The sequence below is a fragment of the Mixophyes fleayi genome, chromosome 2, assembly GCF_038048845.1.
Source record: "Mixophyes fleayi isolate aMixFle1 chromosome 2, aMixFle1.hap1, whole genome shotgun sequence".
Lineage (NCBI taxonomy): Eukaryota > Metazoa > Chordata > Amphibia > Anura > Limnodynastidae > Mixophyes > Mixophyes fleayi.
In genome coordinates, this window is record NC_134403.1 from 360,922,895 (window position 1) to 360,994,983 (window position 72,089).

Below are 72,089 nucleotides of genomic sequence, written 5' to 3' on the forward strand. Positions count from 1 at the left end.
AGTGTTCTGATATCGCTGACTCTCCACCTTTTAGAGACTATATTCCTTTATTCCCTCTCATACAATCCCCCATCTGGTGTATTAGAGTGCAGGTCCAAATACACCCTGTTGGTGGTGACGATCGCCACCGTTAGCCAGACGACTATGATTGGCTAATAAAATATTCACCTCTAAAATTACTAGGTGCGTTCTGCATTGATTGTGCATATAGTATAGGATTTTTAAGAATAATATTTTTTTGTACGCAGGACCGAATATTATATCTACTTTTCTTGGGCTTATTACCTGATCATCATCACCATTTATTTATATAGCGCCACTGATTCCGCAGCGCTGTACAGAGAACTCACTCACATCAGTCCCTGCCCTATTGGAGCTTACAGTCTAAATTCCCTAACACACACAGACAGAGAGAGACTAGTGTCAATTTTGATAGCAGCCAATTAAACTGCTAGTATGTTTTTGGAGTGTGGGAGGAAACCGGAGCACCCGGAGGAAACCCACACAAACACAGGGAGAACATACAAACTCCACACAGATAAGGCCATGGTCGGGAATTGAACTCAAGACCCCAACGCTGTGAGGCAGAAGTTCTAACCACTTAGTCACCTGATGATGTATGTAGGGTGTTTTTATGCCTGACCTAAGCCTGATTTACAGAGCTGGATGTATATTGAGATGCCTCCGACTCATATGGGCATAAAGAGGCATCTTTGCATCAAGTCCTGACATCATCTACATTTTATTAAAGGTAACCTAAGTTGCCTGCCAAAATTTCTGTGAATTATATTCCAAACGTGCTCTGGTATGTAGAGGCGTTGCCTGAAAGCCGCTGTTATCTAGCAGTGGTCAGAGTATGTTGTGCGATGACCGTAGAACATTTCTTGCTGTTCAAAGTACAGTTCAATCCTGAAGTAACCGCTTCGTACTCTAATAAAGACGCTGCCAACTGAGGTATGAAGGACAATGGAGCTTAATATATTCTTTAGTGTGAATTTGTAAGAACACCTGATCTACAACACAAATTCTATGGTGTGATAAGTACGTGTCAGCCAGTCCCACCATTTCCAAGAGTAATCAGGCTACCAGGCTGCCTTGTCTTATGCAATATATAGGTTTGTGCCCTATACACAGTGTACTTTACCTGCATGCAAATGAGTGATAACAAGGCCGACTGAATCATTAGGAGTGTTACCTGGGTTGTCAGCTCATAGATAAGAGGAACGTGAGTAATTCTGTATTCATAACACACAAGATGACGGCTAACAGACTATTTACTTTTTCAGTTTGTGTTCTACGGTACATGAATAAAATCTTTATCCAGAGAATTACATAAAACAAAAACACATTTCAGTCCAGGACAAAAGTAGGTGAGGTGAGGTGACTCACAGCTACACCTTCCTCCACTACGAGCAGAAATATGTCTCAAGCATAGGGTCAAATATATTTACATGTTTTGGTTTTGGTTTTTGGCAAAACTGCTCTCACATGTTTTGGTTTTGATTTTGGATCTCTATTTTATTTATTTATTTATTTTTTTAAATTGCTAAAAAAATGCTAAAATCACATAGTTCGGCTCCTTTTTATGTTCCTACATTATTAATAACCTCAACAACATTCATTTCCAATTATTTACAATCAATTTTTGTCAAGTGACAAGAACACTGCTACCCCTCCTGTTTCTGTATGAACAATGGCACTGAGCAATGTCACTGGAGACTGGAGAGTGACAAGAACACTGCTACCCCTCCTGTTTCTGTATGAACAATGGCACTAAATAATGTCACTGGAGACTGGAGAGTGACAAAAACACTGCTACCCCTCCTGTTTCTGTGTGAGCAATGGCACTGAGCAATGGCACTGGAGACTGGAGAGTGACAAGAACACTGCTACCCCTGTTTTTTGTGAGCAATAGCGCTGGATCTCCTGGGGAGAGAGGTACTTATGGAATCCAAAACCCGCAAGATCCGTAGACACAATGATCAGGCGCGGTCTGGCAGGTTTCAGCCCGGGGGGTGCACAGGCGGCCGCATCACATGACACGCGATGTGGCCGCGATGATGCGGCCGCCTGTGTGCTGACGCGGCCGCATTGCCTTACAAGTGATGCGGCCGCCGGTAATATTAAGCCACTATTGCATGGGGGGGGGCGGCCGTCCCGAGCAGCCCTTAAACAGAGCCCCCCTGCCCCCCGTTCCATCCCGCCCCTGACAATGATGACGTTTTGCCTCGATTCAGATCCGAGGAAGCGGGAAAGTACCGGGTATCCATCTGAGTATCGGTTCGGTACTCGGATCGGCTGTGTTGAGGTGGGGGGGGGGGGGTCAGTTTTCGGAAAACAGAGCCTGAGCATCTCTAACCAGAATTACAAATGGTCAACATAAGATTTGATAGAAAGGATCAGCAACATTTACAGGAAAAGAAGGGGACATTGGCTTGGGAAACTCAGTGATCATTTACTGTGGTTCTGAGGTCATCTGGATTTACATGATCAAATCTCTATCCAACACTGTACCAGGGAACATTTACCACCTATCTGCACATTCATTAAGGGACATCCCAAGTGCAGGCAGTCGGAATGTTCTCATAATCTACGAGGCACCAGTCTGAGATGGTTTGTGTCACCCAGACCTGTGCCAAAGTCCTGAGGTTCCCCAACTGAGGAATCACTTAAGCTAAGAAGGTGAGTCTTGGGGCAGTGTGTATAATTTAATAGTATTGAACTATCTCTGGAATTGTCACAATTGCAGGTTGTTGTTCATGAAGAGTGAAATAGAAAAATGTAGATGAACCAAACACAATTATGAGGCCCAAGGGCCGGCTATTGACCATCACCGACTGAACCATCCTTAGCCAATCAATCGCTACCAGCGCACGTCAAGTGCGATCTCATTTCACATGCGTTGCCACTGGTGTTTAATGCAAGCGGAGAGTCAAGCCGAACGGTGCAGGGTAGACAACCGGCAAGCATCATTAAACGTGGGTAACTAGCCTTCATTAATGATTTCTACATTTATTACAAGTCATACATGGTTTAAAAAAATGGTTCTTAGGTTTCATTTTTCCAGATTCCCACATATAACCAATAATCTGCTGCAAATATCACGCCAAGGTAACAAAATAAATAAATCGTTTTCACAAGTTGCTGCAAAATTTAAGTCAACAAATGATCCATAACAAAGGAAAATCTTTTTCACAAGTTGCTGCAAAATTCACAACAAGAAATGAACCATAGCTAAAGAAATATTTCTCGCAAATAACAGCTAAGTTTACAGTACGGTTAAATTAAATGAGTTGCTCATGTAACACGGCGTTTGTGCCTCAAGGCCTTTAAATATTTTCATCTGTTTGAACAGGACTTGGAGTGATTTGATGTTTACTGGAATAAACTACTTGAAGCTGGTAACACATGTGTAAGTCAATTTCACAAAGCACAACCCTGGGAAGGTGTAGTCAGCCTGAGCTCATGAAATGGATGCATTTTATTTGTGGTATCTGACTTTTCCATCACATGATTGCTGACACACCTTATATATAAAAGAAATACCTGGTGTAATACACAAAAAAGGCACAATCAAAATATAGTTTATGTGAAAATACTAATATACTAAATACTAATAGTAACATACAAAAGTATGTAAGTAAGTAAGTACTATATGGACAAAAGTATTTGGCCACACCTGTTAATTATTGAATTGAGTTGTTTCAATCAGACCCGTTGCCAGAGGTGTATAACATCAAGCACCTAGCCATGCAGTATCCATTTGCAAACATTTGTGATACAAAATGGGTCGTTCTGAAGAGCTCAGTGACTTCAGCGTGGTACTGTGATAGGATGACATCTTTGCAATAAGACAGTTCGAGAAATTTCATCCATGCTGGATATTCCACAGTCAACTGTAAGTGATTTTATTAGAAAGTGGAACAAGGGCAACTCAGCCACGAAGCAGAAGACCACATTAAATCACAGAGCGGGGTCAACGACTGCTAAGGCGCATGGTGCGTAAAAGTCACCAACTCTCTGCTGATTCCATAGATGAAGGGCTCCAAACTTCCACTGGCATTAATGTAAGCACAAAAACCGTGCGGCGGGAGCTTAATGAAATGGGTTTCATGGCTGAGCAGCTGCAAGCAAGCCTCATATCACCAAGACCAATGCCAAGCGTGAGAAAGAGTGGTGTAAAGCACACCGACACTGGACTGTGGAGCAGTGGAAACGTGTCTGTTTGGCAGTCAGGGGGGCGAGTCTGGGTTTGGCGGATGCTACGAGAACGTTACCTGTCTGACTGCATTATGCCAACTGTGAAGTTTAGTGGAGGAAGGATAATGGTATTGGGCTTTTAAAGGGTTTGGGCTAGGCCCCTTATCTCCAGTGAAAGGCAATCTTAATGCTACAGCATCCCAAGTCATTTTGGACAATGCTATGCTTCCAACTTTGTGGCAACAGTTTGGGTAAAGCCCATTTCTATTCCAACATGACTGTGCCCCAGTGCACAAAGCAAGGGCTACAAAGACATGGTTTGATGAGTTCGGTGTGGAAGAACTTGACTGACGTACACAGAGCCCTGACCTCAACCCCAACACCTTTGGGATGAACTGGAACGGAGATTAGGAGCCAGGTCTTCTCATCCAACATCAGTGCCTGACCTCATAAATGCTCTACAGAATGAATGGGCACAAATTCCCACAGAAACACTCCAACATCGTGTGGAAAGCCTTCCAAGAACAGTGGAAGCTGTTATCACTGCAAAAGAGGGACCAACTCCATATTAAAGTATATGTATTTGAATACAATGTCATTACAGTCCCTGTTGGTGTAATGGTCAAGCGTCCGAATGCTTTTGTCCATATAGTGTATCTTTTAATTTCTGTGGAGCTGGTTAAAGTTAGTAATAATTAAAGAACTTTACCTAAAATGATTTATACGCATTCAAATTTGACAGCCAATTAAGCTGATACCTAACTGACGACGGGATGTAGTCAAAATGGCGACAATGAACATATTGACATTCAAAATGTTGACACCATAATGTCGACAGTCAGAATGTCAACATGTTCATTATGTCGATAGGGTTAAAATGTTGATGATCACAAAGTTGACGCAATGCATTAAATTTAAAGTGGCAATGCCACCATCGCTGGCACTACCGGCTGCAACATACAGTACTCAAAAATAAATACAGAAATGAATGTCACAAAACACAAATGCTTAGCTGTAAAAGACAACCAATAGTAATCATCATCTGGGGGTAAAAGTATCAACCTCTGGTTTCTTCAACTCCCGTGATTCCGAACTCGCGGGAGTTGAAAAAACCGGAGGTTGATACATTTACCCCCTGATCGGGATCTATCAAATGTTAGTCAAGTTGGATGGCAAATGTGGTGGAACAATGGCTGTATATGACTGTGACTATGGATATCATCCAACTGCAGTAATGGTGTCCGTTGTGTGTACGTGTATGGTCAAGAGTGAGAGAGATGCGAGTGCTTTCTGGTCCAGCTAAGAGACCAGGGGGTAGATGTATCACGGTGCCACTTGAGCAATCACACCAGGTATAAAACATTGTGTGGGCTAGAAACCGGCATTGAGCATTGTACATAAAATATACAGTTTGATGTGCACTGTTGGAAAATCGCACATCAAACTGGATAGAGACTGTAAACTGCAGCTTAGTAAATCCATGTCTTTGTGATAAAGAATTCTGAAAACAGTATTTTAATGTTCGAAAGACAAGGGTGAAGGGAACCAATCGACTGTATCTTGCCTCTTCACCAATATTAGAACGGATCTGTATACCCCCCAAAAAAAAGAAAATTAAGAATTTGCTTGTTAAAAAATGCAATATTACCCTCTCAAAGAAGCTGGCAAACACTCATATCCTTGCCACAGTAAAATGCCTTATAACCGAATTTTGGAAGCGTCGAAAAACCCACCCCGCAATTCTTCCCTCATTTCCTATGTTTGGTTCATCACACAAATGGAGAAAATCCCCTACCGTCTCAAAGACAAGGACAACACCTTCAATCAGCTTTGGGCCCTTTGGTTATATTATCAAAGTGATCCTATTCCGCTATCTGCCCTACCTTAACTTACCCATCTCCCTCCTAGAACCTGTCCTGATACCCACCTACTCTTAATTCAAAAACTCAATTAAACAAGTGTCCTCCTTATCTCTTGTTTATTACTTCTAAAAATGTTTGAAGCTTATATAACCTTTTGGTCTCAAAAAGTATAAGACCTCTTTCCTCCATACTCCAAACCCTCCCCCTCAAGTCCTCTTTTTCTACCTATATTTAATCTAATTTATTTTATGAGTTGTATATATATTTGTTATTGGCATCAGTTTCACTGTATAGATATACAACTTATCTCTGTTTTTTGTTGTTGTTTTGTTATAAACCTTCGGATTCTGTACAACTGCAATTTTGTTTTCCTGTCTGTCACCGATGGTATCCATTTATTATTAAATGCAAAAAACTGGAACTGTGAAACTGATGTCTGTGTATCACATACGTTTACTTTTTCATGTGTATAAATAAACTGTTTGGAATTTTAATATGGTTTTTTTTTTCTTCGTTTTAACTTTTTAGGTTTAGATCATGATATTTAAAATAGTAAAATCACCATTTTCATATATCTATCTATCTATCTATCTATCTATCTATCTATCTATCTATCTATATCTATATTTATATATCTATATCTGTCTATCCATCCATCCATCCATCCATCCGATAGATATCCATAGATAGATAGATAGATAGATAGATAGATAGATAGATAGATAGATAGATATCCATATATAGATAGATAGATAGATAGATAGATAGATAGATAGATAGATAGATAGATAGATAGATATAGATAGATAGATAGATATCCATATATAGATAGATAGATAGATAGATAGATAGATAGATAGATAGATAGATATCCATATATAGACAGATAGATAGATATAGATAGAGAGATAGATAGATAGATATCCATAGATAGATAGATAGATAGATAGATAGATATCCATAGATAGATAGATAGACAGACAGATAGATAGATAGATAGATAGATAGATAGATAGATAGATAGATAGATGGATAGATATCCATATATAGATAGATAGATAGATAGATAGATAGATAGATAGATAGATATCCATAATATATATATAGATAGATAGATAGATAGATAGATAGATAGATAGATAGATAGATAGATAGATAGATAGATAGATAGATATCCATAATATATATATAGATAGATAGATAGATAGATAGATAGATAGATAGATAGATAGATAAATATATATATATGTACTATTAAATGTGGATGTTGTTAAATTTTAAATAATCAAAAGTTACTGTCAAAATATAAGACTACTAGGAACAATTACATGTTAGTTTGTGACCATTGATTGGTCTAATAATCTAAATCATAAACATGTACATAATATAAACATTACAAAATAGTAAAGAAACATGTTTGTGCAGGATTATAACATACAGAATAGATATATTTTTGACAAATAGCCAATTCTTCAGTGACGTTATGTCTTTGTGAGATTTAGTCAGGTACAAAAAACACAGTTTCCTGAAGTTGTGACTGTAACATCTCGAAGGTCCCTCTGACCCGATGATGATTCAAATGTACTTCTCCAATGTGAACAAGTCTTTTTTACACAATGGCCTGTGAAGATGATGGTGACTAAACAATATGCAATCTTCAGACTTTCCTAATCGGGTATAATAGAAGAACAGGAATTGAGTACGCTGAGAGGACGTACATTCATTATATAAGTACAGACGGCGGAACTACACGGAAAACAGTCATTAAAGGTGACAACGTGAGTAAAGATATTCTCACACTAATATTCTATGGTCCTAATTATTTCGGACAAAGACCCCGGCCCAATTTTCACTTTGTGCCCCCCAAGACGACTTTTTCCTGTACCGTCCCACATCCTCTAACCTCGCTAGAGCACCACAGTTCCAAACCTACGGCATCCCATCTGCATAACATAAAGAGGAATTAACTGGTCCCCTTATAGTTAATTGTTTATGAGCTATATATAGTAAAGTATTAATAGACAAAATTAAATGGCAAATAGAGCAGAATGACGTAACTGCATCTCTAAAAACAAAAACAGACATAGATCCTCTGCACTCTCCATGTACAGACTGGGGTGCAAGAGGGGGTTGCCCACATTGTATAGACAAAAACACAGGGATACTTTGCACTCTCCAAACACATGATTAATGCTGTACTAAATACTTTTCTATATTAAAACCAGGGAATGTTAGTTCCACATATTGCAATATGGGAAGACTTTGGCGTGAGTTGGTCAGCTTAAGATATATTGCAATATGTGGAACTAACTTTCCGTTTTTAATATAGAAATGTATTTAGTGCAGCATTAATTATGTGTTTGGAGAGTGCAGAGTATCCCTGTTTTTTTGTAACTGCAGCTCTGCTCGCCTAGGTCTGAGTCTATGCGGCCTGTGCACAATCCAGGGGATCTGATTCATTAAGGATCTTAACTTAAGAAACTTCTTATTTCAGTCTCCTGGACAAAACCATGTTACAATGCAAGGGGTGCAAATTAGTAGGGATGTGCACCGGCGACTTTTGAGGTCTCGTGTTTTGTGTTTTGGATCCGGATTTTCGTTATTTTTGAGGTTCGGATTTGTCTCGCAAAACACTTGACGAAAGGTCTCGGTTCGGATTTAAGGTATTGGATTCGGATTTTTTTTGAAAAAAACATAAAAAGTTTAAAAATCAAGTTTTTGGGCTTATTTTCACTCCTAGGCTATTATTAACCTCAATAGCATTCAATAACAAGCATTTCCACTAATTTACAGTGTATTCTGAACACCTCACAATATAGTTATTAGTCCAAAACGTTGCAAAAAGGTATCTTTCTGGACTGCGTAGAGGAGTGGGTCACCACAATATCTTAAAAACCCTGAACTTTTATGATTCGCACCAATAATTGTACCTGGACTGCGTAGAGGAGTGGGTCACCACAATATATTAAAAACCCTGAACTTTTATGAATCGCACCAATAAATGTACCTGGACTGCGTAGAGGAGTGGGTCACCACAATATATATAATAAGAAAACCATCAACTTGTTTGATTCGCACCAATAAATGTACCTGGACTGCGTAGAGGAGTGGGTCACCACAATATATTAAAAACCCTGAACTTTTATGAATCGCACCAATAAATGTACCTGGACTGCGTAGAGGAGTGGGTCACCACAATATATTAAAAACCCTGAACTTTTATGATTCGCACCAATAATTGTACCTGGACTGCGTAGAGGAGTGGGTCACCACAATATATTAAAAACCCTGAACTTTTATGAATCGCACCAATAAATGTACCTGGACTGCGTAGAGGAGTGGGTCACCACAATATATTAAAAACCCTGAACTTTTATGAATCGCACCAATAATTGTACCTGGACTGCGTAGAGGAGTGGGTCACCACAATTACTTAAAAACCCTGAACTTTTATGATTCGCACCAATAATTGTACCTGGACTGCGTAGAGGAGTGGGTCACCACAATATATTAAAAACCCTGAACTTTTATGAATCGCACCAATAAATGTACCTGGACTGCGTAGAGGAGTGGGTCACCACAATATATATAATAAGAAAACCATCAACTTGTTTGATTCGCACCAATAAATGTACCTGGACTGCGTAGAGGAGTGGGTCACCACAATATATTAAAAACCCTGAACTTTTATGAATCGCACCAATAAATGTACCTGGACTGCGTAGAGGAGTGGGTCACCACAATATATTAAAAACCCTGAACTTTTATGAATCGCACCAATAATTGTACCTGGACTGCGTAGAGGAGTGGGTCACCACAATATCTTAAAAACCCTGAACTTTTATGAATCGCACCAATAAATGTACCTGGACTGCGTAGAGGAGTGGGTCACCACAATATATATAATAAGAAAACCATCAACTTGTTTGATTCGCACCAATAAATGTACCTGGACTGCGTAGAGGAGTGGGTCACCACAATATATTAAAAACCCTGAACTTTTATGAATCGCACCAATAAATGTACCTGGACTGCGTAGAGGAGTGGGTCACCACAATATATTAAAAACCCTGAACTTTTATGATTCGCACCAATAATTGTACCTGGACTGCGTAGAGGAGTGGGTCACCACAATATATTAAAAACCCTGAACTTTTATGAATCGCACCAATAAATGTACCTGGACTGCGTAGAGGAGTGGGTCACCACAATATATTAAAAACCCTGAACTTTTATGAATCGCACCAATAATTGTACCTGGACTGCGTAGAGGAGTGGGTCACCACAATATCTTAAAAACCCTGAACTTTTATGAATCGCACCAATAAATGTACCTGGACTGCGTAGAGGAGTGGGTCACCACAATATATATAATAAGAAAACCATCAACTTGTTTGATTCGCACCAATAAATGTACCTGGACTGCGTAGAGGAGTGGGTCACCACAATATATTAAAAACCCTGAACTTTTATGAATCGCACCAATAAATGTACCTGGACTGCGTAGAGGAGTGGGTCACCACAATATATTAAAAACCCTGAACTTTTATGATTCGCACCAATAATTGTACCTGGACTGCGTAGAGGAGTGGGTCACCACAATATATTAAAAACCCTGAACTTTTATGAATCGCACCAATAAATGTACCTGGACTGCGTAGAGGAGTGGGCACTGGGCACCACAATAAAATATATAAAAAACCTTCAACAGGTCTGCATTACACTACACATACGGCTGCTCCTCCATCCTCTCCATCATATACATGTTGGAGTTTTAGCGTGTGACAACCTCTTGTTTTTGATAATGTCAGTGCATTTTGAATATTTTTCAATTTGCCCCACACCACTGAATGTACTTTATCTATGATACGCATCTATCTATCTTGACTGCGTAGTGTGGTGGCCCCGGTACACAATTTGGTACCGAGGCCACAATATAATTAAAAAACCCTCCACGTGTCAGAATTCCACCAAACAAGTATCTGGACTGCGTAGTGGGGTGGCCCCGGTACCCAACTTGATACCGGGGCCACAATAAAATAAATACACCCTCCACGTGTCAGAATTCCACCAAACAAGTATCTGGACTGCGTAGTGGGGTGGCCCCGGTACCCAACTTGATACCGGGGCCACAATACCTCCTCCAAACATGCTACAGACAATTCGTCATTGAGATCCCATTAAGTATGTTAAAGACAGACAGGGTCCAAGTGTTATTAGTTGACTTTGTAAAGAAAAAAACTGTCCCTGTTGCACATAGTCGTGCAATGAAGACTTACTTTTTCATTTAAAGGCACGATCTTTCAAGTGTAGTGTTTGTAAGTCTAAGTCATATTATACTTTTGGTAAAATTGGTTTTTTTTGTTCCTCTTTATGTTAATTAATTAGTAATAGAATTAAAGTAGGAAATAGAATTAAATAGAATTAAAGTAGGAAATAGAGTGGTATAGAGTTGTAGTGTGGTATAGATAGAGTGGTCCACACAATATAATAATAAAACCCTCAACTGGTCTGAATTCCACCAAACAAGTATCTTGACTGCGTAGTGTGGTGGCCCCGGTACAAAATTTGGTACCGAGGCCACAATATAATTAAAAAACCCTCCACGTGTCGGAATTCCACCAAACAAGTATCTGGACTGCATAGTGGGGTGGCCCCGGTACCCAATTTGATACCGGGGCCACAATACCTCCTCAAAACATGCTCCATACAATTCGTCATTGACAGACCCCAGACAGACAGGGTCGTAGTGTTATTGTTTGACTTTGTAAACCCAAAAAAATGTCCCTGTTGCACTTGCACATAGTCGTGCAATGAAGACTTACTTTTTCATTTAAAGGCACGATCTTTCAAGTGTAGTGTTTGTAAGTCTAAGTCATATTATACTTTTGGTAAAATTGGTTTTTTTTGTTCCTCTTTATGTTAATTAATTAGTAATAGAATTAAAGTAGGAAATAGAATTAAATAGAATTAAAGTAGGAAATAGAGTGGTATAGAGTTGTAGTGTGGTATAGATAGAGTGGTCCACACAATATAATAATAAAACCCTCAACTGGTCTGAATTCCACCAAACAAGTATCTTGACTGCGTAGTGTGGTGGCCCCGGTACACAATTTGGTACCGAGGCCACAATATAATTAAAAAACCCTCCACGTGTCGGAATTCCACCAAACAAGTATCTGGACTGCATAGTGGGGTGGCCCCGGTACCCAATTTGATACCGGGGCCACAATACCTCCTCAAAACATGCTCCAGACAATTCGTCATTGACAGACCCCAGACAGACAGGGTCGTAGTGTTATTGTTTGACTTTGTAAACCCAAAAAAATGTCCCTGTTGCACTTGCACATAGTCGTGCAATGAAGACTGACTTTTTCATTTAAAGGCACGATCTTTAAAGTGTCAGAAAGAGAGAGAAGACACAGGAGAGGAGAGTTGTAGCTGGGGACCTGGGGTGGAAGCTCCCAGGCTCCCCCAGCATTGCCTGGAAGTCTGAGCGTGGTGACTGAGCCAGGGCAAGGAATGTGTGCCCTGGATGAGGGGGAGAACTCCATGCCACTATAGTGAACCCAAGAGAGAGGGGGACACTGCACATGGAAGAGGCCCTGGAGTGAGGGCTGCTAAAGAGGCATGGTAGCTGTAGTGTCAGATCCTGAGGCTGAGAGTACACAGAGTGACGTGTCAGAGCACAGGAGACATTATCCCCGCAGAGGAGGGATGAGCTGCAGTTGAGAGGTCTGTTGTTGAAATAGGACATGCACACTTTAACAAACCAATCATTTCAGCGACAGGGCCTACCAAACAACTTTGACTGAAATGATTGGTTTGTTTGGGCCCCCACACCAAAAAAGCTATTCATCTCTCCCTGTACAGACTAAACAGGCTCTACTGAGGCAAGATGTCGTCCTCATCCTCAACCTCTGATTCCTCTCCCCCTACAGTGTGTACTTCCTCCTCATCACACATTATCAATTCGTCCCCGCTGGACTCCACAACCACAGGTCCCTCTGTAGTATCTGGAGGGCAGTGCTGTACTTCATTGAGGAATTGATTATTCATTTTTATAAACATCATTTTTTCAACGTTGTGAGGAAGCAACCTCCTTCGCCGCTCACTGACCAGGTTCCCCGCTGCACTAAAAACTCTTTCCGAGTACACACTGGAGGGGGGACAACTCAGGTAAAATAGAGCCAGTTTGTACAGGGGCTTCCAAACTGCCTTTTTTTCCTGCCAGTAACAATATGGACTGTCTGACATGTCTACTTGGATGGTGTCAGCAAAGTAATCATCCACAATTTTTTCTATTGTGACAGCATCCAATGCAGCGAGAGTAGACATGTCTGCAATGGTTGGCAGGTCCTTCAGTCCGGACCAGATGTTATCAGCATCCCCGCCAGTGCCTCTTTTGGGAAAACTGAGCTTTTTCCTCGCAGCCATAGATGTGGAAGAAAATGAGGGTGGAGCTGTTGGCATGTCACGGTCCTCTTCAGAGGACAATCTCCTGACCAGCAGGTCTTTGCACCGCTGTAGATTTGTGTCCGCCGGAAACAGAGACACAACATACGCTTTAAACCGAGGATCGAGCACGGTGGCCAGAATGTATTCCTCTGACTTTAAAAGAGTGACCACCCTCGGATCCTGGCAAAGCGTACGAAGGGCTACATCCACAAGAGCTACATGCTTGCTGTAATCGCAATGGCTTACCAGCTCCTCCCTCACTTTCTCCAGCTGCTTCTGCAACAGCCTGATCAGGGGAATGACCTGACTCAAGCTGGCAGTGTCGGAACTGACTTCTCGTGTGGCAAGTTTAAATGGCTGCAGAACCTTGCACAACACGGAAATCAGTCTCCACTGCGCTTGACTCAGGCGCATCCCCACTCCTTTGCCTATGTCGTAGGTGGCTGTGTAGGCCTGAATGGCCTTTTGCTGCTCCTCCATCCTCTGCAGCATATAGAGGGTGGAGTTCCAGCGCGTCACAACCTCTTGTTTGAGGTGATGGCAGGGCAGGTTCAAGCTTTTTTGATGTGCCTCTAGTCTGCGGTAGGCACTGGCTGAATGCCGAAAGTGTCCAGCAATTTTGCGCGCCACCGCAAGCATCTCCTGCACACCCCTGTCACTCTTCAGGTAATGCTGCACCACCAAATTAATGGTGTGGGCAAAACATGGGACGTGCTGGAAATTGCCCATATTTAATGCCCGCACAATGTTACTGGCATTGTCTGACACCACAAATCCCCATGAGAGTCTAAGTGGGGTAAGCCACTGGGAGATAATTTCCCTCATTTTCTCTAATATGTTGGCAGCGTTGTGCCTCTTATTAAAGCCTGTAATGCACAATGTTGCCTGCCTTTGCATGAGCAGCCATTTTGTAGATGCTGCTACTGATGCAGCTGTTGCTGTTGCTGCGGAAGGGGATGCATCTACCCAGTGGGCTGTCACAGTCATATAGTCCTTCGTTTGCCCAGAACCACTTGTCCACATGTCCGTGGTTAAGTGGACAGTGGGTACAACCGCATTTTTAAGAGCACTGAGGACACTTGATCGTACTTCTCTGTACATTTTTGGTATCGCCTGCCTAGTGAAGTGGAATCTCGAGGGGATTTGGTACCGGGGACACAATACCTCCATCAACCCTCTAAATCCCACTCCACTGATGGCGGACACCGGGCGCACGTCTAACACCAACATTGCAGTTACAGCCGCAGTTATACGCTTTGCAATAGGGTGACTACTATCGTATTTGGTGGTCATGGCAAACGACTGTTGGACGGTCAATTGTTTGGTGAAAGACTTAGCGGTCTTACGACTTCCCCTCTGGGAAGATGACCGACTAACAGCAGCAACAGCAGCAGTGGCAGTAGTAGGCGTACCGCTGCAGGATTCCTCGGATGAATCCCGTATTGAGGAGGACTCAGTCTGGCTGGTGACTTGGGCTGCAGGACTGAATCTGATGGAGATTGTGGAGGAAGTTGACGAGGAGGGTGTTGCTGGTGTGTATCCAACTGGACCACGGGATTTAGGTGTCCCTGTACCGATGAGGGTCCTAGCCCCAGTTCCTGAACTAACCACTGAACTATGAAGGTTATTCAGGTGACGTATAAGGGAGGATGTTCCTAGGTGGGCAAGATCCTTACCCCTGCTTATTTGAGCTTTACATAAGCTACATATTGCCATACATTGGTTGTCTGGATTTGGATAAAAATAACTCCAGACCGAAGAGGTGCATTTTTTGGTCTTCTGACCAGGCATGACGATGGGCTTTTTCATCCCATGGACATCAGCTGTTTCCCCCCCTGGTGCCTCATTTACAATAACCACATCACCATCCTCATCATCAAGTTCCTCCACAGCGCCAGCTACATCATCAATAGCCTCCTCCCGAGCCACCTCTTCCCGTACAGTGATGGGAAGGTCAGGCTTGACAACCACCAACACCCTTGGACTCGCCTTGGGGATTTGTGATAATTTCTCTTTAGAAGGCAGAGTTGTTTGCTGTTTTGTTGCTGACAGCATAACTCTCTTCAATTTTTTGTAGGGGGGGGGGAGGAGGAGGAGGGCTAAGATCCGTGGGTGAAGCTGAACCACTAGTCATGAACACGGGCCAGGGCCTAAGCCGTTCCTTGCCACTCCGTGTCGTAAATGGCATATTGGCAACTTTACGTTTCTCCTCAGATGATTTTAAGTTTCTCTTTTTGCTACTTTTTCTTAACTTGGGCTTTTTGGATTTTACATGCCCGGTACTACGAGATTGGGCATCGGGCTTGGAAGACGACGTTGATGGCATTTCATCGTCTATGTCATGACTAGTGGCAGCAGCTTCAGCATTAGGAGGAAGTGGGTCTTGATCTTTCCCTACTTTATCCTCCAAATTTTTGTTCTCCATTATATGTAGCACAAGATACTGCAGAATGTGTGAACTTGGTAATATTGCAGTACCAATGGACTTATAATGCTGGATTGGTTTTGCAAATTTGGTTATAATTATTATATATTTTTTTTTTTTTTTAATTTTTTATTTTTTTTTACTTTTTTTTTATTTTTTACAAACTTGGGAATAATGGGGAAATAACTATGCCCTTAGAAGCACAGAGCACAGGACACAGCACCACTGGACTGAACAGGACACGGCACAGGACCCAGCAGCACTACGGAACTCAGCAGGACAGAGCACAGGACACAGCACCACTGGACTGATACTGCAGAATGTGTAAACTTTGTAATATTGCAGTACCACTGGACTTTTACTGCTGAATGTGTGAACTTGGTAATATTGCAGTACCAATGGACTTATAATGCTGGATTGGTTTTGCAAATTTGGTTATAATTATTATATATATTTTTTTTTTTTAATTTTTTTTTTTTTTTTACTTTTTTTTTATTTTTTACAAACTTGGGAATAATGGGGAAATAACTATGCCCTTAGAAGCACAGAGCACAGGACACAGCACCACTGGACTGAACAGGACACGGCACAGGACCCAGCAGCACTACGGAACTCAGCAGGACAGAGCACAGGACACAGCACCACTGGACTGATACTGCAGAATGTGTAAACTTTGTAATATTGCAGTACCACTGGACTTTTACTGCTGAATGTGTGAACTTGGTAATATTGCAGTACCAATGGGCTTATACTGCAGGATTGGTTGTGAAAATTTTGTGGTAATTAAAAAATATTAAAGTAGTTTTTGGTATTTTATAAAAAAAACTTTTTTTTATTTTTTTAAACACAGGGGAATATTGGGGAAATAACTATGCCCTTAGAAGCACAGAGCACAGGACACAGCACCACTGGACTGAACAGGACACAGCACAGGACCCAGCAGCACCACTGACCTCAGAAGGACAGAGCACAGCACACAGCACCACTGGACTGATACTGCAGAACACAGCACAGCACAGCACAGCACAGCACAGCACAGCACAGCACAGCACAGCACTAAACAGCACAGAACTAAACAGCACAGAACTAAACAGCACAGAACTAAACAGCACAGAACTAAACAGCACAGAGGACCACCTAACACACCCTCCCTCTACCCTGATCAATGCCCGAGTGAAGATGGCGGCGACTAGCGGGGAATTTATAGGATCCGAGTATCGCGAGATCCGACAACGGGATTATGAGTCAGAGCCTCAGTTTCACTTTTGAATTTGGCGCCAATACCCGGATCTGTCTCGGATCCGACTCGGATCCGCAACGTTCGGGTGGGCTCGGATTTCAGAAATCCGAGCGCGCTCATCCCTACAAATTAGTATTCTATCTTGCACATAAGTTAAATACTGACTGTTTTTTCATGTAGCACACAAATATCAACTTTAAATTTCAATGTACAAATAAGCTATCAAGTATTTGTGTGCTTGGCACACCCTTTTCCCTGCCCCTGCGCCCTGAAATTGTATCCTGTAGTAAGTGACCTCTGCTTTCAAAAACAAATTGAATGTGGCAGCGTTCTGTGGTGTGTGGTCTGGCCATGAGCCAGTGATTTTATGCACAAAATCGTCATTTACGTCCCTTAATGAATCAGGAGAGCGGCAGGAACTGCGATGCACAGTGGAGATATCACCAGTTCAGTCCTCATTGTATATGTCATTAGTGAACTGCTAAATATGCAGGAGTGCAATACATTTTTATTTTTACAAATACACCTAACGTTCCATCTTCTGCTCATACAGAAGAGGCCCACAGCCTCTTCAACACAGCTCCAGGATAAAGCTCAGAGTAACTTTTATGCGGACCTGATTGAAACTGCGCACCGTAGAAAGTATAAAGCATCACGTCATAGTCATGCCGACTGACAGTTTAGGGCATACATGCCAACTCTCCCGGAAAGTCCGGGAGACTCCCGAAATTCGGGTCAGTGTACCGGGCTCCCAGGCAAGATGGCATTTCTCCCGCATCCCAATCTCACGCGATTCTCGGTGAATCACGCCATTTTGGAGGGCGTGAGGGGGCGGGACGAGGCCAATCGCGTCATTTTGGCCCCGCCCCCCACGACGCAAATTACGTTTTCGCCCTCCAGTCACGCCCCCTCTCCCGGAAACAAGTTTCCGGGAGTTGGTAAGTATGGTTTAGGGTCAACCTCTTATTTATTTTTAACTTCTCTATTTTTCCCCTAACAAAATTGCTCAGGTTAGCCTCATTTATTTTCAAAATTAATCATGATGGGGCATGGAGACTGTCTATCCACATTCAAATATCACAGTTCCATGAGTCGCTCAGATTGAATAAAATGAATGTTCAGAAATAAGGGAAAACTCTCGTTTCCTAAATGTAATGTCCTATTCTGAATGACAAAAGTACTTGAAGCTTAAAGTGCCTGAAATGGTAAATCAGTGCCAAAGATTGAACAATCATTAGTTATATGACATTAATCTCATATCTATGTAGCTTTGCATTTGATTGGCAGATGAACATTCCAACAAGGATTATTTTGAAAATTAGTCACATGACGTGTGTTCAAAGTAATACAATCTCCAGCACTGATAAGAATATATATATATATATATATATATATATATAAAAAATAATATTAATGAATGAATGTAGTAAATATTAATTACATATAACCTAATCTCCTGCAGCTGTTTATTGACGTAATGCACAACCTCCTGAAAAAAACAAATCTCTATAGCGAAACATAGCACTAAGATAAGAGTATTTGAATATAACCATGAATGTAATTAATATCAGAGCTATATAAATCTCACATGTGGCAGATTTTATGCTACGTATATTAATAAACGTGTTAATATAAACACCATATGAACCTATTCTCTGCAGGCAATCTAATCTGCCATATATGAGATTTATATAGCTCTGATGTTAATTACATTCAGAGTTATATTTGAATGCTCTTATTTTATCGCTGTTTTTGCTATAGACATATGACATAAGTGTGTTGCAAATTAAGATACAGACGAATCACAAAAGCGCAAATGATCCTTGTTCAGTAGTCCTAAAAACATTATTAGATTGTAAGCTCTTGTGAATAGGAATTTTAATTCATGCTGCGGAATTAGTGGCGCTATATAAATAAATAGTAATAATAATAATAATAACAATTGAATATAATGTTATGTTCTTGTATTCTAACCGATATATGTGTGTTTGATCTCCTCACTGTAGACTTTGTTAATAAAATATAATAATAAGTATTATTGCGACTGTCATTATTTTTAATTAAGTATATTGCTTACAATCTAAGGGAATAGAACACACCCCTTTTCCAATAGGCCACGCCTCTTTTGACCTGAGGTGGACAAATAGGAGCATTGACACAGCACGAAAAGCTGAGCACATCTGCATATTCGCCTGTTAGTAAATGACACGTACTGTCTTTACCAACTGAATCGCTCCTTTTCCATAGAAAACAATGAGAGAACCCTGGTGCCCTGAAAGAAAAAAAAAAGTTGTAGAGGAAAGTGGTCAGTGGGACCATGGAGGAGGCAGCTAGACTTAGACCTCACAAACAGAGATCTGCATTGTGATGAGCAGAGCACTGCTGTCTGTGTCTAACATACATTAGATCATCATCATCAGCAGCTATTTCACATCAGTCCCTGCCCCATTGGAGCTTACAGTCTAAATTCCCTAACACACACACAGACAGACAGACAGAGAGAGAGACTAAGGGCAATTTGATAGCAGCCAATTAACCTACCAGTATGTTTTTGGAGTGTGGGAGGAAACCGGAGCACCCGGAGGAAACCCACGCAAACACGGGGAGAACATACAAACTCCACACAGATAAGGCCATGGTTGGGAATTGAACTCATGACCCCAGTGCTGTGAGGCAGAAGTGCTAACCACTAAGCCACCATGCTGTACACAGATGTCAGCATGCAGTAGATATATACCGTACAGCAGATGTATAATGTACAGTAGATGTATAACGTACAGTAGATGTATAATGTCAAGGGCAAATGCAGGATTTGTAGAGGGGGGTTTCCACACCTCGCCACCAGTGGGCGTGACCAGCATGCATGGGGGCGTGGCTATAATATTAGACAGTGCTTGGCTGCTCTCCAACTCTTCCTATCCCCATAATATACATGGGCAATGCTGTGTGCACTACTGTTAGCAGGGGCGCACGCAGGATTGTCAGGGGGGGAGGTTCCCCCCTGACCCAAAAAAACCCCCAACACGCTAGAGAGCTGCTGCGCATGTGCCCGCGCAGCTCCGTTTTGGCAGCGCTGTCCTATACAGCAGCCGCGGCGCTGTCAAAGAAGTGTCCGTGGCGGTGCTGTATAGGACAGTGCCACTATGGTTGGCACCTAGTTAGCGGGTGCCACTGGTTAGGTGCATGCAGCTCTCCCTTTTGAAGCAGAGCTGTGTGAAGCGGGGGCAGGGTCCAGCCACCTCAATTATACAGTGCCCAAGGCTTGGATGGGGGTTTCCAGGCACTAGGAACCCCCCCCCCCCTCGGTTAGCCTATGAATGTATAGTAGATGTATAACGTACAGTAGATGTATAACGTATAGTAGATATAAGTCCTCTGCTGCTACAGGCGAGTGATCCACGACCTGCCACCTATACTGGAACACAACTCATTCAAAGTTTCTTTGTCTTCATCTCTTGCTATAGATGGAACAGGAAACAATGAGTTAAAAGAGGAAATGACATAAGTCTATACTCCCCACAAACATCCATTGTGTGTGTTTTGTTTCTATTTGTCAAACATTGTGGTTTACTTACTAATCTAAACAACTGAATGGCATCACAGTAGATTTTACAGATTAATTAGTGACCCTGAGAACAGTTTCTATATCTCACCGATCAGCTTCTGAGTTTTACATTGTTTGGTCCAGGGTGGAGTTCTGATATTATTAATGACACAGATATTCATTAATCTAAACTAACCCAAGCGGCTTCTTGTGCAGTTACAGAACACTAATTGGTAACCTTGAGCTCATATCACTTAGTCGTATACTTAGCAGAAATGTAAATAACAACAGATGGAGAATACTTTGTGAGCAATCTCTCCAGCGAGGCAACATTCAGGTGTCTAATCTGACTCATACTGCAAAGAAAACATTTCTTCAAAGTTAGAAAGGTGATTTTAAGAATTTACTTTGGGAGTATTTATGGTGTGTCTAGATGTATAATGCTATGCTAGGAACTGACAACTCATTTGTTAAAAGTCATACACTGCTCATTGTAGAAAGACTTCCTTAAAATAGAAACCTGTTCTGGTGTGGTTGCAATCTCCCCTTTCTCTGACTAGCAGAGTGCCCCCATTTGTCATTACAGCAATACAGTCTTCCAGAGATTGTGTTCTCCAGGCATTAGTGCCTGGAGAATTACTAAGGATTCTGGGACTGTGACGTTGGAAGGAAGCACCTGACAGAATGCCCATGGATGTCCATATGAGATATCACTGCCTACATGAAAGACATTTCAAAACTCTCCAGGCATCATTGCCTGGAGAATATAGTCTTCGTTATGTGGTGTCTTTTAGTTAGATTGAGTGAGGATTTGTATTAACCCATACAATATAAACACCTACAGCATAGGCAAACCGAGGAGGGGTTTCCTAGTGCCTGGAAACCCCCCTCCAAGCCTGGGGCACTGTATAATTGAGATGGCTGGATCCTGCTCCGGCTTCACACGACTCTGCTTGAAAAGGGAGAGCTGCATGCACCTAACATTAGTACACACAGCATTGCCCATGTATATTATGGGGATAGGAAGAGTTGGAGAGCAGCCAAGCACTGTCTAAATTATAGCCACGCCCCCATGCATGCTGGTCACGCCCACTGGCGGTGTGGTGTGGAAACCTCCCTCTACGAATCCTGCATTTCCCTCTGGGCAGATATGCAAAACGTGCAGGATAGAAAGCTCAAATGTCAGTGAAGCCTCAACACCCCTAGATATAAGGTTCACCCTGGGTCCTTCAGTCTTAATGCACATGCCCAAATTTGGGGGTCAAACTGTCAAATGAACCATTGTTAATTATACACTGGTAAATATAAACTATGAATAGAATGCCCAGATATCACAATATTAATGTATATTATATTTATGGCGGCACAGTGGTTAGTATTGTGACCTTACAGCAGTGGGACCTAAGGCACAATTCAGACCAGGGCTCCATCAACTTGTAGTTTGTATGTTCTCCATATATTTGCCTGGGTTTCCTCCGATTGCTCCAGTTTCCTCTGTAGACCCCTCCAAACCATTCCACTTAACATACTGGTGTGTGTGGTTTGGAATTTAGAGTGTAAGCTCTACTGGGGCAGGGACTGATGGGAATGATCATTACATTGTCTGTATAATGCTGTGCAATATGGTGGTGCTATATATATATATATATATATATATATATATATATATATATATATATATATATATATATTAGATAATAATTATTTAATGAGTTAATAATGCATATGACATCTCCCTGTTTTTTAAAGCTCTTGCCTTTATTTTCAAGATGATAGGTGTTAGGAAACAGTATAAGGTTAATAAGTATAAGAACCAGACCTTAAAATACACAATTATTTTAGGTTTTGTAATATTTTACATACAGGTATACTATATGTTTATGTTAGACGTTATGCTATTTTTGGAAAGACATACACATAGCTCATGCATTGATGGCAGCGTGATACAATATAGTTTTGACATTAAGAGGAATGTACTATGTAGTATTATATACTGAAGTTACTATATTACTATTAATGCCCTAAAGCAACACAGCAGTGTGACACAGCGATATATAATGAAAACAAGTCGTATCTTCCCATATGTTACAGTTTTGACCTGAAAGAGCAGAAATACATTTTCAGTGCACTCGTAGGATCCTTACGAATCGCTTTATCGAACCTTCTAAAGAGAAAAATTGGAGATGTTGCCCATAGCAACCAATCAGAGTCTAGCTATCGTGTTCTAGAATGTAGAGTATGATAGCTAGAATCTGATTGGTTGCTATGGGCAACACCTTTATTTTTCCTTTGTGGAAGGTTTGATAGATCCACCCCTTAGACTTTAATTGTTCAATAAGAATACACACACACATACACAAAAGACATGTTTAGCGGGCAAATCTCTTTAACAAGTAAATTCGAAAAGTAGAATAATAAGTCATAAAATTATATTTTTTTACTCATTTAAATCTGCTCTGCAATCTCAATATTTCTGCCTGGGGGTGCCGTGATTTATCATACTTTATATAAGTTGCCTATCACAGACCTAGATTGTGAAATTACATCTCATATACAAGTAAAATAATTTGTGCACAGTTGGTAAGAAATTAAAAATGTCTAGGTCAGGGTTTCCCAAACCCAGTCCTCAGGGATCCCCAACAGTGCAGGTTTTCCATATCTCCTTGCTAGAGCACAGGTGTATTCATTACTGACTGACACATTGTAACAGATCCACATGTGGTCCTAATTATGTCACTTGTGATCCAGAAAACCTGCACTGTTGGGGAGCCCTGAGCACTGGGTTTAAGAAACCCTGGTCTAGGTACACAAAAATAGGTATAGTTAGCAGCTTTGTATAGTAAGAGTAAATAAATGTCTATCTTAGCTGCCTTCCTCTGATATCAGGTAAAGCAGATGAAAAATACTCCTCAAAAAACTTAATTTGCCCCATCAAAGTAGTTCATTTGATTGTTTCAAATCAATGACTTAGGATGTGGGACAGACTTCCACAGAAGTATGGCAGTATGCAACAAGCAATCCCTACATAATATTTAAAGTAAGCATAGATGTGCTGTACACAACAATGAAATATAATGCAGATTTCCCCTTAACATATCAAAATAGCTTCTGATTTAGCTCTATTGCTATATAGTTGTGCAAATAACAAAAGAGAGTGTTCAGACACTAACAAAACACACCTTAAAATGTGTTCATATACACAGACACCAGAGATTTGCATTCCTTGGTTGAACTTGCAATAGATGGCTCACAGCTAACATGACCTTTAGTCATTCTATTCAATAAACCTGAGCGCGGTTTTTTTCCCCAAGTGTTTTTGGAACATGCAAGTGAGATAACCACATTACAATCAGCTCATTGAAGCTTTAGAGCGGCCGCTCAGGACTCTTGATAAAGCTTTGATTACACGCAAACGCCATATTTAATCAATGATTCCACTGTCTTACACCTGTCAGCTTACACTGGGCTGCACACTGACCATATATAAAAGTATCATTTACGTCAGCAATGTCGTTTTAGCCAATATCCTAGTGACCAGCACCATGGCTGCATTTAACAAGAATGAAATAACAGATGTCATCTAGACAATAATTAAATATTCTGCATTGCATGAGTCTTGGCCATAATATACTATACCTGCCCATGCAAGACAGGGAAAAAAAGCAGTAGAAAAGTCCATATGTAGTAAAATATGAATGAAGGGAGGGGGATTGTGTTATGAACGTGTATTTTGAAAAGAGGGGCGTTGCAAATCCTCTCTGTTAACTACCTGAAATGTAATGTGACTGTGGTTGCCATGGTAATCGGAAGAATCTTAGCAAACCATAAATCATTGATAGCACCTTGAAGGAAAAAAAAACCTTGAAGTTAGCAGAACAAAACTATGTGTCTTCTTACTAGAAGCTGTAAGTAACTTATAATGAAAAACACAACTTTCATGTAAATTATTTAATTTAGGCCAAACTAGCAAGCAACGTGATTGAAGCAAAAACAGTGAGTTTACTGAACTATGAAACTCCATCCGTTGCTTCAGTACATGACTATTACACCGTTACCTTTAAGATCCTCACCGTTTCTTGAATTGTATTTCTAAATGTTTTGTATGCGTCTGAGAAGAGAATGCATGTAAATCTGCCTGTATTATACAGTTCCTAAATGTATACATTGTTTCTTCTTAACAATACTTTGTATCTTGGACTGAAACAGAACAGTAACCTGTACTGTGAAGACAATGCATCTGTGGGAAGGACGGAAACCAGACTGCAATGTTTTCTTCTTTTTAACCACTTCATGACTGCAGTTTCTACACCTTAAAAAACAGAACAATTATATTTTCCCTGTAAATAATGTTTATGCTTTGTTAAGCCTTGTACACAAGAGTGTTAATTGTAGGCACTTGATATGTGTTGTTAAAGCGTATTAAATGCACTTTGATGGTGATAGTCCAAAATATAAAGTAAGTATATGGGGGCTGTACACACACTCTGACAAGTGGTTCATTCCCTTTGTATCATTTTCTTATATTGCCTGTAGCACTCAGAAGTGTTATCGGTATTAACACAAGCATATATATATATATATATATATATATATATATATATATATATATATATATATATGTATATATATATATATATATATATATATATATATGTGTATATATATATATATATATATATATATATATATGTGTGTATATATATATATATATATATATATATATATATATATATATATGTATATGTGTATATATATATGTATATATATATGTATATATATATATAAATATATATTATATTTATCATAATAAATAGACATATTTATGCTGTAGTAAGGGGCATGATTTTAAGATTTTGCCTGAAGCTTTTATCTGGGTTGTTGCAAAATTGACTTTATTTAATAATCTAGGCTGAATTAAGCTGGGTACACACTTATGCAATCTGACTTCAGATGCATTTCTGTAACGATTTCACCAATGATTGAAAGTCCTGATGATCATGCTTGTTCATGTGTACACAAGCTACCTTCAGATATGTGCTCTTTACCTCTCTAGATTAAATTTGAGTCATTTGGCATTTTTTTTTGTTTGTTTTTGTTGTGTAGTAAAACATTTTTATTTTAGAACAATTTATTGCATGAACATAACACATAATAAATATGAGGTTAGAACATAAACACAATGCAATATACTGACAAAGGCATCTTGGTGACAGCAGACAAAGTGCTAGAACCTCAAGTGTGACAATCACTCACCCTTCATAGTGTCCCTCCCCCCCCCCCCCAGGTGTTATAGAAGTGACATGCCAGCAGCAGACAGGGCTGATTGCAGTGAGAACCTCACATAAGAGTCACAGGAGATTTTACACCTGATAAATGACTGTGAAACTCTCCCAGCTATTGCTGATTATGTCCCAGCCTGGGGGGCGGGGCCAGGGAGGAGGCTCCGCCCACTATGTGATCACTAACAGCATCGCCCCTCCTTGCAGCCTCTGCACAGTGGTACACATCCCCCAGCTCTGGCAGATATTTGCAGCGCTCCAGCGAGGAGGATCTGGCTCCAGCTCCCCCACCAGCGCTCTGTGGACTTTACTGACTTGTTTTACTGGTAACTCTCAGGACTGGACCCTGCTAATTCAGGTAAGGGAGGAAGCCCATGGTAGTTACATTACAGATCTCAGTGTGACACATACACTGTACATGTATGTACCACTGGCTACATGCATGTTATCCTTCCCATCCTGAGTCTACCTGTGGCTCCCCAGCTGGGGTGGCACTATAAGTCCCAGCATGACCTGGGCTAGTCCCACCAGCAGCTGGCAGATCACAGGTATCTCCAGGTGACTTCTGTTTATTTCACTCAGTGTTTGGCATTGTAACATTGTTGCCTTTTCTGTATAGTTTTGTTTACTTTTGGTTTCCCTAAATATTCTGTTCTGTGTTCCTGGATCTAAGGACAATGCTGGGACAGTGGATGAGACATGTATTTAGGAACTTTTTCCCCTTGTGTGATTGTTGGTGTCACTCTCTATAGCTGCCTTGTGTCATAGTTTGGAATGAAATACAGTATTCTCAGTGTAACACAGCTGCCCCATTGGAGTACAGTAGTCCTAGGCTCAGGTGTGGTTGGTTCATTCTACAGATAAAGCAAACTAGAAAGTGATTTATGTTTTTTACTGTGAGATAGGATGTCATTATTTTTAACCTTTTAATGACACATTTTTCAATAGTAAGGGTTTCAAAAACAATTCTGTAGTGTCACAATGAAATACACACACATATATATATATATATATATATATATATATATATATATATATATATATATATATATATATATATATTTAGTGTGTGTTTTTGTTACTTTGTGAGGTGGCTTTTGAAAGGTCTGTTTAGAGCACACAGCTTTTTAATATTATATTGTGTTTTGTTTTGGCAGCTCTGTGATCTGCGGACCTCGTTCTACCTGTTTTGTTAAATTGCTCTCACGCCCACACGTTTATTATATTAATAATTTTATTCTAGCCTGCCTGGATTAGTCACTCCGTATGGTCAGACTGCTGCATGCTTGCTGGATAAATAAGTGTGATGAGTAGACAACATTAATACTCTGGTAGTTGATAACCGCTCGGATTTATCCCTCCGTGCACGTGTGGGAAGAGATTGCTTGACCCTATAAAGGGAGCACATTCCCATGTGAGGGCCAGAATGAGTGGACAAGTCAATGAAGACTATTTGTGTGTGTGTGTGTGTATATAATATATATATATATATATATATATCTCACACTGCATAGTGTGTATTTAAATAAGCACAGGTAACATTACCTTAAAATAACAAATGTGCCTGATGATGAAATAGTTCCAGTAAAATGCCACCTTGCTACCCCTGAGATGTGAGAGGGATTTCATTTCTACGTTCCATTGTATTGATGTGTTTTTGTTATCTTAGGATAAAGGAGATTGATGTGACTAATGCAGGTTTATGTCTTTTTGTGATGCCAGGATTCTGAGAACATATTGAGTTAGTTTATCATTGTATGCCCTTCAATTGTGACCCTAAAGAAAACTTCAGCATTCCAAAAATGTATCTCCCATCATCCGCTGCGTATCTAGTTGGTATTGGATGGTGTGTGTGGCATCGGATTGTTTTGTTATGTAATCATTTTGCCAGCCAAGAAGTGAACCCTATGTGGTATATTTACTAAACTGCGGGTTTGAAAAAGTGGCTATTGCCTATAGCAACCAATCAGATTCTAGCTATCATTTTGTAGAATGTACTAGATAAATGATAACTAGAATCTGATTGGTTGTTATAGGCAACATCTCCACTTTTTTTTTTTCTACAATCCTGCAGTTTAGTAAATATGACACTGACTTTTATTTTATTTTTTTTACCTCACATGTTCATATTAGCTAACCAATTCCTGTGGTTTTCCACTAGTCCTGTCTTTAGGCTTGTACATTGCTTGATAAACCTTTATTACATCATTGGAGTTTTATCACCTTATGTGCCGTCATGAAAACGTACCCGGCAAACCTCAACATTTCAAGTGACGCCTAAGTTTCCGCCATCTAAAGTCCCTTCAGTTTCCTCCCTTGCACTTTTAGGATGTGGGCAAACTTTATTTTTTTGTTGTTGCTATGTAAATAAACGTTTCCCTTCCCCTTCTGTGTTGTGTTTCATATTAAGGTTCATCCGTGACATTGTCATGTAAAGTTCAGTGGGACAGATGCATTCTAGTCCTTCAGCTCAAGGCCGTTTGAATTTTCTGTCAGAACTAGCTTGTTTGTGTACATTGAGCTCTACACTTTTGATAATGAAGGCTTTGTAGTTTGAAGACATAAAGAACCTAATTTTGGAGACTTTGATGTGTTTCATCCTCCCCCCCCATTTGTTTTGTTTTTTGTTTTAAAAACAGACCTGGCTTTTATATGCAAGTTAAATTTCAGTGGGAATAGATGAATATTTTTATTTTTGTTTTGTGATGCAATACAATATTAATGTATTGTGCGATCATTTTTGTGATGTTTTGCTTATTTTTATTTAATTGTGATGAGTGCAGTTGAGATTAAACTAGACCTTATTGTTTCCTGTTTGAATATATTTCCCCCTGCATTTCTTGTATAAGGCATATTAATTAGTGGGCCACAAACACTGTTTTATCTTAATGCCATCTAAGTGGGTGTTTTGTTGGTACCAATGACCTCATACCAACTTGTGTTTGCTTGTGGCGTAACTTGTAAAGTATGTATAGATGGGTCCAACTTTTTTTTATTTCCATTGTTTAAATGCATCAGGAAATCTACAGTCTTAATTTTTTTTCCTATATTTAAATGTATCCCGATATATTGTATTGCGCTGTTAAATGAGTGGCAGTTCTATAGTCACTCATCGCTGGCTGGGAGGAGCCATGGTGACGTCTTTTTTAATAGGTGCTGTATATAAAATAGTATATTTTATCTATGTCAGCGATTCCTGATGTGGTATAGGCTCTTGCAGAAATATGGTAACCTACACAGAGGAAACTTTTGATTTTAAATGGAGCTGTTTCAATATTGTACATTGTAGCCAAAAAGATGCTTAGGTTGGGTTGAATTTCGCACCTGTGCATCTATATGTATTTTTTTGGACAGTATTCATGTTTGCAAATGTTGGGAAAAATAAATATACATAAAATAGATACATAGAATTTAAAATAAATAATATATAATTTATATTTTCCATCCATTAGACTTTATTGGATTCAGACTAGGCTTGGTTTGATAAAAGTTCAGATGAAGAATTTGTGATGGGTGTATCGTGATGTCCAAGACCCCTTGTTTTAAATTGAGGAGTCTCCTCTTGCAATTGTATTGTTATGATCCTTACTGATTCTGGATTAACTTTAAAAACAATATCTGTAACCCTGGATTCTCATCTTCCAAAATCTTCATACAAGTTTACTTTTGGGGGTACAGTTGCTAGTTATCCCTCCTTGTTTCCTGTCCGAGAGGTTTGCTGGACCACTAAGATCTCTTCCATAATCTCTTAAAGCGGCCCAGATACAGAATGTTATGTCTGTGTTCTGTGATTCGTATTGCTTAGTAGTAGCCTTTCTGCTGAGAGCTGTTTGATGAATGAGACCTAAGAGTTTGTGACCTATTCACTGTCAATCACAACAGTTAAAAAATTTGCTTCCCTGGTTGGACTGCAGATAAACTGTGTGCGTGTACACATGTCACATGCCATGAAATCACTCTGCTTTTTGACCAGAATACACAAAGGTGTGTGTGTGTTCAAGTTTCAGTGCAGTCTAAATTGTTTTCCCCATGGCTCGGATTTCCTCACTTTGTTTGAGCAACGACATCCAAAATGACAGGCAAGTTATTTGTGTTGCCTACAAATGCCTTAGTGGCTTTAAGGAGTTTCCCAGGATCTGAAGTGTTTGGGGTCATGAATGAAATGCTATACTAGAGTATGCGTTAATGTACTTGTTAATGTACGAAGAATAAGTTTACTATTTTTTTGTGTTTTTTGTTTTTTTTAACCAAAAAAAGTTTTGGTGACCATTTTTTGGTTTTAGTATTGTTATGCCATCTTGCCGCTCCCATTGCTAAGAATTCTGGGGCAGAGCCGTAACTTAGAATTCTAGCGCCCGGGGCGAGAAAGACAAATGCCGCCCCCCCCCCCCCCCCCCCCTAGCCCTCAATTTTAACCAAATTAACCTAAAATATTCCTAAATTGCGCCCCCCTTCAGCGTTGCGCCCTGGGCGGTCGCACAGCCCTAGTTACGGCCCTGTCCTGGGGGATCACTACAGTACATTTTGTAATATAGAACTGGTGTTTATTGTTGCTTTGATATACTGTTTATTCTGTCTTTTGGAACAGCCATATATTTAGAGAAAATGAGGGACAGGTGTTTAGTTTCATCAAAAAGGAAGTGTCCTTTTATCAGAGTGAGAGTTAAATTGTCTTTTTGACATAGTACAGGTTAACCAGTAATAACGTTTTACTAAAATATTGGGCTGCAATAGGTCGTCTGATGCCCCTGGTACAGCTGATTAAGTTTGTTCATTGAAGAGGCCTCTCCCAGTATACCATGTAGTGGGACCGGCCGTGAGGATACAGAACGGTTTATTTTGTGCTGAGATTCTGAATGAGTTTGTTGCTAAGCAGCGTCTGTACATGTAACATGGTTTTCTGACACGTGAGGCCCGCGCTGTGTTTCCTGTCTCTCCGTCACCGTGCAGAGTTCAGGGCTGTAGGCTGGTTCTATATTCGGTTCACTATCAAACCTGCACAATAACATAACTGATTTCCTTGCTGTCATTTTCTCTTGCAGCAATGATCTGTTCTATAGTGTATGTGTATAAATAAGCTGGTGAATGCCATATTACATAGTAATATGTATAATATTTTTGTATTTTTATGCAGACATGTATTCTAATTGGGATGAAGCTATGTAGCTGTTTTAGTTGTATGTAAATAATAATACCCTTTAAAGTAATATGGTTCTATACATGTGCAAATGCAGACCATGTACTGCCGTACAGGGCAGAAAACAAGCTTTCTTGTATACTTGCAAACATACCCTTCTGTAGACTCTAGGAATGTTATAATACACAGGAGTCATGCACCATTTATACTTGCATGTATAACTTTAGGGGGTATATTTACTAAATTGTGGGTTTGGAAAAGGATGTTGCCTATAGCAACCAATCCAATTCTAGCTGTCATTTATTTAGTACATTCTACAAAATGACAGCTAGAATCTGATTGGTTGCTATAGGCAATGTCTCCACTTTTTCGAACATATACCCCAAGGACTTTAGACATTGATTTTAGTTGTGCATTATGTAAAAGTAATCATGTGAGTTTTCCATTTAAAAAGGAGACACACTATCACAAGGGGGGCAAAAAAGACCCTGTTTAGAAACTTGGGATGTGTTTGTTTACAATCCACATGAATGAACCCCAGCTTGTTTTATACCCTATAGGTGAGGTGCTGTCCTCTGTTCCTTCCTTATGGTATGAAACGCTCACCCCTCCGGCAATCAGCTGCACATTTTACTTTTCTTCCCTCTCTGAAAGAGGATGAGTCACCTCAATTAGTGCTGAGAAATCTGTTCTGTCTAGGACCTTATTCCTGGAGGGAGCGAGGGCTCACTAAATGCAGAGTACTTTGGGGAGGAGGGGGTCTGTGAGGGATCCATAGACGGCGGCCACGTTCTGTACACTGGGCAGGGAGAACAGCAGAAGGTGTAAAATTAAAACTCTTCTCTTTCTCGGTTACAGGCTCGATGACTGAGTTTGACATCCGAAACATGGATCAAGTGGCTCCAGTGTACAACATGCATAGAGGAGCCTTAAAGGTAAGAGACCTGTCAATGACAACGTAACTTGGGCATTGAAATCTGTTACCCAATATTGCTTTATATATTTACTATTAAAAGTCTATGGAGGCCATGAAATGAGTTCGGTGACACTTTTCCTATTGATATTGTTTTGGGTTTTCAACAAAAAAAAATCCAATATTATCATTTTATTTATATAGTGCCACTAATTCCGCAGCGCTGTACAGAGAACTCGCTCACATCTGTCCCTGCCCCATTGGAGCTTACAAATTCTCTAATATACACACACACTCTCACAGACACAGACAGAGAGGGAGAGACTAGGGTCAATTTTGATGGCAGCCAATTAACCTACCAGTATGTTTTTGGAGTGTGGGAGGAAACTGGAGCACCCGGAGGAAACCCACGCAAACACGGAGAGAATATGCAAACTAATATATCTGCATTGACATGCTCCTAGTAGGTTGTTACAGGACCATTAAACAATGAAGGGCAATACGTCATCTTATTTTTGTGTCCATTTATTTTAAGAAACATTTTTTTTAAAAAATAAATAAAATACAAATGTGTATATCCCCACTTACTAAGATGTATTTGTAAATCCAGTTCCTAGGCTTTGTTTCTTATCCTGTGCCCAAATGCATTATAATGGCCGATATCTTTATTTATTGTGGTACACTTCCAGAGTAAAGTGTGTAAATGTGATGGATGTTTTTGTGTATACAAAGTGACTGGAATACCACAGGATGGCCTATCCACATGCATGGGCCTTGGGGCATGAATAAAACTTGTATTTGTAACTTTGTGTTTTTTATATTCATTTTTTTTGTTATGCCCAGCAAAGGGGGTTGTGTGGTTAGGTATTTGTTAAACAGAGGAATGTCTAGATTCCAATACATTGTATGTGTTCCTGCAAGTCCTCTTATCTGACACAGCACCAAATATTTGCACATAGCTAAGTGGCTCCACCCTGCTCAATTGCTTTACTAGATATGGGGCTGACTCACAGCCATTGTGTCCCAACCAGTCCAGACACTTGGCTGATTAATACACACTTTTATGGACTGAAACAGACACCCATTTATTCTGTGTCTTGTGTTTGTAAAGGGAATTGGCACCGTGTGTTCCTTGTTTGGTCACTCTGACATACTTGTGTTTATGTACACTATTGTTTTGTTTTTTTCCCTTGTTTTATGAGATTGCTTAACATAAGTAGTCTTGGTCCCGTGGCGAACGACTGTGTGTGTGTATCCAATTTGCTCACACACAGGTAGAGCCAAGCTGCCTAGGTCTACGTATTCCAGTTCAACGCTGGGAATCAAAGGCTTTAAGCCGCGTAAAGAGACGGTAGCTGCGCATACCTGCTTTGGTTGTTGGAAGTTTTGTAGTCCTGGACCAAAATCCAGTTGAACTGTCCAATCAAAAACCAAATGAGATCAATAGATCTTTTTAATTTTACAGCTCAAAGGTAGACTGACACCAGGCCAACTTGAATTGGACCATGAGTTGCTTAAATTCAGGGCTCTTACTGGTATCTCTTGGAAATCTGCTGTTCCTAAATAAACCCTGTTCATGCAGATATTTTGGTGCATAAACCATGTTTCTGTCTGTTCAATCATTTGCATTTGAGCTTGGCAGAATATCCTACCTCCAGTAAGCTTTCAACCACAATGTTGGTTTAGGTGTTTTAGGTGAATCCTGTTCTGTACCCACACTTCAACTTTGTCTTATTTACTTGGTGTAAACGCTTTAATCTGGTGGTAGGCAAACTTGTACACCTTCCCATTTGTTAAAGATTTTGGGTGGGCGGGATTGGAGAGGTGTTAACTTGCAGAACAGTTTCAGAAAAATTTACAGGGGTGAGTTTCTCCTAAACTGCAGGGGATCTACCAATCAAATCTCGCTTGTTGACTAATGTCAGTAGAAACTGAGGTTCTAGATTAACAAGCGTAAGAAAGCTCCAATTTGCATTAAACCGGTTTAAATTGCCAATGAATCTAAAATACTAGTTATCTTGCATAAAAGACAAGTTGATAATTTAGGACAAAAGTTGGCTACTTGGTAAATGTTAATGCAATGTAAAATGTCTCAATATATCCGCTAATGCTATTAAGTGTTAAAAAGAAATCCCAAACCACTTATTTAGACAGGTAGTATGAAGATTAGGTCAAGTTGTTCGTTCTCACCTCTCCTGATTATTAATGACTCCATAGTAGTAGAGTTTTCTAGGCGTATTCTCCCCTGAAGCTAATGACTGTAATGATGCGATTATAAGGGTTTATTTTTAGCACTTGTGCCCTGTTAATGAATAGAGCCTTGTTCCTGTGAGTGAGCCCACACAGGTGACACAAATCCTCGCTCCTCCATAGTTGTGAGTGAAGGTAATTACAAGGACGGACAGCTCATCACCTGCCATGTTGTTCTTATACTTGACACTGCTTATTACTTGTGTGATTACTGCTTCCTACAAACGTGTTCATTTAATGACACATAGGTTGAACATCGACAGTTTTCTGTGCCTTTTACTGACTTTAAACATTCCATAAGAAGATCTATGTTTCTGTTTTCATTGTCATTGTAGGGTCACTTTGTTGTACCAAATTTCCTTTAGTGTTTCCCTATAATGTAAGTTTTTCTACTCCGTTCTTTTTGCAGCGACAACTGGCGTTTGACCACGTAAACCTATCGACGTCTATCTACACCGGATTGTTCTCTGCCTTCGATGCATATGAAGAGGAGCAGGCAGTGCCCACCGGCCTGGACCCTCTGTCGCACGGTAAGACTGCTACTGTGGTAATGTGGTTTGTTCATACTCTGGTGTCGCACAATGGGCAGTGCACTGACATTGATCGTGATGTAGGGGAGACTAATCTGTTATGTCCTATTAAGGATCATTAAACTTCAAATGAAGAGTTGTCTGAGGTAACGTTCCTGGTGATCAGCAGTATAAAATATGTTGTATTACTTTTCAGATACGTACAGCTGTGAATTGCCTCTCCTCACCCCCTGCAGCAAAGCGGTTATGAGTCAGGCTTTGAAGGCCACGTTTAACGGTTTCTCAAAGGAACAGCGACGCCTTGGGATCCCCAGCAGTAAGTAACATCAATGTGGAGGTGTTCAGCGCCGTTGTCTGCATATTTCACCATTTTGTGAGGAAATTGATGCCTAGTGTCTCTTAAGGACTCCTATAAAATGGGTGACCACTAGATAAAGTCCCTCGCTCTCCCCCAGCGTTCAGTGGAGGCAGCCATTTTGTGACTGAACCAATATTCATGACAGTCTAGCCTCTCCGTTCACTAGGAACCAGTAGATAGACTGCACTTTATGCCGTAGTGATGCCACTGGTTCTTACTAAAGTGATGGGCTGCGCACTCATGGATATTGGTTCAACCCACAAAATGGCCGCCTGTACTATATTTATTTAGATGACTAGGCTTTTTGTTTTTGTGTGTATAAATATTTCCACTATAAAATGGTTTTTTTCTGGGTCTGTCTATGTTTATATTGTTTCAGGGTAAACTATCTTCCCACTACATTACCCGAATCCTTAAACACCTATAAACTAACTGGCCAGATGAGATATAGATGCTATTTAAAACTGTTTTGTCTCGTGCGTAGTGTACAAGTGCTTAACTGGGCCTAGATGTCTCTGAGGGAAAAGTTGAATGAGTGAATACGTCACAGGAATTTCCATGCTTTAAGTCGTACTATGCTGTTGTGCAACAGCTAAATATTTAAAGCTTGTTCCTCAATTTTTCAGCGTAACCCTGTGTTAGTCATCGCTGTTCATCTTTCAGAGAACAGGGATTGCAAATTCACCAGACCAGATATGTAAACAATGACTTTTGATTAAAACAACATGTAATCGTACTCTATCGTTCACTCCTTAGCACACAATAATAGTACAAGAAATGAACCTAGCTTGTTCTATACAGTATAGAAGCTCAACATTTTATAGATCAGGCCTTGTTTGCTGGCTCTCCAGGTGTTGTGAAACTACAAGCCCCAGAATGCTTTGCCAGTAAATTGCCAGATGAAAGCTGTTGGGGCATGCTGGGATTTGTAGTTTCACCCACCCCTGGAGACCCACAGTTTGGCCGGGCCTGCTATAGGTGGTTTAATTAAGACCTATTTGGTCACTATGGGCCTGATTCATTAAGGATCTTAACTTGAGAAACTTCTTAAGTCTCCTGGAGAAAACCATGTTGCAATGCAAGGGGTGCAAATTAGTACTCTGTTTTGTACATAAGTTAAATAAAGACTGTTTTTTTTTTTTTCATGTAGCACACAAATATCAACTTTAAATTTCAGTGTACAAATAAGCTATCAAGTATTTGTGTGCTACATGAAAAAACAGTCAGTATTTAACTTCTGTACAAAACAGAATACTAATTTGCACCCCTTGCATTGCAACATGGTTTTTCTCCAGGAGACTTAAATAAGAAGTTTCTCAAGTTAAGATCCTTAATGAATCAGGCCCTATGGTTTTAACCCCATTTAAATAATTGAAACAAAGTTCCGACAACCAACTTGCGTTATTCTTATTCTCTATATTGATCCAACTTGTTGTCTTTTTGTGATTACTTTCAAGCTAATTCCTTTTATCTCGTTTCCTTCTAGATCCTTGGCTGTGGACCGAGACTCAAGTCTGCCAGTGGCTCTTATGGGCCGTCAATGAGTTCTCTTTGGCGAATGTGAATTTTCAGAAGTTCGTCATGACCGGCCGGGACTTGTGCAACCTGGGAAAGGAGCGTTTTCTAGAGCTGGCCCCAGACTTTGTGGGGGACATCCTCTGGGAGCATCTGGAACAGATGATGAAAGGTAACCGGCTGTGCAAATGCAACACAAGCGGTTCTGTGAATGATATAAACAGTCTCCAAGCTGCACGTTCAACTTTTATGTTGTGTATTTATTGTACTGTATTCTGTCTATAGCACTTGTTGAGTCAATTTGGCTTTTTAATATGAAGGTTACTATTCATATTTCCTACAACTAACAGTTTAGATGCACAGGCAAATTTACTGCCAGATTACGACAATAGTGATATATCGGACGCATTTGTGCACTATAGTGACTCTATTCGTAAAGACCTATTGCAAAGATATTGTTGAACATTCTAAGATCGAGAGTAATTTATTAAATGAATCCATTTCTTCTCTTACAGAACAGGAGAAGGTACAGGACCAGTATAGTGACTGCTCCAGACAATGTCCCGTCTCCCAGTGGGTCAACACCGACTCATTAAGTAAGTTCCCCTTTGGTTTGGTTTTATTGGTTATTAGCTATCCATGTAATAACTTTGTTGCATTGGACAATGTACATTATAGACCGAGTACTGTAAAACTTTGTATGACTGGACACATGGAAGCCAAACACTTTCTATTACTTGGGGAACCCTCCTAAATGTTGTCATTGGTCATTGCAATAGCTGTTTAAGTACATATGAACAGACAGCAGAGGCTAGCACCATAAACTGCATTTGGCAGACACTAAAGTCTTTATTGTGATTTAATATTCCTGTTAAAGGATAACGTCACTTTAACTAAAACACTGGTTTTGAGGGGAAATATGAGATGAATCTTACTTACCAGCACTTCACCAGATCACCTACTCAGACCATTGTAGAGATCACCGATAAGTACGATAAATGTTATCTTGGATGGACTTTATCCTTTTAAATCAATCCACTTTTTTTTTTTTTTTTTCCTGTAGATTATTGTATATGTAACTTCATTGTTTTACAATATATGCACCCTAAATGTTACCATCGTTTTTGTTTTGTTGTTTTTAGGCTTCAGTATGGATCCCTCGCATTGTGGATCACAAGTACACAACTACCCAAAAACTGAAGTATACAGTGAACTGTGCTCGACACCCCAAGTCACAAATCTCGCCCCAGTGAAACAGGAGTTCCGAAACTATTCATGTATGAAATCCATTAGAACAAATTACTCCTCTGCGGCTCAGGATTTTGGTAGAAGCAACATGAATGTGTTACTAAACTCTCTAAGTTCTGGTAAGCATATAGCAAATGATGCCTATCTTACAGTGCATGATTTGAATGTCCTTGTACCATATTTATATTCTTCTACCTTCCATCAGGCAAAACCATAGACCTGGACTCTGTAGACAGCGGTACAGAGAGTTTTGAAAGCTCTGATTCCCTGCTACAGTCTTGGACCAGCCAATCCTCCTTGGTGGATATGCAACGGGTTCCATCCTATGAGAGTTTTGAGGAAGAGGCCACCCAGTCGTTGTGTTTAAACAAGCCAAATATGTCTTTTAAAGATTACATTCAAGACCGAAATGACCCAATGGAACAGGGCAATCCAGTTATCCCAGCAGCTATCCTTGCGGGTTTCACAGGTAAGATGATGAACACGTCTCTTCTTTCTGTAAGCTCTCATGAGCAGGGTCCTCTCTAGCCTCTGTCTCATGTCTACACCTTTTCCGACAACCTTATTTGTCCTTGTTCTGTGTCTATATATTTATAGACTTGTTGTGCCAATTGTCCAGTGTGCCAGCATTGTGGCACTTTCTAAATTTATTGTGGTGGTGATTTTCTAATGCTGATTTATAAAATTAAAAGTGAACTTATCAAGAAATGTGAAGATATTTTACAAGTTTTTTTTTTTTTTATTTCTGGACTTTATCAAATGAAAATTTTCTTGAATCTGTAACACCTCACCCTTCAAATGAATTGTTGCAGTATTGGGACTGTTGCCGGTTTTATTGCAGTTCTAGAGATATAACAGAGGCATCACCTGGCCTGTCAAGCTATGGGTGCCACCTCTGACATAGCTCTAAACAAAAGTTAAATCTGGATCAATGTGTTGGGTTTTTTAGGATTTGCATAGACTTTAATTGGAATGAGTAGGAGATGCCTAAATAGTAGTAGTATGACCATGTTTTCTAGATTTTTATTAATTTTTTACTGCATGGATAAATCATTTGCAGCTAAGAGGGAGATTGTTTAACATGGACACATAGATGTAAAATTGTGTGTCTCTAAATTTCTAGCATGTAAAATGCAAGATATTCATCCTCTAAAGTACATTAAACAAGAGTGCAGAGAAAACTGGAGATAACATTCATAGTAACCAAATACTGTTGATTTATTTTAGGGAGTGGACCGATTCAGTTATGGCAGTTCTTGCTGGAATTGTTGACCGACAAATCATGCCAGTCCTTTATCAGCTGGACAGGGGATGGATGGGAGTTCAAGCTCACTGACCCAGACGAGGTTTGTATTCTACATTGGCAGTATTTATAGGCTGACTTACAGGCATCAATTAAATAGATTAACTTATCCGTCTACCAAGATATCTGGCAGACTGGAGTCTTATCATCTTGCAGCTGCTTGTGATCAACAATCATTTGCTGGTCAGCAGAATTTTTCCCAGGCTGATTAGAAGGCAATTTGCCACGGCTCCCAATAGTAGTAGTTTTAATCTTGGGTGAATTATGAAACCGGTGTGGAAAACGACAAACCAATCCCAGCCTGTATCATCCGTTCATTTGCTAATAGGTTCATATTCATTAGTTACTAGTCTTTGATTACGTGTTCTAATCTTTATACTATGAATTCACTTTCAGGTTGCGCGGAGGTGGGGAAAAAGAAAAAATAAGCCCAAAATGAACTACGAGAAGCTGAGTCGAGGACTGAGATACTATTATGATAAGAACATTATTCACAAGACTTCAGGAAAGCGCTACGTATATCGGTTCGTGTGTGACCTCCATAACTTACTTGGCTACACTGCGGAAGAACTGCACGCGATGCTTGGCGTTCAGCCGGACAACGATGAATAAAAGAATGGCGTCGATTTGTCAGAAGCGCACAATTGTACTGTGAAAAAAGACCAAACCCCCAAAAAACTGACCCTTTACAGTCATTATTTATGGACCTTTTAAAAAAGGAAGACGGCGTGGAATTGTTGGCGGGATCAGAAAAGCAACCAGGTTTAAAGAGCGTCTAGGAAGCGGTTTATATGTTCGTCTTTTGAGATGCTCTAGAGGTGCAAGGAATGGCGCTTGAGGAGAATACAATGCTAACTTGAAGAAAATTGCACAGGAAGGCATTTAAATTGTAAAATATTCATTGTGACGATGGCTGAGGTGGGGGGAGTAGAAGAGTGGAGTCTTCGGTCAACCGAAGCTAAGGAGGAGAAGACCACATGCCTGTCCAAAATTGTGGTTTTTAATGCTGTAAAATAGTACATTAAACAAAAATATCCCACAATTTTAATTGTTAACCCGCCTTGGTCTCAGACTGCACTTTGTAACGGCTAATTCTCAAGTATAGCTCACGCTATCGGAGTCCACTCCTTTTTATGCTTTTACGGAATATTGTGTTTTATGTCGTGTGTTTGTTTTTTCAAACCATTTCAAGCCGCATGTACATAATAAGAGTTTTCATATTTACTTTAATATTATTATTATTTGTTCCAGAAGGGATATGTATATTTGAATTTCATATGTCTAAGTTTTTGTTTCTCTCGCTTTGATTACAGCATTTATAATGCTTTTTTGCTTTGTGCTTAGTATCGAGTCATTAGTGCTTGCATTAATGAGCAGACTTTAGGAAAACGTGGTATAAAATTAAGCTAGGTGAAACTGCACACTTTAATGATTCATTGGAATGACAAAATTAAGGGCATGCGTTACCTATGAAAAGTGGAGGCAGACTTTATTTATTTTTTATATTTGTTTTTATTCTTGTTCTGCCCGAATATTCACAAGAATGCTTCCTATCCGTTCAATGGCTCATAAATATTTGGTGACTCCGTGATATGATTCTTGGTGAATGGATAGTCCGCATTCTTAAGAACTGGTTCACCCTTATATCTGCTGCCTCCATTCTGTATAAAGGACGGGTATATTTTAAACTTTGATTTTTTTTTTGAATAAAGTTTTCCCCTATCCTGTATATATTATGTCCAACTACATATTTTCTAACGCAAACTCCTCATCATTTGAATGCTGTATCCTTACCATATATGCCTCCTTTCCTAGTTGTGGAGGAATTTTGTGTAGCAGCTATTTTTACTGCAAAATATTATACTGGAAATGTGTTTTTTGTTTGGTTTTTAAAAAAAGTTGTATTGTATTTTTTTATCTAAAGTGCCTTGTAAACTAAAGTATTTTTCTGTATAAAGTTCCCGGGGCCAAAGGAGATGTGAATGGAACGAATTATGATTAAACTTCTTTGTTTTGTTCGGAAATTTAATACGTTGGTTTTGGTTTTCCTTTTAGATCATATTGTTTGTGTTTCCTCCTATCATCATTTTTTTTTTTTTTTTTTTTTAACAAAGGATTTCTCTGGTGTTCGTTCTAAATATCGCTTGACAAATGGGGTCAATTACATACTGTTAGTTTCAAAGTTCATTATTCTACTATAGAAGACCCAAAGTTCTGAAAGTTTAAACTTTTGCTCTATTGCCAGAGGATTGTATGGCCCAGGTGAGGTGTCTTGTACACTTGGGCACATTTAAAGACCAGAGGGTAAATGTATCAAGCTGCGAGTTTCTGGCAGGTTTGAAAAGTGGAGATGTTGCCTATTGCAACCAATCAGATTCTAGCTGTCATTTTATAGAATGTACTAAAATGATAACTAAAATCTGGTTGGTTGCTATAGGCAACATCTCCACTTTTCAAACCTATATACTTTGCCCAACGATGTAGTGTAGAGTTGGCGCTCGATCGCTATAAATGTGAAGTTTCTATTACCCTGTTCATAGACAATATAATGTCATCTACACAAGAGAATAGTGTTGGTGTTATTAATGAATGTGGAAGTCGCATTTCTCATATTCATTGTAATACAAACCCTTCCACTCATCTACCACTTTATAAACCCAATGGGTATTTTTCCTGCAGTAGTCCAAATAGAAATCAGTAATTCTAGCAAGCTGTGACGTAATAGAGCCACAATTCTGACGAATGGAGGTCTATCGGCTAGAGAAGCCAACACGTAGGCGTCAATCAGAAGTGACTAGATAGTGCGGTGGTTGTTCTCATCGTTGCATATTTTTACACCAAGCCTCCGGTATCTGTGAAAGATATACCTTGTAAGAAGCGTAACTGGGGATGGGACCAAGTATTCGTACACGATTGCACTTGCCAACATGCTTCACGTCACCAGGTATAAGCGGCCACAAATATAAGATTTGGTCATATCTAAACACTGCAAAACAGAGCCATGTGACTTTGGCGAGGGTGTGAGGGGAAGGACCAATGACCATCTGCAATCAGACATTGTGGCTTCTTATTGGTCCTCCCGCTCTGATCCGCATTCTGCCGCTGTTTAAAGTGGTGAACGAAAACTTTCTCCACTCTCACCGCGCCACATCTGCTGCACCACTTTGCAAATCCCTACACTGGCTCCTTGTATCCTCCAGAATTAAATTCAAATTACTCACCCTTACCCACAAAGCCCTCAACAACACTACCCCTGCATACATCTCATATCAAAATACTCTGACATGCGCCTTGTCTCGCCTCTGATAACCACCTCTGAATCCCACCTACAAGACTTCTCCCGTGTTGCTGCCCACATATGGAATTCCCTACCACGCCCAATCAGACTTTCCAAAGTCTTCAAATCTTTAGATGCTCTCTGAAAACTTTTTGTTTTTATTTAAGAGCTTCTTATACCTGATACAACTTGCACTAATGCACACTCACAACTGTCCCAATCTCCACTCTGAGCCACACTTGTTCCTCTCGTTTCAGCTGTGCCCTCTCCCACTTAGAATGTAAGCTCTCTAAAGAGCAAGGGTCATCCATACCCTTTGTTTTCATGTCTGTGTTCATTTTGTCTACCTTGTATGTCCTCTTTTCCTTACTGTATGGCACTGATGTCTTGCAAATCTACGAAAATAATAATAGTGCACCTATAAATGAAATGGAATTGCTGCAATGCTGTTCTTTGTATACAGTCCATATGCACAGTGTGGGTGTATTTGGATTGCATCATCCAAGAAGTACATGGAAACGATAATTCTTAGAGAAAATACAAGTTACTGGTCTGTAAATCTTGCTGATGGACCACCCTGACACGGGTAAAAAGAGAAAAAAAAGGGTAGCTCTACTCAAACAAATTTTATTTTGCTAGGTACTATAATTTACTAGAATAATTCCTAATACTTCAAATATGGCTTCTGGCTCTGAAATTGGCTGCTTACACCTTAATGGCAATGGGCCCGATTCATTAAGGAAAGTTAGGCAATACATTGAGTAAGTTTTCTTAAGTTTTCTAGACAAAACCATTTTGCTATGCAAGGGGGTGCAAATTAGTTCCACATAAGTTAAACACTGGCTGTTTTTTCATGTAGCACACAAATACTTGATAGCTTATTTGTACATTGAAATTTAAAAGTTGATCTAGGATACAAAAAAGCAAGTGTTTTCCTTATGTGCAAAATAATAAACTAATATGCACCTCTTGCAATGTAACATGGTTTTGTCCAGGAGAAAACGTAAGTAAAAAATAAATAAATAAATTAGTACTTAATGAATCGGGCTCAATGTTGCTGGTGAGTCCTTAACGTCTGCAACCACAAAACAATGGTGCAGTCCACAATATATTTTCAGTGAAATATGTTACAAAGGGAGATTGGCGATTTGAAAAAATATGTGAAACCGCAGCATTGAGCATTTTATTAATTGGGCAAAATAATTTTCGAGTGGAGCTACCTTTTCTTGTTTTAAAACTGGACTGATCTGTTAGTCTGCTGCTTTTGCACTCCCGTTTACACATCAGGGCCCCCACAATTTATAATTGGTGATGTTCTTCAGGGCGTTATCACTGTACTGTCCAATCACCTGGATATATTACAACATGAAAAAGAAAAGCATACATTATGAGCATTAAAATATCCCACTACAATTACACAAAAGTAGCATGACCAAATCAGGGGCAAATGTAGGATTTGCAGAGGGGGGGTTTCCACACCACGCCACCAGTGGGCGTGACCATGGGGGCGTGGCTATAATATTAGACTGCTTGGCTGCTCAAAATTCTTATCCCCGTAATATACATGAGCAATGCTGCGTGCACTATTGTTAGGTGCACGTATCTCTCCCTTTTCAAGCAGAGCCGTGTGAAGCGGGGGCAGGGTCCAGCCACCTCAATTATACAGTGACCCAGGCTTGGAGGGGGGTTTCCAGGCTCTAGGACCCCCCCCCCCTCAGGACCATGTCTCAGTTCATTAGGAGCATGGTCAAGTCTGTGGTTCAAAAGTATGAGAGCTAGAAGGGAAAGATGAGTAACAAGCTCTTTATGGCAGTATCCTCCTCCCTGTATATATGGATCCGAGGAGTGCACCACGGATGGATAGCATGTTCCACATGTTACCCTAAAGTGTTAAAGTTCAGTTATTCTCAATAAAACCTCTTACAGTATATGGGTAGGTGCCTAGCAGGAACTAAGCCAGTAAGGGACCTCTCACTATCAGCTGAGGAACCAGGGAGCAGAGGAGGTAGTTGACCCCCCCATGACTTCTGTTGGGTGGGGGGCAAAGACTGTGTTTCCCTCCCCCCCAAGAACTTCTACACAAAAATTTTCATCCTACTTTCTGAAGTCATGGTATCTGTTCTAAACCGGTGAAACTTTTGTCAATTGTAGATTGGCTTAGTATAACTACCAAATGTTATTTAGTATAGATTGCCTTGGTATAGATTTAATACACATTTAATAAACAACCTGTATTGATGATGAACAACTATTCACTTTACGTTTACACTGAAATTCATGCGGTGCGTCCAGTAACAAACATGAGATATAGCAATCTGAATGTATAGCACATACCATAAGCAGTGAGGCAGTGACTATAGATTTAATAAGACCCCCAATCATATGGGATCAGGCTGTCAATGATATCTGAATAAAAATTAGGTTAAGGACTATGAAAAAATGTACATTTTTAAGATGGACAATTTAATTTATCTATCTTTCTAACACCTAGGGAGGTATTCAATTGTCGGCAGGATTGCCGAAATTCCCGCGGTCCGCGCAGGATTACCGTAATATGCTCGGAAAAAACGTTAATACGGTAATTTACTCGCTGGATTTCAGCTTGCAGCTCCCCGAGCTGAAATCCAGCGAGAGATTACCGTATTAACGGTAATAGTTTTTCTGCGCTCGAACCCGCGGACAATTAAATACCCACCCTATTGTACTAATTGGTAGTTAATATTAATAATAATATTTATTTAATAATGTATAAATACATTTTTATAGTAAAATAAACAATGAAACAAACTCACCGGCAAAAATTAACATAACTGTCGTAAAACAAGATACCAAACTAAAGAAAAAGGGGCTCCAAGCCCTATAGTGGTCGTTGGCCTTTGCGCCCCCCCCGCCCAATCAAAATTTTCACTCCTATGCCCCTGGCTGTGTCTGCTGTAAGTTATATAGGCTTTTACTTCTGCATCTGGTTTATCTAACACAAACATTCAGGCATCAAACATGTGAGGAAAGATTCATTGAGCAGTGTCATGGCCAAGCGGATGTGCAGTTACTAATATGTCTTCATTCAGTTATTTCCTACAACTTTGCTTTATTTTTTGCTGTTTTTATGCACAGTTTCCTCTCCCGTTCTTCTCTATTCTAATTTATCTTCAGCGTGTTGACAATAGGACAGATGAGCAGACGAGTTTATCACCAAAGAGAGAAAAAGAGGAAGCTGACAGGATGATGGGGAGGAAAGGATGGGAGCAGTATGCAACTTCCTGACATGTTTACATTGCTGTCACTGTGCCAGGAGATCCTTGCTGCCTGCAGTGATACGTGTGACTATATGCTGGTTATTAGAATGGCATAATACAACCCAGTAAAAAGACAATAAAGAAAAACAATAATATCATGCATTTAATAAATTAGAGAAAAATAAGCCCGCGCTCGGTATATCCTACATTATATATGGTACCAGCTGCTTGGCAACAAGCCCGCGCTCGGTATATCCCATATTGTATGTGGTACCAGCTGCGTGGCAATATAAATGCCCATATATGTATACAAAACAGAAAGAAAGTTGTCAGCGCTTATCCTTTAAACTGCATATCTATGTGTGTCTAGCAAAATGAAAACATGAGGTATTAGTTCATATTTTGATCAAAAGACTTAAGCCTGCATCCCACGTCAAGAGTACCTCATTATATGCAGGTCCTACACTAACCTTTAATAAATTATCTAAAAACTTTAGTTAATGTTTTGTCGGCACTCCGCAGGGCACCTAACTGCTCCTCAGTGTATCACAGGATCATTTCTGCTTCTTGACCATGTTGAGTCCCTGTTTCTTACTGGTGCCGGCTCACATCTTTGTAAGCAGTCAGCGGTGGCAATATTTCAGACAGTCAACCACAAATGATGGGGACGTTTGAAAGTAAGGGCAGTTTCCACCATTTCTACCAAATTAATTTAGAAATTATGTTCACTAGCCACACATAGGTCACCACGGAGCCCCAGCGTTAAGATATTTCCTATATGGGGTTCTATTTATTAAAACCCCTCCGATAACAAGCTTCACTTCCATTGCATATTACAGCGATAGAAAATCTTTTATCAGGTAATTTATTAAGCTCCCCGGTGATACTGCATGGCACGGTAAGAGGAGTCTTAACGCTTGCCAAGCCAGCCCTGGCACCGCCTGTACGCGCTTTACCTGGCATGCTGACCGGAACGGGAAGCACGGACTTCGGCTTCCATTTTTTTTCTTGTGGGCACGGCCGGCTTATGTCACCCTGAGATGGCATTAGCAGTCAGAGGAAAGAGGGGATACTTCTACCACTGCGGTCATCATCAGCAGCAGCTATTTATATAGCGCTACTAATTCCGCAGCGCTGTACAGAGAACTTACTCACATCAGTCCCTGCCCCATTGGAGCTTACAGTCTAAATTCTCTAACACACACACACACACACACACACACAAAGACTAACAGAGAGAGAAAGACTAGGGTCAATTTGTTAGCAGCCAATTAACTTACCAGTATGTTTTTGGAGTGTGGGAGTAAACCGGAGCACCCGGAGGAAACCCACGCAAACACAGGGAGAACATACAAACTCCACACAGATAAGGCCATGGTCGGGAATCGACTTAGGCTTAGGCCGATCAATACTAACTGTATCAATCTCAAGTTTCATATCATTCAAACTCATGGCAATATCAAACCAGTTTGCTAATATCACCAGCAATCCTGCTGCTTGTTTTACCAGTACTACGACGGTGTAGTCCAGTCAGACCGTCAGACTGTTCCCTGCATGGTCTTCTAGCAAGGAGGAATGTGCGTGTAACTGCCTCCCCCTGTGTAATTGTGTAATTGTGGTTTGTATACAAATAGGAAACCATTAAGTTAATACATTTTCCTACACATCTCAAGATAAGACTCTAATTAAAGGCTCACATGTTCAAAGCATATAAAACACATGTAAATAGTTCCTATCGTTTATTTACATCCCTTCCAGATAACACGGGAAAACAAACGCTTCCAGATTTCGTTGCTAGGGATTTTCTGTATTTTTTGTGACATAAATGCTGTAGAGATTTGTGTCCCTTGAGACAGTCAGGATCAGACAAAATAGAGTATATGGGAAAGAAAATCATAATATAGAATTGTACAAGGGATATAGGAAATGTACTTTTTGATTTTCTTATAGGTAATATACAACAGAGGCAGACAACATGAGTGTCTCCAGATGTAGAACTATTGGCTGCTCCGTGATGCGATTTGTGGCGGATCGTGTCATTTTGACCCTGCCCCCTACAGCAAAATGACACTTTAGCATAATTGCATTGCGGTGCCGTGCTTGAATGATGCAACTCGTTGCTCCTCTCCCCCTTCTGTCCTAACACTCCCCCCGGGATCTCCCGGAGGGCAGGTGTGCAAAGTTGGTAAGTATGAAGGAACAGTATCCTGAAATATTTATGCAAATTCATCCATGGCTCATAGAGAGTGTCCATGTTGAGACAATTATCATCATCATCATCAACATTTATTTATATAGCGCCAGCAAATTCCGTAGCACTTTACAACGTTCCCTTACTGGCTTGTACATGCCTTCTTGGAACTTTTACTAACTACACTGCTTTATCCTTCTGTGTTTTAAGTTTTGATATCACTCAGGAAGAGTTGTTTATTGCCATTGTCTTTGGATAAAACAATGCTTAACTATTCTCGCGGAATGCCTGGGAGACTCACAAATTTCCTGGAGTCCCCCCAAACTCCCAGATTAGGCAACCTCTCAGGTCCCACCTCTCCTTCTTATAAAGCTTTGATGGAGAGATCATCATCATCAGCAACAATTATTTATATAGCAACAGCCAATTCCGTAGCGCTTTACAATTGGGGACAAATACAGTAATAAACAAACCAGATAAACCAGACAAAGAGGTGAGAGGGCCCCGCTCACAAGCTAACAGCCTATAGCTTTAATAGAGAGATTTGTGTCATCTGGCCTCAGTGGGCGGGTCCTGATGACACAATACGGCGCAGTGGGGGCATGGCCACGATGCCCTGATCTGTGTCATCACGCCCCTTGCACTTGCCCTTTGGATCACCCTAGAGGGGAGGTCCAAAAAGTAGGCAGCATGGGTAAAACACAGTCTGTGCAATGGATACAAAAGGAACAGTGAATCAAAGTGCGGTTTGTTTTTGAAAACACCATCAATCAATTGTTGGTTCCAAACACGAACCACAGTATTTATTATTCTACAGTTTGCATAAAACTTGTGTAAAATCTCATCCAATGTGTGAAGGTGCTAAAATACCCTTTTGCGCCCTACAGCCCCTGTGCAAGTTTACATGTTGATGATGATGACTATGATATCTATTCCCTGGATTCAGCTATATATAAAGTTGTACCTATCATAACATTTGTATCTAAACGGATTTGTGGCCGCACTCTACGGTCACCTGTAAATCAGGCGCCTTTGGAAAGACATCACACTCAGACGCGATTTGTCCAATCTCGCCAAAGAGAACCACGTCTAGACAAAATTGTGTCTTCTTGTGCAGTTTCTCGTGTGGTTTTGCAAACCACCGCTTGCTGCATTGCACCATTTATTGCAGGTCAAAAACACTCATTGCGTTTTACGACCTGTCGGTTTGAAAAAAAAAAACCAGTTTGATGTGTGGTTTTTACCTTCATCATCATCATCATCATCATTTCTTTATATAGCGCTGCTAATTCCGCAGCGCTGTACAGAGAACCCATTCACATCAGTCCCTGCCCCATTGGGGCTTACAGTCTAAATTCCCTAATATAGACACACTCACACAGACAGACAGACAGACATACAGATAATAGGGTCAATTTTTGATAGCAGCCAATTAACCTACTAGTATGTTTTTGGAGTGTGGGAGGAAACAGGAGCACCCGGAGGAAACCCACGCAAACACAGGGAGAACATACAAACTCCACACAGATAATGCCCATGTCGGGAATTGAACTCATGAACCTAGCGCTGTGAGGCAGAAGTGCTAACCACTAGGCCACTGTGCTGCCCTAATTGCTACCTTAATTGATTGCACGGTTTGTAATCGCACAACATGGTGAATTTTAAATTGTGGTTTGGTAAAAAATCACCTTTGATACCCCCACCCCCAAAATACAAAAGAAAAGCACAAAATACTAGAAACAGTCCATGTAATCCAAACTATGTATTAGCCTAGTAAGATACTTTGCATAATAGAATTAAATTTAATTTGTCCCAACATATTTTTCTGACACTTCCTTAGTAACAACATTGGATTTTTCCTATGAACTTAGGAAGTGTCAAGTTGTGTATATTTAGTAATAGACTGGGCCACTTGCACGGAGAGTAGTATACAAGACTATTTTGTAATTAGCACTAAACATAATTATATTGTTCTTGTGCATCTAAAACATTAACTACAGTTTATACATACAAATATGCTATTATTGTACGGGGCATACTAGTCTACCCCTCCCCTTGTAAAAAGACACCTTGGCATGCAAAGCACACCAACCTGCAATTAAGTATACACCCAAAGTAAAAACATTTTACTTAGTCTAATGATGTCACAGAATATGTCATCATACATTGGGTGGATCAGTGTTATCTCATATGTTAGGGAGGGGCCGATTGCAGAGTTCGCAGTGACGAGAGCCCCTGTTTTATTAAAAGCCGGCCTGCTCACAGAGAGGACGGAGCTCCTTTTAAGACAAACTTCGGTGCATTGACCGGCTGTCTAACACTCTCATGTACACCGGTTCTTTTGGCAAATGCCATAACGGACAGATTATTAGTCCAGGTCTGGCAGAGACTATAGGGAGTATTCAATTACATGGTAGAATAGTCACACAAATATGCTGTAAATCATAGCAACCAATCAGATTAGAGCTACCATTTTCATAGTGCAGCTTAGAAAAATAAAACAAACTTGTGATTGGATGATATGGGCAGAGCAAGTTTGGGCCCATTTAATGGCACAATCTGCTGTCAATGGTAACTAGGACATATGTATATATAGTGTAACAAAGGGAGTGGTTTGCCAGAACCCTCTAATACCCCAGCACACTGCCTCAAAAAACCTGGGTTACTGCCGGGGTGAGCCCCGGCAACTCGGGTCACTGCTGAGTGTGAACAGGGTCCCCTGCATCTACCCGGGTCTTTTGCAGGGTTATTCCCGGGTCTGACATGGATAGATGAGACCCGGGTTTTTTAACCTGGGTCTCAATGAAAACTATTGAAATGTAAAAAAAAAAAAAAAAAATCAGCATCACAAGAGGAGCCAATCAAAGCTCCTCTTGTCATGTTGCCAGGAAGACATGGGCAGACCACGTTTCAATGTGAACCCAGTCAACCCGAGAATTTGCCCTGGTGGGAGACTCTGTCATCCGGTATATTGCCAGGGCGGCAATCTGAACGCAGCATAAGAAAGGAATTAGATGCAGCAGTGCACCTAGTTCAAAGATACACAGGTGAAGGACATATGTGTGACTATATAATATTATAGAGTGTGATTTAACTTACATATTTTGAAGTGGTTTAGAAGCATCTTTTACCACATTTAACAGAGTGTGTCTACAATGAGTGTAATCAAACATAGCACCTGCAGGCAAGGCGGGAATGTCACCTGTCCAACAACCTAGGGCTATGGGAGGAGTGTAAAGTAAAGTATTCATTGTTCAACACGACCGATGCCGAATAAGTTGGCCGGTGTCTAGTGAGCAGGTTTTTGTTAATTAAACATTAGGGTCACAAGCAAGTGTGTGGAACTTTATGTTATGAGTTACTTTGCCATCCTAACAATAAAAGCAAAGTACAAAGCAAGAAGTTGTTTGTGTGTTCATGAACAGAAGGGTGTCTGTGCCACAATAGACACTGCCATCACAAACTATACAGAAATAACACTGAACCCGTATTTTAGAGTAATGGGAATGCTGTAGCAGACTAAAATAGACTACATGCAAGGGAGATTTTTTTCTCACATCTTATGACCATGGGTCTCGTGGCTTATTAAACTATTATAAAGCTCATTTTGGTTCATTGGATTTGAGAGTATAGGGCAGTTGTACCTTGTTAGATAGAAAAAGAAGGAAAGAGATGGAGGAAGTTGTATAAATGACGGATAGTAGAGAAACTGTGCTACACTCTGTGAGGAGTGTAAGATGTACATCCCAGCAGTCTACAAGCTCCTGATTCAGAAAAATAGTCGTGGAGCAAATTTTTCTACAACTTCAGCACCCGTTAAATACCAGAACTTTAGTGGAGGAGAGCTGTAGGAGTGAGGAAGGGGGGGTCAGAATTGTAGGGGAGGAGAGCTGTAGGTGACAGAACTGTATGGGAGAAGATCTGTAGATGGCAGAACTGTAGAAGACGAGAGCTGTTAGGAGGCAGAACCTGCTCACTAGACACCGGCCAACTTATTCGGCATTGGTCGTGTAAGGAGAGCAGCACGATAGGGGAAAAGAGCTGCAGGAGAGCTGTAATTGGGCAGAACTGTAGGGTTTGAGAGCTGTAGGAGGGCAGAACTATAGGGGAGGAGAGGTGTAGGTGGGCAGAAATATAGAGGAGGAAAGCTGTAGAAGGGCAGAACTATAGAGGAGGAGAGCTGTAGAAGGGCAGAACTGTAGGGGAGGAGAGGTGTAGGTGGGCAGAACTGTAGGGGATTAGAGCTGTAGGAGGGCAGAACTGTAGAGTAGGAGAGCTGTAGGAGGGCAGAACTGTAGGAGAGGAGAGGTGTAGAAGGGCAGAACTGTGGAGGAGGAGAGGTGTAGGAGGGCAGAACTGTAGGAGAGGAGAGTTGTAGAAGGGCAGAAAGAACTGTAGGAGAGGAGAGGTGTAGAAGGGCAGAACTGTAGGGGAGGAGAGCTGTAGAAGGGCAGAACTGTAGGGGAGGAGATCTGTAGGAGGGCAGAACTGTAGGAGAGGAGAGGTGTAGGTGGGCAGAACTGTAGGAGAGGAGAGCTGTGGAAGGGCAGAACTGAAGAGGAGGAGAGCTGTAGGAGGGCAGAACTGTAAAGGAGCTGAGCTGTAGGAGGGCATAACTATAGGGGAGGAGAGGTGTAGGTGGGCAGAACTGCAGAGGAGAAGAGCTGTAGAAGGGCAGAACTGTAGGAAAGGAGAACTGTAAAAGGGCAGAACTGTAGGGGAGGAGAGCTGTAGAAGGGCAGAACTGTAGGGGGGGAGAGCTGTAGGAGGGCAGAACTGTAGGGGAGGAGAGCTGTAGGAGGGCAGAACTGTAGGGGAGGAAAGCTGTAGGAGCTTCAGGGCTGAAGAGAAACAAATTGGAGAGCTGAGCCACAAGAGAGTAGAGCTCTAGGGAGTTGCCAGATCTCTGATAGCAACATAGTACAGACCCCAGATCTCTGGTGGTGACGCAATGCAGACACCAGATCACTGGGGTTCAATTTCAACTAGGATCCCATCTATGTGGGATTTGCATGTTGTCCCATGTGCGCTAGGTTTTCCGGTTTCGTCCCACACTCCTAAGATATTCTGGTAGAGTAATTGGCTTCTGACAAAACAATAAATCCTAGTGTGTCTGTGTGTATATGTCTGTATATGTCTGCATGATATGGGCTATAGATTGTAAGCTCCATTAGGGCAAGACAGATGTGAATTATTCAATTTTGGAAAGCGTGGTATAATATGTAGGCCCTTTAAAAATAACTTAATAATAATAAATAAATAAAATAATTGCACTGACCATCCACTGATGCATGTGCTGCTATTGTCTGCAATATGAGCTGTGACAATAACTTCTAATTCCTCTTATGATTAATTATGCAAAGTATCACGGTGGCAGACAACATAAAGGCAAACATTCAAGTCTTTCCAAACTGATAATCAAGACATCAGTGATTCACGTAGACAGCTCATCAAATCACTACAGAGGAATATCACAATGTCACCAAGTACAGCTGTACAACGTCACTGACATCCCAATTTAGTGTTGGGTGGCACATGTGAGCAGATTTAAAGATTGACTCGACATCACAATGTATCCAATGAGGAATGACTGGGATTTTTAAACCATGCGTCACATGACTTGCACTTGGCTGAAGACGTAATACACACCAACAAAATACAAACAGCAGTGTGTATAAAAACCACAAGTGAAGCAACTTATTCACTGTCATTAACAGTGGTCCATTGTGCAATTTAAAATATTGGCCCAATAGTTCTATTTTTGGTGAATATTCACCCAGGATTTACAGGATCTAGTGAAATTTTGTTTATTTTTTATAAAATTTACTTTTTTAAAATGTTTCATTATTTTGCTTTTTGTTTACAGAATATATTGTTCATAAAGAAAAATTTGTACTTAAAAACCTCTTTCTGGCCCCCCATACGAACAAAAGGGCCTGATTTAGCATAGACATAAACCTACAGCCACAAAGGGCACAGGGCACTTGGTGAACCACAAGTTCAGTGCAGCCCTGTGTGTCAGGTCATGCTGGGACCTATAGTGCACTAGAGATCATACAAAGATATCATAATATTTGAAACAAATAAATTTATTTGAAAAAAAAACCCTACAATGTCCTCTTTCACCCTCTTTATTGCTCAACTTTGATCCAAGCTGGTACCTTTGTCACCTTCCTCCTGAAGTACAAATACACACTTTGGTAAAATGAAAACCGTAAGTACCGTAGTGTCATTAGTGAGTAGTCAGCGGTTATACAGTCATATTTATAACCGGGAGATTTCCTGTGACCTGAACTCAGAGTGTACGTATTGGAACACGCTTTGCTCTACTGAGAGCCGAGTGCCCTGGAGGAGAGAACGGCATTGCTGTGGGGCCCAGCAATTCACTGTTCCGCCCCAGGGTATCGGAGATGGAGTCTGATACTTTACTGTGGGACGCGTTTCGCTTCTTCCAGTTGCAATTTCTAGAAGGACTTTGCCCAATGATAAAAACATTCAAACACACATAATAAACACAGTCTGAGGCAGTGGTGCACCAGGGAGGGGGTGGCGATTGGGGCAATGCCTCCCTAGCATGGGCAGGATGCCTGCAGCCACACACTATATACATGTCCCTGTTAGCAGACAGAGAAGCCTACACGGCTGCTCTGACTGCATTTTAAACACAATCAGAGCCGGGCAGCATCCTCTGCCAGGTCTCTGCAGACACGGACATCTATATATTGTGCCACCGCCCTGTCCTGAGGTTCCCTCACTCTCATTATTCATTGAAGACATAACTCAAGCAGGACCCCCCATGCCCTCTCTGCCTCATGCCTGCACCTTCTCTGTCTACCTTGTATGTTCTCTTTCTATGTATCATATGTTGTGCCCACTGTCTGGCACTGTGTCAGCGTTTAACTAATCAGTGAGAACTACGATTATAATAAACCGAGAGGCAATTTAGGGGGAAAATTACAAAGTCTAAATGAATAAAGGAGGATGTCCCAAATTGTCACCAGGTTGGACTTTGCAGTGATGATTGACGCGTTTCACCCTGGTGCATTTTCACTGTGTGTGCCACGACTAAGCACACACGGTGAAATGCGCGTTGGCGTCTCACTGGCTGTATCTGTTGCCTCACTTAAAAGGGAATCCTTTTCTACCTACCCGCTCCAATAGATCCAAAGTTAGAAGGAGCATTAGATAGGTAGTTAGCAAGACAAGCAATATTTACTAGCAAGCAATACCCTGTGTTACTACAGGCAGCTAGAAATAGAGATTGCTCTATTTTCAGAATCATTTTCTGATTTGGTTTTATATTTTTGTAGCAATCCGATTAAGTTCTGCTTGCTATCTATAGCAAATTTCACACCACGCCACCAGTGGGCGTGACCACAATGCATGGGGGCCTGGCTATAATTTTAGACAGTGCTTGGCTGCTCTCCAACTCTTCCTATCCCCATAATATACATGGGCAATGCTGCGTGCACTACTGTTAGGTGCATGCAGCTCTCCCTTTTCAAGCAGAGCCTTGTGAAGCGGGGGCAGGGTTCAGCCACCTCGGTTTGCTTATGGACAAGAAGCAGTACATGTCTGCATTTTTTTTGCAGTTCGTAAATGAACCTTACTGATTTCAAATCTATAAAACACAAAAAAGAGCTGACATTTTATGTTTGCAAAACCAATCACAGGGTAGTGTAGGGGACACAGGCACACAAACCATGACGGAGTCACCAAATTGTCTCTCTATAAATGTCCCGCTGATTAGAGAAGAGAAACTCAAATTTGCAATTTGAGCACATTTTTCCTAAGAAAACCCATTTGGAGCCTTGATCTGGCCCTGTCCTTACTTGCTTAGAACTCTCAGGAATGCATCGAGGCAGCTGCAAGACTTTACAAGCTCTCCGATCCTGGCAGCACAGAATGTCTCTCTCCTAAAACAAATGAACTTAATAGCATAAAATACATATCTCTGGAGATTAACTGCTTTCAAATATGGACAAGACCTGGGATAAACATTGAGATGAGATCTCTGCCTCGTAGACACTCCGCTCGCAGTATCATTTGTATCCTATGCCGAGCACCAGATAAGACATGTCAAGTTATTTTGGCACCTGAAGCTGACGTGTGTTATGTAATAGGACTCGGCAGATCAGAAATACACAGCATATGTATTACAGAATGGCTCAGACACTGTGTTAGGATTTGCTGGAAAAAGTTTATGTTTATGAATTAACAAATTCTTAACATTTATGCTCCTGGTATATGTTACCATTAATAACATGACACCCAAGAACCATGATGTGTGGTAACCTGTAGCAACCAATCAGATATCAGCTTTAGTAAGTCTGATCTCTGTAGCATGAGGAATCTCTGGCCTCCTCCCTTATTCATCCGCGTGTCTAGTTACTGCTTTCTGCAAACATACTTAACAACTTTTTTCTCTTTCCTTTTCGGTAGACTCCGCAAGTGAAGTATGAGGATGGAAGGGGGTGCGGTGTGGTAAATCATGTCATTCTGGCCCCACCCTCTTGACACAATGACGCAAGAGCATCATTTTGTCATGGGAGACGGGGCCAAAATGACACTATTCACCGGGAATGGCGTCATTGAGGCTCCCATCCTGCCCACTTCACTAGGATAATGGCCTGCTGTCCCGGGATACCTATCCAGAATTCAGGAGTCTCCCTGACATCCCGGGAGAGTGGGAAAGTGCTCCTGCAAACCAGTAACAGGTTAATTCACATATACACAAACATGACGGGTTCACACACTGCAATTGGCAAAAACACAAAGGGTACATAGAGGACACATTATATTTACTCTTACCCAATAATTCTATGGGGATCAAAGAGATCTCTTCTGTCATTTTTACCCTCTTGTTTGTGATGGCACCGGGCAATCAGTGGCGTGCTGCTGACTGATACCGTACATGCCCACCCCTGCAGCCACGAACAATTCCCTGACGAGCTTGGACCTGCTATGTCCCCCAGGGGCCTGAGCCCGCTTCAGCCCCAGCTATACCCCTGTCCTCTAGCCTGCTGTTTAAAGATGATATTTGATTGTTATTATTTGACTATGGGTTACAGAACATGGTTGCTCTTTTGATCACATTATTAAACAAAAACCTAGGCGTGTTAAGACCCCTGGGGTCTTAGGCAAGTTATTGATTTTGACCCCCCCATCTTCCCCACTTACCATCTGTCAATGGCAAAATGCCCTTCCCATTTACAGTACTTACCCTAAAAATATCGCCCCTTGGTCCATCTCATATTCCATATTATGACCTATATTATTATTATTATATTATTATTATTATTATACCAATATACATATAGTACTCTAGACAGCGAGTACTGGGCACACTTATGTCCCCCACATAAGCAGGAACATAGAACCCATCGCTGTCCTCCTTCAATCCACAGACACAGATAGAACATACATTAATACTCTGCTCCTTAGCCCCCACTGTCCACTTGGTCAGATATCATCATATTTACAAAGAGAATTCCCTCTCCACCCACTGCCAGTGAGCTCTAGCAGTTGTGGAGCTACAAGACCCAGCACACATGCTTCTCCTCTGCGTAAATCCCTTCATTGGCTCCCTGTCCATTTCAGAATTCAGATCAAGCTCCTTACCCTCACTTACAAAGCCCTTACTGACCCTTCTCCCCCTTACATCTCTGACCCTATCTCGAGGTACATACCTACCCTGCCCCTCCGCTCTGCCTCTGACCTCCGCCTCAACTCACCTCTCATAACCACCTCCCATGCTCGCCCCAAGACTGCTGCCGTGCTGTCCCTAATCTTTGGAACTCCCTACCCCATCTCACATGACTCTCCCCCAACCTTCAGTCCTTCAACGCTCGCTCAAAACTCACCTGTTCAAGCTCGCCTATCCTACCACCTCCTAACCATTCTATCCATCACCTCCTCTTCCTCGTCTGCAATCTAAATTTTTCTCCCAGTTGGTCCTACTGTCTCTCACCACCCCTCCCCCTAGAATGTAAGCTCTCACGGCCAGGATCTTCTCTACTTATTGTCCCACGTTTGCCACCTGTTCCTCGTTTGTCCTGTCATGTCTTTTGCTGCACTCTGTGTGAGTCCCTATAGCATTACTCACACTCATATGTGCTACTGACATGTATCACCTCACCTATTTGTTACTTGCTTCTGAACCTGGCGCTACGGAATCTGTGGCGCCTTATAAATAAATAAATAATATTAATACCAGGCAGGGGATTGTTGTTCCACAGAGAACATGTACGTAGGAGATACTCTCTCAAATATTTCTCTCAAACGCAGAGTTATCTCCATATAACGCCTCTGACGTTTTCTTCTCTGTCAATGTCCATCTATTTGTCCTTCTGTTAATCGTTGGGGTGTCGATTTGTCCTTTTGCCTCTTTCTGAACATTGCCCATTCTGACTTTAACCTCTCCTCAATGACACTCTCAATTGAAACATCTGAAAAGATGTACCACATATTGTAATAGTAATAATTATTTACCACATACTGTACAACGTGTAAAGCTCAAACATCCTTGACTTACAATATGAGGTACAGCAATAACAGTCTTATTTATTACAATTTATTACAATTTGACAATAGTGTTAGCTGGAAGAGGACCTGTCACCAAGCTGAGATTCACAGAATCACAGAAAAAGAACACTAAGGGCTAGATTTACTAAGCTGCGGGTTTGAAAAAGTGGGGATGTTGCCTATAGCAACCAATCAGATTCTAGCTTTCATTTATTTAGTACCTTCTACAAAATGACAGCTAGAATCTGATTGGTTGCTATAGGCAACATCCCCACATTTTCAAACCCGCAGCTTAGTAAATCTAGCCCTAAGCGTTATTAGAAGAAGGATAGAAACTCGGCGATACTGAAAGTTCTGTCTTAATATCCAACATCTGGACAAACGTATGGGATAAAGGACATTATAACATTGAATGCATTGAACACATTATGAGATGATACTGTTTAATTGTACTTAGGAAGATTAAACACCTCTAAAAGACAACTAGACCACAACGAAACATACTGGAAGAACATACAGAAACCTCCAGGACAATTTTAATAATCCAGAATACAGAAAGAAACAGAAGGGACCTGTCATGTTCGGGAAGGAGTTCAGTATTTATAGAATAATTGCCCAGTATTCCGTGTCTCCTTGTCCTGATAATGGAGAGGATCATGTTATACTATTTATATGATTAAGACTTTCATTCAGCTCATTGAGAGAAAGATACTGGAAAAACCAATAAGATGAAATAAGCCGCAGACTATCCAGACATGATCTCCTGCTCTCTGCTGGTTACTATATCCTCATTTTATAGAGATATTGGACCATCTTTGTCTTCAACATTTCATTCCAGTTAATGAAACACAATATTTATTACATCTAATCATTATTACCATAGTGACTCATCACAGATAAATTCACTAAGTGGTCACATTATACACTGAAGATCTTTTACTCCAGGAAACACTTATAGTCTCTGCCGATGTTATTAAATAGACCCTCATTATAATGCTGAGAGAGAGTTCAGAGACTGCAGACAATAACAAAGGAACAGTAGATGTTTCTTTATCTGGAGAAATAGATCTTTATCTAGTGAATCGCTCCTCATTTGTATCCTAACATCCAATTGTCTCTACTGATCGTTATTATACTATGTTCTGCTAACACCCCTAGGGTCAAAAACCACAACAAGTTACACGGCAGAGTGCATCCATATGCTTATTTTGGCCAAATTTTATCAGTCAACACATATATTGTGTACATCATATAGAGGATGATCATAGGGGACTTAAAAGCAGGCCAGCAGTATAACAGAGCAACGAGGAAGGTAAGTCAGACACTTGGGGCTAGATTTACTAAACTGCGGGTTTGAAAAAGTGGAGATGTTGCCAATAACAGCCAATCAGATTCTAGTTATCATTTATTTAGTACATTCTGCAAAATGACAGCTAGAATCTGATTGGTTGCTATAGGCAACATCTACACTTTTTCAAACCCGCAGTTTACTAAATATATGCCTTGGTTATATGGGGAGAGGAATCAGTAGGAGAAAGAAATAAAGAAGTAATAATGCCACTGTATAGGTCATTGCAGGAGGACATGCACTGACACTGGGGGGAAGAGAAGTATTAGAACAGGAGGACATGCACTGACACTGGGGGAAGAGAAGTATTAGAACACGAGGACATGTACTGATACTGGGGGGAAGAGAAGTATTAGAACAGGAGGACATGCACTGACACTGGGGGGAAGAGAAGTATTAGAACAGGAGGACATGCACTGACACTGGGGGGAAGAGAAGTATTAGAACAAGAGGACATGCACTGACACTGGGGGGAAGAGAAGTATTAGAACACGAGGACATGCACTGACACTGGGGGGAAGAGAAGTATTAGAACACGAGGACATGCACTGACACTGGGGGGAAGAGAAGTATTAGAACACGAGGACATGTACTGACACTGGGGGGAAGAGAAGTATTAGAACACGAGGACATGTACTGACACTGGGGGGAAGAGAAGTATTAGAACACCAGGACAGGCACTGACACTGGGGGGAAGAGAAGTATTAGAACAAGAGGACATGTACTGACACTGGGGGGAAGAGAAGTATTAGAACACGAGGACATGCACTGACACTGGGGGGAAGAGAAGTATTAGAACACGAGGACATGCACTGACACTGGGGGGAAGAGAAGTATTAGAACACGAGGACATGCACTGACACTGGAGGGAAGTAGATTCAGTGGGAATGTGAGGAAAAACTACTTCCCAGAAAGGGTAGTGGATCAGTGGAATAGCCTCCCATCAGGGGGTGGTAGAGGCTAATACAGTAGAGCAGTTTAAATATGCTTGGGATAGACAATAGGATATCCTTACAAAGAATAAAGGATCAAATAGGGTTTGATGTTACCATAGGTTAAGAAAGGGGCAGACTAGATGAGCCAAGCGGTTCTTATCTGCCGTCAAACGTTTCTGTGTTTCATACACGTTTGTCGCACACCCTGTCATCATCTGGTCCACCTCCATTATTATTTTTAATAAAGGAGATTTTAATTAGTTTGGGAGCAAAGGAGGGGGGGGGGGTCGCCAGGGCTTGATATATAAAGGGGGGGGGGGGGGGGTCGCCAGGGCTTGATAAATAAAGGAGGGATTTATCTGTCACACCAATTGTTGAGAAATATAACCCTGTATTCCAATCTTCAAAAATCACTTATTTGGTAGGTGCGGGTGTGACCATTAAACATATTACAATAGTAATAGTAGAAAAGCCATTTAATCAGCCGAATACTCGCTGGTGTTCTTTGCTGACTGCACTTACAGATCCTAATGTAAGTATAGGAGGAACAAAACAATAAAAGCAGCAAGATGAGAATTTAGGAGATTAGCATTATATAGCTCCATGTAAGCCCCAAGTGAGAACTGAGCACTTAGGAGTCAGACAGCAAATCACTGTCCATACAAAACAAATGGAAGCAGATAACGTGTAACAGGTGAGCTTCAATAATATAAAATAAATAGATACATTAGTATAAATATCAGGAGCTTTTCAAACAAGTAGCCGTGAATGTATCCTTATTGAACAGTATGACCAGTAGCTGTAATGCAATAATGAAGGGATAGACTGGTTAAACCAAATCTCAATTGAAGGGAGTTGTGAAACATATAGAAGGGAATTTAGGTCCAAAGAGATTAAAATAACTGTTTTTATGATGGCAATTTTCATATACTCCAGAATGTCATGAAGAGTGATCAGATGAATTGCAGTTAATTTTAAAGTCCCTCTTTGCCATGACAATGAACTTTATCCCCAAAACAACATTTCCACTGCATTTCAGCCCTGCCACAAAAAGACCAGCTGACATCAGGTTAATGATTCTCTCGTTTACACAGGTGAGAGTGTTGACAAGGACAAGGCTGGAGATCACTCTGTCATGCTGATTGAGTTAGAATAACAGACTGGAATCTTTAAAAGAAGGGTGGTGCTTGAAATCATTGTTCTTCCTCTGTTAACCATGGCTACCTGCAAGAAAACAAGTGCAGTCATCATTGCTTTGCACAAAAAGGGCTTCACAAGCAAGTATATTGCTGCTAGTAAGATTGCATATAAATCAACCATTTATCAGATCCTCAAGAACTTCCAGGAGAGAGGTTCAATAGTTGTGAAGAAGGCTTCAGAACGTCCGAACGTCCAGCAAGCACCAGGACCGTCTCCTAAAGTTGATTCAGCTGTGGGACCGGGGCACTACCAGTGCAGAGCTTGCTCAGGATTGGCAGCAGGCAGAAGTGATTGCATCTGCACGCATAGTAATGCGAAAACTTTTGGAGGATGGTGTCAAGAAGGCCAGTGTAGAAGCCACTTCTCTCCAGAAAAAACATCAGACGGATATTCTGCAAAAGGTGCAGGGATTGGACTGCTGAGGACTGGGGTACAGTCATTTTCTCTGATGAATCCCCTTTCAGAGTGTTTGGGGCATCTTGAAAAACATTTGTCTGGAGAAGGAAAGGTGAACGCTACTATCAGTCCTGTGTCATGCCAACAGTAAAGAATCTTGAGACCATTCATGTGTGGGGTTGCTTCTCAGCCAAGGGAGTGGGATCACTCACAGTTTTGCCTAAAACACAGCCATGAGTAAAGAATGATACCAAAACATCGTCAGAGAGCCAACTTCATCCAACCATCCAAGAACAGTTTGGTGATGAACAATGCCTTTTCCAGCATGATGGAGAACTTTGCCATAAGGCAAATGTGATAATTAAGTGGCTCGGGGTTCAAAACATCGAAATTTTGGGTCAATGGCCAGAAAACTCCCAGACCTTAATCCCATTGAGAACTTGTGGTCAATCTTCAAGAGATGGGTGGACAAAGAAAAGCCCACAAATTCTGACAAACTCCAAGCATTGATTAGACAAGAATGAGCGGCCATCTGCCAGTATGTGTCCCAGAAGTTGATTGACAGCATGCCAGGGTGAATTGCAGAGGTCTCCAAAAAGAAGGGTCAACACTGCAAATATTGACTCTTTGAATAAACTTAATGTAATTGTCAATAAAAGCCTTTGACACTTATAAAAAATGCTTGTAGTTTTACTTCAGTATAATATAGCAACATCTGACAAAAAGGTCTAAAAACACTGAAGCAGCAAACTTTGCGAAAACCAATACTCAGGGCCGGTGCTAGGGTCCATGGCGCCCTAGGCATTTTTACAAAATTGGCGCCCCCCCCCCCACCCCCCGCAAAAATCGGCGCCCTCCTCCCTCCTCCCCCCTCACCCCGTCTTTCCTTACCTTGTTTCACCAACGCCGCCTCTCTGCTCCGTCTCCTCCCCTCCACTCAGTGACACTAGTGAGTGGAGGGGAGGAGACGGAGCAGAGAGGCGGCGGTGGTGAGCAATAGCCTCTTCCCCCCTCCCCGTGCATCTGAATGCTGTGCGGCGGCCGTGACAGGTATGGTCACCGGTCACCGCACAGTTTTAAAGTCATTTACCATTCTGTGGCGCCCTCCAAGCGCCCTCCAGAGCCCGGCACCCTAGGCAAGTGCCTAACCTTGCCTAATGGGAGCGCCGGTATTGGCAATACTTGTATCATTCTCAAAACTTTTGCCCATGACTGTATATTGTCTTTATCACAATTACAACTAGGAAAGTAACAAAGAATTTGGCTATAACATTTCTTTATGTAAAAAAAATGCATATACGATCCTGTATAGGATTCACTGTGATTGTTGTGAATATAGTGCACCTGTCCCCTACACAGAATGAACGCAGCGTTTTGTGAAAATGCAGCCTATCAAATCACTAGGAATTAGGAACGAAGGGTGCACCAGATGTTCTGGTGAGTTACCAGGGCCAATAGTTTTGATGTACATAATGGGAGTGTTAGATGAAAATAGATTAGAGATGTATTAAGCTGCTCATCCGTGTATGTACTTACCTATTATTTATTTACTATCCATGACTTTGTGCAGCATATTAATAATCACAGAATGTCTTTAGGTAGTAACCTACCATCTGATGAAAAAATAGAGGTGAAAACCTGAAAACATGGCTTTTGTGCAAGAAAATATACTGTCAGTAATATGCATGACCAGTGAAAGTTTGGAGGGTCATGAAAGGTCATTTATGAACATTGAAAATGTGCACCTGCAAAGCATATTAAGATGTGTAAATGCTTCTATTCGCACATACAACTGCCCCTGTGGTATTACGGGTCTGACTGGATATTTGCAAGGTGCAAAGTGTAAAAACATCAATCCAAAATATTGCCGCCTAACCTTTTAGGGCATCCTCTTCAAAATTTTAGACCTTTGTACTTTTCCTCCTAAAACACTGATCGTTCAGTCCTCATTCATGTCTTAATCATGGCAGTAAGGGGATATCGGGACTTTATTAAATTTTTCACTTATACGTGTTTAAATATGTTTATTATATGGGTACTCATCAACATACAAATGCATGTACCCACAGCAAAAGCACCTGAAGGTACAAAATCTTCACATTAAAATAATAGGTGGGCTCGCAATTGTCGGCATCTCTTGGACACTCATCAATATCTAATCCTTTTCTGTGGAGTAAAAGCCTGTGCGTCTTTCGCTAAGTGGGGAAGGCATTTGTACATGCCCACCCCCTTAAATCTCATCTTTCCCTGCAATACATGGGCAAACGCAGGATTTGTAGAGGGGGGTTTCCACATCACGCCACCAGTGGGCGTGACCAGCATGCATGTGGGCGTGGTTATAATATTAGACAGTGCTTGGCTGCTCTCCAAGTCTTTCTAACCCCATAATATACATGGGCAATGCTGTGTGCACTACTGTTGCACGCAGCTCTCCCTTTTCAAGCAGAGCCGTGTGAAGTGGGGGCAGGGTCCAGCCACCTCAATTATACAGTGCCCCAGGTATGGAGAGGGGTTTCCAGGCACTAAGAACCCCCCCCCCCCCCAGTCTCAATTTTACTTATGGGAGCAGTGTGAGTTACATTCCTGCACCCAGTCCAGCTGAATGGACCATTAAAGCGCATTGGTGCAAAACCAAGACGTTTTTGGAAACTAAACCAAGTTGTAGAATTATTTAACCTTCTTAAAAGGAAGATTGGAATTGTTGCCCATAACAACCAATCAGATTCTAGCGATCATCTATCTAGTACATTATAATATTAGCTAGAATCTGACCTCTTGGTGTCTTTTCACTTGTGCTGATAATTTACACCACACCTTGGGAGATTTCAGTGTAATTCTAAAAGCTATTATACAACATTGTAAAAATAAATTTTATCAAGAGGAAGTTAATTGGTTAAGGATGATATTCAGCATCACTTAAACATGGCTGGGGTCCAAAACATTACAAAGAATGAGGGTGTTGGAATTTTTTAAGCTGAAAACAGTAAACATTGACTGAAGGAAGTGTAAAATGAAATTGAACAGGTGCTTTCCAAATATTGTGTAATATCACAAATAACAATATTGAAATAATACAATCAAGACACCCTGGGGAGGCTACACATCCATTCCACACACTGCAATACAATTCACATGTCAATCTACAGCAGAGTTAGGCAACCTGAGGCTTTTGTTCCATTATAGCACTACAAAGCCTTTGGCTAGCATTACATCCTGGGACTAGTAGTTTGACAATAGCTTCCACAAGCTCACATAATGCACATATAGATTCAGACAAATTGAGTTTCCCCAGCAAAGTAGGGCTTGATCCAATCCATCCATAGGTTTGGCTCTATGGCACAGTGTTAGAATTATTACTAACATTAATTTATAACGCAATGATCTAAACTTAATAATCACCCCCAGAAGAGGTCGCTGAAACTATGAGGTCTCATCAAAACTCATCTGCGCCTGGCCCAGATGGCTTCCCGGCAATATACTGCAAGAAATATCCGAGATACCTGGTTCTTGTTTTGGTGGACATGTTCAATGCCATTCAAAGGGGCTCCAAATGACAATGACAATGCCACCACCTGGGCAGAAATAATGGTCATCCCTAAACCTGACAGGGACCTCAGTAGCTATGCCAGTTATCGTCCAATCTCTGTACTTCATGTAGACCTCAAATTCTTTACTAAACTGGTGGGCAATAGACTTGGCAGTGTCATCACCTCCCTGGTCCACCCAAATCAGACAGGGTTCATTTCTTGGTGGCGCTGTGCACCGCAAGCCACCTTGCCCCATATATTCTGGAAATATCTAAATATATCTCACTTCTCTCTATTTTCTAACACAGGAGCAAAAATGTTTACATAGTTAGGCCTCTGTGCGAGCCAAGGTCAGGTCAGGTGCTCTCCACAGATCTCAGCTGATCTTTAGTCCCTACCAGTCTAGTGGTAAAGGCTGGAACACAGTGCAATTCAAAACTTCCTTCTGTTACGATGGGCACACAGATTCCGATCAATGTCCAATTTGGCCACACATATGACATCACTGGGACCTGTTGGTGTGGTCAGAAGATGATAAAAATAAACAGGCTCCAGTGACGCCATATATGTGGCCAAATTTGTCAATGGCTGGCCAATTAATTTCAAGTGATTATAATCTAGCTTACTTTGAGTCCACATACGTTGCAATATAGTTCTGATATCCCAACTTATGATCGGCGTTAAACTTTCAGTCAAAAGACAAACCCTTATTTAATGTCTTAAATTGTCCAGTGCGAATTATATGGAAATTATATCTCTATTAACATTAGGAATATGAATTTATGGGATCTAGTGTCAGGAGCAAATAGAGGATTTTCAAAGGGATATTGCACATTTTGCCTTTCTCAAAAAATATAATAATACCTTTTCTAGGGGTGACTTGGATGCATCTGCATTTGAACATACCTCACAACATATACACCGGTCGCTGGTATGGCGTGGCACTGAAGAGAAACATATCTCCCGATTTTTCTCCGAATCAGGACATAGAGACCTGCCACATGGGACATCAGGACAGTCCCAACTAAATATTGACAGTTGGGAGATACAACTTAAATATGTGCATAAAATGTGTCGTAATATGCATTATTTTGAAGAGCAGGAATGTAACACTTGTGGACCATTGGAAAGGCACATTGGGGTGTTCACGAGTATGTGCCGTACAGTAATGGCATGTAGACACAAATTAAACTTTGTCCCATTGAGATACATTTTGGGTTACACCAGTGGCAGAACTACCATTGGCGCGACAGGTGTCATGCACCAGGGCCCAAGGAGATTGGCAGATGCAGAGGGTCAGTGTAAGGATTCTTACCTGTCCGCGATCCAGCGCTGTCAGCCGCACTTCTGGGTTCGCGGTGAGGAATGTCATGTGACTACTCGTCAGAGATCGCCACGTGGTCTCGCGGCGGGGAATTTGAAATAAAAGGAGGATCTGACGTTTTACTTGTGTCACATCAACAGGTTAGCCTCCTTCTGACTCAGTGTTAGTTTATTGCTGTGAACCTGCTGCTGCTGCTTGTCCTGTGTACCAGACCCGGCTTTCTTGCTTGTTGTTTCCTTGGATTCTCCTGTGTGCTGTCTGCCATCTGACCTGTGTACCGAAACCGGCTTGTGTCCTGATTACTCCATTGCTTATTCCTGTGTGCTGTCTGCCATCTGACTTGTGTACCGAACTCGGCTTGTGACCTGACTACTCCATTGCTCATTCCTGTGTGCTGCCTGCCATCTGACTTGTGTACCAAACTTGGCTTGTATCCTGATTCCTCCTGTGGGACCGATCCCCTGCGGGGCGCCAGCCGTATCCAGTATCTCTTCACAGCACCCCTCAAGGTACCATCTCATATATATATTGTGTTGCCATTTTCACCTATCCCTCTCACGTCTAGGGGCCAACCCAAGGGCCGCGACCTGCAGTCCCTTGCAGCCAAACCCATCCCACCCTGCGGTGGTTCTTGGTGAAGACCAGGGGGCTGTTAGACTCCGCGCCTTGCTAGGCCTGTGCAAATCTAGACTGAGTGTACCCCTGAGTGTAACAGTCAGGTCCCCTAATCCCCGCCTCCCTGCACCGGGACCCACAACTCGCTAGTTCCGCCCCTGGGTTACACGTATCTTTAAAATACATTCCTTATTAAGAGCAACTGTGTGCCTACATAAGACTGGCAAACTTTTTGAGTTGATGATGATTGACATATATTAGCTCCGGACACATCTGTACGCTAGATATAAGGTTGCACGTATCCTAAGACTTTTGTAACTCAAAATACATGTATGGAAACATAAGTGTGTAGACGCATATCTGTGAATAGGCAGGGCCTCACATCTTCTTCATATATTATAAAATTCTTGAGTTGAACTTAGACACCTTGACGCCCATCCCTCTCATCGAGTATGCCTACGAATGCCTTTCTCATATGTTCTTTGTTGTGATAGTTTGGTAAAGAAATGAGGAAGGCACAATGGCATGCGATATGCAGACTAACAGTTTCTAAGAAACCGCTCTAGGCAAGCTCTAGGAAAATGAGAGGTTTGTCTCATGTCACCTCATCTGATGTCACCCTGGAGTCGGATGTTTGGTTATGTTATTGATCCTAAAAATAGAAAGTCTACCGTCCACATTTTTCATTCTTTAGTTTGGAACATAACCAAATCAAGGAAACATGGGTAGAAGGAAGTGAAAGATTGTAAAGAGGAAGTGAGAGGGGAAACAGTGCACAAGCCTCCGGCAGCGAGATAAAGGAGAATTATAGAGAACAAAAGTAGAACCCTGACAACTTTTTTTAAAGTTCTAAATTAATTTGGTTTATTTTATATTACAATGTTCTGCAAACAATATTCGGTTTAATTAGGGTTAAAAAACATAATTACACTTTTTAGGTTCTCTACAGCAATAACTGATTTGAACAATCTTACGAAGTTCTACAATAAAATACTAACGGAAGTTCTATTACAGCAAATAGGAAAGGGAGGGGCGTGTGTGAGCTCAGACTGCTATCTTTTCAAACTCACTTGATAGATGATGTTAAGAGGAAACAGAGGTCAACCAGTCAGAAACATAGGTGCTTGAGAGAGGAGCACAAAGGGAGAGAAACAGTAAAGGGTGAGAGAGAAAAGGAGAACGTTGAGATTGAACAGAACAAAAAAACGAGAGAAATAAAAACAAAATAATTGTCGAGGATTTCATGACACCATACACATGTTCACGACACCCAGTGAGAGATGCAACAAAGAAAAACCCCAAATTATCATTGAACCTCCTCCATATTTGACAGTAGGGAAGGTGGTCTTTTCATTGTATTTTCTGCAAACACAGGGATGATGTGCTCTACCAAAAGCTCTAATTTGGTGTCATCTGTCCACAGGACATTCTCTCAGAAATAAAAATTCAGGTTTGTTTTGGCAAAATCCAGTCAGACTTTCTGATGTCTCTATCTCACCAGTGGAACCCCCCCTGTGAGTTAAAACTGTTGTACCTTGTGTCTGAAGGTCAGCTTGAATCTCTTTGGTGGTCATTGAAGGTGGTGCTTTCTCCACCATTCAAACAATCCTGTGCTTTAGGATTCGATCAAGCTTTCTATTTTCAGGAAGGTCGGTTACAGTGCCCTGAGCCTTAAACTTCCTAATAACATTATGTACGGTGGAAATGGGAACATCAAGGTCTCTGGAGATTGATCTGTAGTCTAGAGACTGCCCATGCTTTGGTGCATTAATTAGGAAAACCTTCAAGGGCTCCAATATTTTTGGCTACGACTCTATGCTTGCACAAGTAATTGAACACAGGGGTAGGTCTCCGTCTGCTCACCTGGAATGTATGAGATGTAAATGAGAGAATCAAGAGGGCATTAGTTTTTAGACATATTAAGAAACACATATTAAGAAACACAATCCTACTTTAGTATGGCTTTGGAAACACATTTAATAGGGAAAAAATTGTTAGAATTGGAGCATTGATAACACTATCACTCTGCTCATACTTGAAATTTTAATTAAATATTCAATTTTGTTCCTGAAGACATTTGAATAGATCTTTGTGTATCCGGCGAACCGAGATAACTACCTTCTTATTCGTCTAGCAATTTACATTCACCAACCTTAAAATAATGATAGCCCAATGGCAATATCTACAAATACATCTGTGATTTGTTTAGGTGATTTCAATAATGTTATGAACACAGAAACTGACAGATGGAATGAAATTTCAAGACCTACTATACTTTTCGGAGATGGAATTAGTTGATATCTGTTGATAAACTACCCACATATAAACCAGTACCCCTGCTATTCCAGAACATGTCCTACATTATTTATAATAGACTGGCCTTGGTTTCTTGTGATCTAATTCCTCATGATGAAAATGTAGAACACTTGTCTAAAAGTACTCAGAGAAAACCACGCGAATATGGAGAGAACATACAACTCCACACAGATATGGTGGGAATTGAACTCATGACTCCAGTGCTGTGAGGCAGAAGTGCTAACCCCTGAGCCACCGTGCTGCCTTTGGAATGGTGAATCGCGGAGTATATAAGTGAGTGGAGTATAGTATGTCCATGCAGACACAAGTTTGAGATGCATTTAATATTCGGTTACATGTATCTTTGAAATGCGTCCCTTACCAGGTGTAAATTCAGCCCCTGTGAATTCCGTATATATTTGTTCTGAATGCATCTATACATTAGATTAAAGGTTGCTATTCTAAGTTCTTCTTTGTCATTGTTTGGTAAAGAAATGAGGAAGGCACAATGGCATGCGATTTGCAGACTAACAGTTCCTAAGAAACCACTCAGGGCAAACTCCAAGACAACGAGAGGTTTATGAAATGACACCTCATCTGATGTCACCCTGGAGTCGGATGTTTGGTTATGTTATTGATTCTAAAAATAGAAAGTCTACTGTCCACATTTTTCATTCTTTAGTTTATAACATAACAATCTAGAAACAAGAAAGGAAACATGGGTAGAAGAAAGTGAGACACTGTAAAGAGGAATCGAGATTGAGGAAATAGTACACAAGTCTCCGGCAGTGAGATAAAGGAGAATTATCGAGAATTAAAGGAGATGACTCAATCACCTTTTAGGGCCTGATTCATTAAGGAAAATACTCATATTTTTTTACCTGAGTTTTCTCCTGGACAAAACCCTGTTACAATGCAAGGGGTGCAAATTAGTTTTTAATTTTGTACATAGGATAAATACTGGCTTTTTGTCCCTAGATTAACTTTAAATTTCAGTGTACAAATAAGCTAGCAAGTATTTGTGTGCTACTTGAAAAAACAGACACTATTTAACTTATGTGCAAAATAAAAAAAGCTCATTTGCACCCCTTGCATTGCAGCATGGTTTTGTCCAGAAAACTTAAGAAAGAAAACTTACTCAATTTCTTTCTTAACTTTCCTTAATGAATCAGGCCCTTAAACTCTAATTAATGTTCTTTATTTGATATTATGATGGTCTGCGTACATTATTTTTCTCCCATATGGTTTACAAAACATTATTTACAGTTATAACTGTAGAATAATCTCATTATAACAAACAAATTACTAAAGGGGGGTTGTATCTACCTGGCAAGTTCTTTTAAAATGGACAGGGAAGGGAAGGGTATGTGTGAGCTCAGACTATTATCTTTTCAAACTCAATAGATACATATCAACTAAAATGTTTAAGAAGATGGGGTAGAAACGTAGCACCTTACAAAAGAGATGGCCAGTTGAATTATTCACAGTATGAAGAACCCGTTTAACTGGGATGGTACATAGGAATGAAATATAGAGATGTTAAATGAGAATATAGTGTATTAAATATGTTATTATGTGCTGGCTATTTCCATACACTGTCCTAGAAAGTGTTGTCAAAAATCCAAACGTTTTAGACACTTGTCCTTATAAGTGATCCCGCAGACTTTTTTTTACCAGTATAAATAGCATATAACCAGCACAGAGTAATCTGTACAATAGTTACTGTATTAAGGTGGCATAAAACCCACATTAACAATGCAGAGATATGTGTATACAATAGCATAATCTAGCTCAGGGGTCAGGGAACTTTTTTACCTTTTACCCCAAAATATATTTAGATACGCCGACGTTACCCCCTTGATTTGAAAGGAGGGAAATAATATATTATTAATTATTGGAATTCAAAATTTTATTGAATCTATTCAAAATTTCTTTGAAAGCTTCCGCTCCAAAACTTCA

The 72,089-nt window shown here is 40.8% G+C and overlaps 1 protein-coding gene across 1 annotated transcript; it reads left to right on the forward strand.

The window, feature by feature from the left end:
• Positions 1-26,221: 26,221 nt before the first annotated feature.
• On the forward strand, positions 26,222-41,291 carry ETS2 (ETS proto-oncogene 2, transcription factor). The gene is made up of 10 exons (XM_075197252.1): positions 26,222-26,366; positions 32,004-32,080; positions 34,718-34,838; positions 35,035-35,154; positions 36,683-36,883; positions 37,227-37,307; positions 37,854-38,078; positions 38,165-38,428; positions 39,187-39,305; positions 39,659-41,291. Exons 2-10 carry the CDS (start codon positions 32,009-32,011, stop codon positions 39,872-39,874), a joined length of 1,419 nt encoding a protein of 472 aa, XP_075053353.1. The 5' UTR covers positions 26,222-26,366; positions 32,004-32,008; the 3' UTR covers positions 39,875-41,291.
• Positions 41,292-72,089: the final 30,798 nt, after the last annotated feature.

What these genes read in the sequence shown, in the direction of transcription:
- ETS2 (XM_075197252.1), top strand. Translation starts at nt 32,009, where the DNA reads ATGACTGAGTTTGACATCCGAAACATGGATCAAGTGGCTCCAGTGTAC. An exon ending in GGTCAACACCGACTCATTAA is followed by an intron (nt 37,308 to 37,853) that starts GTAAGTTCCCCT and finishes TGTTGTTTTTAG; the next exon opens with GCTTCAGTATGGATCCCTCG. An exon ending in ACTAAACTCTCTAAGTTCTG is followed by an intron (nt 38,079 to 38,164) that starts GTAAGCATATAG and finishes ACCTTCCATCAG; the next exon opens with GCAAAACCATAGACCTGGAC.